Genomic DNA, 60,948 nt, shown 5'->3' on the forward strand with positions numbered 1-60,948 from the left:
ACAGGACTGAGAGGGCTGGAAAGGAGACCCAGATGGCAACAACTGGAAGGACTATACAATTGTGTATAATATAGGGTCTAAAGTTACCCAAGTTTTGCTCAAATGTGTTACAGGAAAGAAAAAAATTACACATAAGATTCTTGGGGGTCTGGCGCTGCTCTAAAGGGACACTGATTTAAACTGCTTAACTGCTCTTATGACGTAAAACTGTCCATTTAGCCAAGAAAAATCTTCTCTGTTTTTTCTTGGATAATTCAGACGTCAACTATTTTTAAAACTTCCTCTGGTGCCAGTGCCTCCCAGGCACCGAGGGACGTCAGGAGGATGTGGCAAGCAATGACAGCAGCAGCACCAGCAGCGTAGTTCCATTCCTTGGTCCAGGACACACGGATGAGGGTGGGCCTCAACCAGGACCCACCTCGGTGACAGGATTCCTGTCAGACCAACAGGGTGACCACAGGTGGGTTCCAAAGAGAAAAGCCTGCGTTAGCTGAGAGAGTTGTCTGCTTTTGACTCTTCCTACCAGGTTTGGAGTCCTTTGGATATTTGTATTCTGGTCATGGAAATAATAGAGGCCCATTCTAGTAACTGAGCCGTGTCATATCCTGTACTTTCAGAACAATGAGGAAGGTTCAAGAGGAAATCCAAATAAATACTCAAAATGCTGAGGGGGAAAAGTGAGCCTGAAACAATGAACTGGCTCCAGAAGGAGAGGGCGAAGTGACCGACCCCACCTTCCTCTGACAGGCTTTCACAGGTCCTGAGTACTTTCGCCTTCATGGGCCCCTCCTGCCACAAAAAAATATTAAAAATTATAGTTTATGATTGCATTAGTCTAAAGGTAAATACATTAGTATTATATATTAAAATATTTTCTTTAACTTAAAAGTTCATTTCTTTTCTTGTGATTTTAAAAGAAATTAAAACCTTTTTTGTGAGCTTTCTCAGAGTATGGTGGGCTCTAGGCACCGTGGCAACTGTGCCTGTTGGATAAGGGAAGGGCCTGAGGACCATGGTGAAGCCTTCAACAGGTGGGTGACACTGGGCTGTGGTGGGGTATGAGCCTGTTAGGATAGTGGTGGCCCCTGGACCAAAAGTAAAATGAGCCCCCAAACTTAGGGTCAAGAGTTTGACGCAGGCTCGGCAAGCCAAAGAGTCGAAAGAAAGATTTCTTGGACTCTCAAGTTCTGGTAGTAGTGCTCCTTTATTCAGAGAATAGCATGGGGACAGGAACCATGGGCAGTGAAGAGCTGCAACGTGTCAAGGGTTGGGGCTATATTTGTAAGTCATGGGTACGTGACTTATTCTTACCAGACAAAGGAGAGATGATGTAAAAAGTCATTAAAATGGTGTCAGTGCAGGTGGGGTCTGGTTATCGTGTGGTCGTATAACTTTAGGTATGAATTAGGTCATACAGACCGGCACGTAGGCCAGGACGCCTTGGGCTTCCCTCCCTGGGGCAGCCCTGATCCGCATCAAGTTCTGTGGGGGACTCAAACAGGAATTGGGTACTAATCAATTCCTGCTCAAAATCCTCCCCAAAGTTGCATATCCTGTAGTCTATTTTGGAGAAAACTCACTATAACAAAGCGCTCGATATTCACCGAGAAGGAACCAGTGCAAGATTCAGTCAGCTGGAAAATTATCTTTAACTTATGTCCAAGTGAAGATAGGGCATAAATGATGTAAGAATGAGGGCAGAGAGAGGAGAGGACAGTCTACATGGACTCTAGATAAGAGAGAGTTGACAAAGTACTTAGTTATCTAACCAATTTGTGTCTAGGGAAAAAAGATAACTGGTCCTGGTTATTTGTTGATTTCTTTTCTTTTGCTTTTTGCTTTTAGTTTGAAAAGTTTTTTAAAATACAGAAAATCTGTATTTGTTTCCTTTTTTATTCAACAGGTGTTCTCAAACACTATGGCAGACTGCAAGCCAGACATTAGGACCCAGCAGTAAGCTTGAAACCTGTGCTCCAGTCGGGGAGAGAGGCTATTTTAAAGATAATAATAGGGGCCAGCCCGGTGGCACAGTGGTTAAGTTCATATGTTCCACTTTGGCGGCCCGGGGTTCCCCGGGTTCAGATCCCGGGTGCGGACTTATGCACCGCTTGGCAAGCCATGCTGTGCTAGGCGTCCCACATATAAAGTAGAGGAAGATGGGCACAGACGTTAGCTCAGGGCCAGGCTTCCTCAGCAAAAAGAGGAGGATTGGTGGCAGATGTTAGCTCAGGGTTAACCTTCCTCAAAAAAAATAATAATAAAAAATAGTAATAATAATAAACCCTGACAATCAAGTGGGACAGACAGACAGAAAAAGTCATCACAAGTGAGATGAATGGTACCAAGGAGAAAAACAAGATGCTAGAGTAACATATAATGGGATTGCTACTGAAACCAAAGTGGGCTGGTTCCCTCCTGGAGAGTTAAATGACTCTCCACCAGAAGTAAGTTGTCTCATAAAGTAACATATATTTGCAGCAAATAGGAGACCATGAGAGATCATTTCTAGAGTCATAGCGTCCCAAACAAGAACAAAGGGAAACAGGGACCTTTTATTTCGGATGGGGAATGAATATTCAAAAGGGAGAGGTGAGTATTGTCTTGCGCAGGCTCAGTTGGAAAACATCCTTCCACATACACTGCAGGTTACAGTAATAAAGCCTAAACTGCTCCTGGAGAGACGTTAGCATTAAAAATAAGGCAAAGATCAAAGGCATAGCTCTTGTAGTGAGGCTTGGTCTGGTCCAGCGTGGTTGGTGATTGCGTCTCCTTAACATGACAAAAGGAAAAAACCAATTTGAAACAACAGTTAAATGCTTCCAAACACACCCTTGAGTTCCTTGGGGCAATTAGCCCTTGACAGGATGACCTAATTTTTCTCTGTTAATCATGAGGGGCACTTTCCCTGTGGAAGTGACTTTTAAACTGAGAGAGAAATAGCACTTTTTCTAGCTCTGTAGGGAGTAGTGAGCAGTTTGCAGACAGAAAAAAACCTTCTAAGTTAGGCCTTACAGTAGAAAAAAGTCAAACGAAGCTTATAGAGATTATAAAATGGTGGTTTATGATGAAGCTGGAGGTATGGGGAGGGACCTGAATATTTAGGACCTCATAGGCCTTGTAAAGGATCTGGGGATTTGGGACTTTGTTCTCAAGTCAATGGAAGCCTTTGAAGAGATTTTGTCAGGGATGCACTTGAAAAGATCGTTCAGTTGGCTGCAGTGGAGAACAGACTGGGTCAGGGAGAAGGAGGCAGGAAGATCACTTAGCAGTTGTTCAGGCAAAAGAGGATGGTATTTTGGACCAGATAGGGGCAGTGGGGCTGGAGAGAACTGGACAGAGGTCAAGGATTCGTAGAGGTTAGATAAATCCTCATGATTGGGATGTGTCAGTGGTTGCTAGGTTTCTGTCTTGAGCAACTAGAAATGTGGCAAAACCTTTACATAGAAAACACTGGAGGAGAGGCAGATATGTGGGAGGATCAAGGGAGCAAGGTCATGTTCAGAAGGTGATGGTTATTATAGAAACTAGGACTTGAACCAAGGCAGACTGACTCCAGAACTCACTCTCTAACCAACACACTGTAGTGCCACAATGTTATCCCTAGTATGGCGAAGGGAGATGGAAATATAAGTAATATGCCTTAAAATTTTCAATTAGCTTAAGCCAAGTTACTTTACTCCTGTGTAGTTACACACCCCAAGGGTGTCTCTTCTATGGATAATTAGTTTTGAGTCTCAACTTGGCCTTATCTTCAAATGAACGTTAAAACATTGGAATCTGGATTTCTTCCCCATACTTGCTTCTCTCTCCATCTTCTTCATCTCACCTCTTCCTTTCCTCCAGCCTCCCCATCAGCAAGTCCTACAGTCTCTGCTGCCAAAATTTATTTTGAGTGCCTCTACTTCTCCTCCCTTTCTATCACTACCACCATAGTCCAAAATGAATTTTATTGCAGTCTAATTTCCCACCAGACCATCAGCACCATGAGAGCAGTGATTGCATCTGTGTTATGCCCCACTGCAATTCCCGGTGCCCAGCACAGAATAGACATGCAGCCAATAGTTGTCCAGTGAATAAATGACTGGTATGTAGATTAGTCTCCTGTGACTGTGCTTGGCATGAATAAATCCCCAGAGCCTATTAATTTGCTAATTACATGGAACACAGGGAGTTTCTGAATTTGGGGGGGAAAAAAAAAACTAGAGAAATTGACCTTGGAGAGTGGGAATTTAACAAGGCTGCATGCAGTCGCTCCTATGGTGGGCACCACTCACCCCATAGGCAGTGGCTAGGAGCAGCTCACAGTGGCAATAAGGCCAGCTTCTCTACCAAACCTGCCATTTGTCCCTTGAACTTTAGCCAGAACTTCTTGGTCCACTTCCAGCCTTGGGTCTTTAGAATAAGAGATTTTTTTTATGTCCAGTACCTGAAAAAAATCTGATGTCTCAGACTGAGAATTACAGTACATAAAATATGGAAGGGATGGGTTTAACCTGAAGTCAACAATAAGCAGGAAATTCAAATGTTATGTTATAATACATAGAAAACCACAAAGGCTAGAGTTTCAAGGTCACTTCATACTAGGGGGTGGGTAATAAAGGAAAGGCAGCATTGACTCATTTCCTGGTTTCCTAGTTGTTTCATATTCCTTTCATACAAGTGTGGGTTTTTTTTTAATGCATATACAATTTTTTACAAAACAAATTACTAGAAATGGAGGTGTTCATGAAATTCCTTGGCAGTTCAAATATCATTGCCACAATGAAATAATAAGTATAATACACAGCAGCTTCCAGCCACACTTTCAAATACAAGCATGTGAATTTAAGTATAAGGAATTTGATGTCTAAATGTTTGAAATAAACAAATTCAATAAAACATTAACTGCTCTCCTGGACATTTCTCACGCTTGGTGATAGCCCAATGTCTTTGGAACAGTTTTCCGATAATTGACAAAATTACCCCTGTGCAAGTCCTTCTCCTTAAGGAAAAACTAGAAACGTACTCTCTCGTCCTCCTTTGCACTAAGGGTGCAGACAGGTGACTTGGTCTTTACCCAACAGACACAAGCACACCAGAGCTTAGCTCAGAAGAGAGCAACGCAAGGAAATGGACACTGACGTTAGCACAGGTGTCCAGCTTAAGGGGGCAGCAGTGGCAAACGTGCTCGTGTCCAGACCCTGTGTGGGACACACAGTATGAGGTATCCTAGACTAATGACAGCAGCGGTGGAGTTTCCGCCGGAGTGATCTCACAACTTGGTTTGCCTGTTGTTCCTGGCCGCATTGCCCCCAAGCCTTCCTTTCACCTTGGAGATTCTGTGAGCTTCCCAATATGCTTTAACAAATTTCTTTTCTGCTTAACTAGATAGAAGAGCTTCTGCTCTTTGAATCTGAGAACTCTAACTAGCAGAGATGCTAAGGAAAAGAGATTAGGCTCCCCAAATATACCAAATTAAAACACACTCACCAAACTGCCCCTCTGTAAGTGGCCCTTCATGCTGCCTGGGGAGCCTGGGGCATTTCCTTAGTCCATTCTCTCCCACCCTCCTAAACATCCTCTCAACCATCCAATGCCCCCTGCCCATTGTCAGTCTCAGCTGATGACCTCGCTTCCTATTTCAGCGGAAAATGAAGAGAACTTACACAAGTTCCCACGCCAATTTTGTCACCTTCCCCGTCCTGCCCCTTGTTCTGAGGATGTCCTTTCAATGCTCCTACCAAATGAAGGTCAACTCCTCCGCTTGTGCACTTGGGCTCAATCCCACCCTCTTGCTTTCTCAAGGACACTCCTCCAAAGTCTCTATTTTCTCTCTTGCCCCCTCAATTTTTCCCTCTCTAGTGGATCATTCTCACAGCATATCCATATGCTATTATTTCTCTTCATCTTAAAAATTGTTTCTCATGACCCTTCATCCCCCTCCATCTGCTACCCACTTCTCTGTTCCCCTTGACAGCAAAACTCTTCAAAAGAGTTGTCTAAACAAGCAGCCTCCAATTCCTGTCGCTCGAGCCCACTTCAGTAAGGCTTTGCCTCTGTTTTCCTGCTCGTCAGGTCATGAGGGACCTCCACACTGCTAAACCCAATGGCCAGTTCTCACTTGTCATTTTACTTGACCCTGCAGCAGCATTTGGCTTCCTTCTCCTTGAAAAATCCTTTTCACTTGGCTTCCAAGACACCACAGACTCCTGGTTTTTCTCCTGCCCTGCTGGCCACTCCTCAGTCTTCTTAGTTAGCTCCTCCTCATTCCCACCCGCTCCTCACTCTGAGTGTTAGAGGACCCAACGCTGAGTCCTTGGGCCTATTCTATATATTCTCTATTTCCACTCATTCTCTTAGTGCTCATAGCCAGTCTCATGGCTTTAAATACCACCTAATTTCTTTTGATCCTCAAATTTATCGCTCCCCTCTAACTCCTTCCTTGAGCTCCAGACCCATATATGCAACCATCTACTTGTCCTTTCCTCTTGGATATATCAGGGATCTCAAACTTAGCATCTCTAAAACTGAGCTCCTGATTCCATTCCTCCCCATCTTGCGTCTCCCACAGTCTTCTCCATATGAGCAAATAGCAACATCATCCTTCTACATGACTCAGGCCAAAACTCCTCTCTTTCTCTCACCTCCCACATCCAATCTGTCAACAAATCCTGTTGGTCTCCCTTCGTACTATATCTGGAATGTGACTACTTTTCTCCACTCCTAGCTACCAACACCTCTCACCTGGAGCGTCAATAACCTGTTAACTAGTTTTCTGCCTCCACTCTTACCTTTCAACATAGCAGCAAAGGGATTCTTTTAAAACATAAGTCTGATCAGATCATCCCTCTGCTCAAAACCTTTTGTTGACTTCCCATCTCACTCAGAGTAAGAGTCAAAGTCCTTACAGCAGTCTATAAGGCCCCTCATGTTCCAGCCCCAACACCTCTCTGAACTCATCTCCCACCACGCTCGCCATCACCCACTCCACTCCAGCCATGCTGAGCTTCTCCTTGTTCCTTAAACATGTCGGGCATGCTTCTGCCTTAGAGTCTTTGTCCTGTCTGTTCCCTCTGCTTGGCATGATCTTGCCTCAGATCCCCTCATGGATCTCTCCACACCAACTTCAGGTCTTCACTCAAATATCACCTTGTCACTGAGGACTTGCAACCTCTTCCCGCCACCCCCCCATCACTCTCTCCCTTGTCCTTGCTCTGTTTTTCTCCATGGCACTTGTCACCATATGGTGAGCAAAATAATGGCCCCAAAGATGTACACAACGTAGTCCCCAGAATCTGTGAACATGTTCTGTTACTTGGCAAAGGGGAATTAGGTTGCAGATGGAATTAAGGTTGCTAATCAGCTGACCTTAAAATGTGGAGATGACCTTGGGTTTTCCGGGTGGGCCCAGTGTAATCACAAGGTCCTGAAAAGTGGAAGAGAAGGCGAAGAGGAGGTCAGAGTGATGCAACGGGAGAAGGACTCGACTCATCATTGCAGGCTTGGAAGAGGGAGAAGGAGGGTCAAGAGCCAAGGAACGCAGCAGCCTCTAGAAGGTGGCACAGGCAAGAAATAGAGTCTCCCCTAGAGCCTCCAGGAAGGATCACAGCCCTGCCAACTACTTTGTTGTAGCCCCGTGAGACCCACGTCAGACTTCTGACTGTAAGAAAATAAATTTGTGTTGTTTTAAGCCACTAGGTTTGCCGTAATTTGTTACAGCAGCAATAGGAAACAAATACACACCATCTCACAAAGTAGATGCTTACTTATTTACTTACACCTGCATCCCCTATCATCACTAGAATACAAACTCCATGATGACCAAGATACTGGACTCTTTCATTCAGTACTCTGTGCTCAGTGTCTAGAAAAACACCTAGCATATAGTAGGCACTCAATAAACATTTTGTAGAATGACTAAATATCTGTGTGTCAGTAGGTGTGTCATGTGTATGGGAGGGGATGAAGAGAGGCGAGATAAAGCAGTAGGTGTGATGTAGAAAGGTCATGTGCTTGTATGTAAAAGAAGTAACAAACTAAATTGAGCTCCTGGAGATGGGTTATTACCCTAGGACAACACTGCTCCTCCCTGGTAAGGACAGAAGCAGCAGGGGTGTGGGGACAAGGTCCAACTTCACTGAGGTACACATGGGAAAAATCTCTCTTAATAGCTCCTGCTCGCCAAAGGTGATGGTGTCCTCCAGTCCTTTTCTGAGAGGTAAATGTGGGTTACCAACTTCACGAGAAAGCTTCCAGAACTGCTCATGCTGGACACATGGGAAATGGTACCCCAGATCACTCTGAAGTCTTCCCCTCTTTAGATAACACCCCTCACAAAGGAGATCACTCTGGGGAGGAAAGCTTTCAGAAGTCAGGAAGTTCATTGTCAGCATCATAGATTTATGATTCAGCTACAAAACCCGATGGCTTTAGCAAGGGACTTAGTGCTGAGCTAGGGCGGGGCTGGAGGTTTTATGCCAACCTCACATGTTCAAGAGGCTGTGGGGGTGAGGTACCAGCTTCAACAGAGAACTGCCTTTCCTCTCTGCTCCTGTTTCGCGCCATCAAAGGTCCTGCAAACAGTTTGCTTTGGTGGGTGTGATGGTCTGATTCTCCTCTCCAGGGCAGTCAAAACCACTAGGCCTGATGGATAAAGAAAATGTGGTAAACATGTACAATAGAATACTATTCAGCCATAAAAAAGAAGGAAATCTTGCCATTTGTGACAACATAGATGGACCTTGAAGGCATTATCCTAAATGAACTAACTCAGAGAAAAACAAATGCTGTATGATCTATCTTATATGTAGAATCTAAAAAAAACAAACTTATAGAAAAAGAAATCAGATTTGTGGTTACCAGAGGCAGAGGGATGGGGAGTGGGGGAATTGGATGGAGGTGGTCAAAAGGTACAAACTTCCAGTTATAAGATCAATAAGTCCTAGGGGCCGGCCCTGGGTTGCCGAAACGGAGTGCGCGATCTTAACCACTCAGCCGTGGGGCTTCGCCAGTTCGGATCCTGGGTACAGACCCAGCACCCCTCATCAAGCCATGCTGAGGCCGCGTCCCACATAGCAGAACTAGAAGGGCCTACAACTAGAATATACAACTACATACTGGGGAGCTTTGGGGAGAAGAAGGGAAAAAAAAGATTGGCAACAGATGTTAGCTCAGGGCCAATCTTTAAAAAACTTTTTTTTAAAAAAAGATAAATAAGTCATGAGGATATAATGTGCAACATGATGACTATAGTTGACACTGCTGTATGGGATATTTGAAAGTTGCTAAGAGAGTAGATCCGAAAAGTTTTCATCACAGGAAAAAATCATTTTTTTCTCTTTTTTTTGGTATTTATACGACATGAATGCTATAAAGTTATTGTGCTAATCATTTCGCAATATATACACATCAAGTCATTACGCTGTACACCGTAAACTTATACAATGCTGTATGTCAATTACATCTCAATAAAACCAAAAAAAAAAAAAAACCACTAGTCCTGCAGCTTTATGGAGAATATCCACCGAGTGGTGGCCTGATCCAGCCTATTCCCGCTGCTCTCCCTCTGCTTTCCACCTTCCTTTGCTGCCCCAGGCTCCCCCTCCATGACCCTTGGAACTTTTCTTCCTGACTCAGCCCTTTCTCTACAGTTCCTAAAGTACATCATTGTTTTTTCATTAAAACCACAGACTTAAGTTCATCTTAGCCCTTCACAATATCACTCATCACAACACACTATTAAAATATAACAAACACCACGGGAACTCAGCAGCTCTCTGGGGTGTGTACTCAAATTCAGAGTCAGGTTTCAGGTAAGGTTACATTCCATTCGGTTGGAATAAGAGGAAAACTGTGATTTACGTAAATGAGTCAAGGATTGGAGCATAGCACCAATTTGAGCAGAAAGAACCCAGAATCAGGAAAACCAGTCTGAAAGTTGTTGCAGGTGTTAGGAGGTAAAAGCCTGGCTGTGTTGTGGCAGCAGTGGAATGGGTCAAACTGGGTGGGAGCAGCATTTAACAGGAAGGAATGCCTTGGCAAGGGTGTATCAGAGAAAGAAGGATGGGGAAAACTTGGAGATGATGATGAGATTTCAAAGTAGGCAACTGGGATACTGATGTTGCCTTTGCTAGAGGTAGAAGGGTTGTGAAAGGGGGACAGTTTTGCAGAGAAGAAGGAGGCTATGTTTAGCTTTAGATGCGCTGAGAAGCATATCCATGAAGATAAAGAGTGCTTGTTCATTTGTTCATTGATTTAGCAAATGCTTATGGAGCATTTCCGGTGGTGGAAGCTGGAGAGACATTGTGGGTAGGCGTCATGATATCTGAGATATTGTTTCTGTCCTTAAAAACCTTGGGGCAGGCACAAATATCTCTAATAAAAGATAGCATGTGATAAGTCTGAATAAGAGACACAAATAAATTGCTCTTAGTTGTTCAGATAAGTCAAGACCACATCTGGCTAAAGTCAAAGTGTAGCACTCCAATGAGGAGAATAGGGTAGCAGGAAACAGCCAGGACTTTCTTTTCCTGCAACCAACAAATTCAAGTTGACCCAAGAGAATCCTTTAATGCTGGCTTCATCCATACCACCATCCAATCCAGGACTGGTGAAACACTGGGAAAGGATGTGAAGGACTCAGTGAAGCACTGATCGAGGTGAGTGGGAACAGACTGGGTCTGAGGCTCAGGGAACACTACTTGAAGTTTAGGGATGGAAGGGAAAGAAAAACGATCAAGGGAGCTAAACAGAGAGACAAGTAAGAAAGGCTGATGTCACAGAATTCAAGAGAGAAGAGTGTTTTAAGAATCAGGTAGTCAACAATGTCAAATGCTACAGAGAAGTTAGAAAGAATGAAAGTCCAACAATTAACAGTATTTATTATACAAAAGCTCAGGGAACAATGTTAAAAAACAAATCATCCACAGACAAGGCATTATTATTTTGAATAGTTTTTGATACCTAAAGTCTTATTCCTACTCACACCTCCATAGCTACCATACTAAAATTGACTACACACACGGAACAAAAAGAAAACTGACAAGCAAGTTCAGTGATGGTTTCGATGGAATGACCCCAAGAAGTTTCATTTTCACAGTTTTTTATACAAGATCCGGAAAGGCCTGTTGAACCAGTAATTCCTTTATTCATGTCCGTGTGGTCTCTGTCGATACCTTCTGTCTCAGCACATCAGCAGTTAGCAAAAAGTTCTTATTAATCATGTCCTTCCATTCTCGATGTTTTGTTCACAAGAATCTTACTGTGTCTGGGGCCTCTGGGGCAACATTACAAAATATCTGTTCACAAGTTTTTATGATCCAAGCTGAAGTTTGATCATTTTCAAATCGCACCCACATTATTTTTTGCAAATAGTAACATTTGCAAAACTACATTTTAATTTCTTATTGATTAACCTACTGGCATAAGATTACCCTGCCCATGGACAACTAATTTTCAACAGGGGAGCCAAGAACATACAATGGAGAAAGGAAAGTCTTTTCAATAAATGGTGTTGGGAAAACTGGACAGCCACATGCAAAAGAATGAAAGTAGACCATTATCTTACACCACACACAAACATCAACTCAAAATGGATTAAAGATTTGAATGTAGGATCTGAAACCATTAAACTTCTAGAAGAAAACATAAGCAGTATGCTCTTCAACGTCGGTCTTAGCATTTTTTCAAATACTATATCTGACTGGGCAAGGGAAACAATAGAAATAAACAAAATAAAATAAACAAATGGGACTACATCAAACTAAAAAGCTTCTGCACAGCAAAGGAAATCATCAACAAAACGAAAAGACAACCTAACAATTGGGAGAAGATATTTGCAAACCATATATCTGATAAAGGGTTAATATCAAAAATATACAAAGAACTCATACATCTCAACAACAAAAAAACTAACAACCCAAATAAAAAATGGGCAAAAGATCTGAACAGAGATTTCTCCAAAGAAGATATACAGATGGCCAACAGGCACATGAAAAGGTATTCAACATCTTTTAACTATGAGGGTAATGCAAATCAAAACTACAATGAGATATCACCTCACTCCCATCAGAATGGCTATAATTTACAAGACAGGAAACAATTATTGTTGGAGAGGATGTAGAGAGAAGGGAACCCTTGTACATTGTTGGTGGGAGTGCAAACTGGTGCAGCCACTATGGAAAACAGTATGGATCTTCCTCAGAAAATTAAGAATAGATCTACCATATGATCCAGCTATTCCACTGCTGGGTATTTATCCAAAGAACTTGAAAACTCAAAGGCATAAAGATACTTGCACCCCTATGTTCATCGCAGCATTATTCACAACAGCCAAGACTTGGAAGCAACCTAGGTGCCCATCAAGGGACGAATGGATAGAGATGTGGTATATACACACAATGGAATACTACTCAGCCATAAGAAATGATGAAATCCGGCCGTTTGTGACAACACAGATGGACCTTGAGGGTATTACGCTAAGTGAAATAAGTCAGAGGGAGAAAGTCAAATACTGTATGATCTCACTCATAAGTAGAAGATAAAACTGACAAACAAATACATAGCGACAGAGATTGGACTAGTGGTTACTAGAGAGGAAAAGGGAAGGGAGGAGGTGAAAGGGGTGATTAGGTACATTTGTGTGGTGATGGATGGTAATTAGTCTTCTGGTGGTGAACATGATGTAATCTACACAGAATTCAAAATATATTATAATGTACACTTGAAACGTATATGATGTTATAAACCAATGTTACCACAATTAAAAAAAAAAAGATTAACCTGCCCATTTACCAGATTGTCAGTGCCATCAGATCTGGAACCCTGTCTGCATTGCTTACAATTGACAGCAGGTGGTTCAAGGGTGAGTACTCAATAAACGTTTTCTGGATGAATGAACGAATCCATCAGCTTATTGTTATTGATGTTGTCACTATTGTGAGCTATTATTTTATGTCAGGAATATATATTCAGAGGAGTTAAGAACATAACTCTGGCGTCAGGCTGGTAGATTAAAATCCTGGGGCACCTCTTGCTAGCTGTACAACCTCTCACTTCCTCACTTTCTTGATCTAAAAATATAGGGCAATTATAGTGTCCACCTCATAAGATTTCTGAAAGGTAAATATGATAATACACGTCAAACTATACATAGGATAATACCTAGTAAGTTTTCAATAAATGTTAGCAATGATTATTATTATCTTTAAATATCCACATTTATTTTCTATATTTATTATCTAAATGTCATTTTACTTAAATCCTGAGAAAAGTATTGTTCTTCAATGAAATTTTGACATTGTAGTTTTCATAGCAAGGTTAGTTTCAATAAATATCTACATGTCAACCAGGGAGCCTGGAAAAAAGAAGTTTTTAGCCTAAAAGAAAGATTTGAGGACTGGCCCAGTGGCGCAGCAGTTAAGTTCGCATGTTCCGCTTCAGTGGCCCTGGGTTCGCCAGTTCAGATCCTGGGTGCAGAACTATGCACCAATTGTCAAGCCATGCTGTGGCGGGCGTCCCACATATAAAGTAGAGGAGGATGGGCACAGATGTTAGCTCAGGGCCAGTCTTACTCAGCAAAAAAGAGGAGGATTGGTGGCAGATGTTAGCTCAGGGCTAATCCTCCTCAAAAAAGAAAGAAAGAAAGATTTGAGACATCACTGCCCCTCCTCAACTCCATCTACACAAAAAGCTTCTCTCAATTACAACTATTTTGGTAAATTTGACAGCTGTAGCCACACAAATGCTGAAACGAGCCAGGCTATGGCTGCTCCTGTGTGTTTGGGGGGCAGAGGCATTGGCTGTGACTTGTTACAAAACTTCTGGGGCAAATCAGACCACGGGCCTGCCTGCACTCCCACCCCTGGGGTCACACTGGAAATATAAAATGAGATTAAACCTCATCCCTCAGATGTAGCTTTGTGTGGACAAGCTTTACCTGTGCAGGCAAGACCACACTGAGGGCCTTCTCTCCACCACCGCGTGCTAACGCCAATTAGGGTCAGTGGTGCTGAGGGTCTCCAATGTTCCTCCCTAGCACCTGGAGGGGTCTTACTTCATCAGCATGATTTCTCCTCTCCTAACAACTCCCTGGTTGCTAAGGAAGTATTTCCAGATCTTAGGGCTCACTCTCTGTCCTATTCCAGACCACAGCGGGGTTTACTGTCTCTCTTATGAGTTTGCCAGGAGCAAAAAGTAACATCCCAACCTCCTGTCAACTCACCAAGGAGAGATTTATTGCAATTAACTAAAAGAACACTTGTTATGACAGGAATACCATATGCTTCAGCAAAGATAGGATCCCAGCTTGTGGCTGGCCTTTGCAAACAGTCAACGTCCTGCCAACACAGCCTTTTTTTGGTTGCACGGTCATTAATAGTGCAGCATCCGGACCCAGAGATGTTTCCAAGGTGGAAACTCAGAGGCTGGCACTCCAATAGCGCGGTCACCTGCAGGGCAGTAGTTTTCAGCAGACTGCAGCAACCCCTACAGGCTCTTTGTTTGGATTGCTGAACCCTCTACTCAATGTTCACCTTCCTTTTCTTCCTTACAAACAGAATCGTAGGTATATTGGGAGCAGCAAATTCTTCGTTAAAAGTACTATGTTTCCCAGCCTGCCTTGCGTGGTCAAGATCAGTGACTTGCAAGGTGAAGTCCCCTGGAGATTTCTGGGAAAGTCTTGCCTTCCTAATATAGATGGTGCCCCTTGACCTCCCTTCCTCCCTCTCTCTAATGTTTAGGTTTGGTGAAGGCTAATTTGGCTGATTCTAGGCTTCCTTTCAATTACTTCCCAGGTTGGAATTATGTTCAAAGGTTTTGAAACTGCTGGAAGTCTGATTTCTAGATAATAAGAGAATTCCTGTATATGAGTTGATTACTTTTTAAAAATGGATGTAGACAATTTGATGCTGAATATTCTAAGTAAAAATGATTAAACATCTGCCCTTTTTCAAAGTTATTAATTCATACCTGGGCAAACATGAGATTAGGTAATTAATTACAGAAAGATCAAAAAGCTTGAGGAATGGGCAATTTATTTTAATAAAAGGAAAGAACTGATCTTGCTACAGTGGGAAAAAAATGTGGAATTCAAAAATTACTGCATTTAACTGTATCCCCATTTATCTCTGCACAATGGCTTTATCTCAATGTCTCGATTCCCTCTACTATCTTTTCCCGGCAAGGTATTGAATGAGAAATCTATCAAGTTGACTGATTGTCTGACATATCTGATCTAGAGTGGCTTTTACACCACTCTTCTCTCCTTTTTTTCTCCCAGTAAATACTTTTGATTTTGACATTTACCATATTAGAAATGACAGATGCCCGAGGGCAAAAGCATCAAAGCTAGTAGGATCAGAATGTTTGCTAAGGATCTTTTTTTCATAGAGTAGCATGTAGTTTTATTGAATCCTTGAAATGCAAAACCAAACGAATTCCTTTATCGTGAAAGAAAACAATCCAAACGACTGTAAACCCCAGAAACTAACAGGAGCACTTGAACTTTCAGTACAAACATATTTATTTTTCAAACTCGGACATTTTTCTGAAGTACTCTTGTAAACTAAATACCTCTCTCCCTCTCCCCTTTACAACATACCATTTCAGTCTGTTTGTTTATAGAATGAAGGCCTTAAGGAAAAGCCTTATTCACATTCCCACAAAAGAAAGAAAGAAATATTTGTCTTTAGGATCCATTTAACTGCACTTGACTAAATCCTGGTAGAGGCTCCAATCTTTATGAGACACATAACAGGATGATCTTTCATCCTCAACAGATTCCTACTAATATAGCTAAACAGTTTATTACATTATTCAAATACATTTATTGAGCTCCTATTATGTGCAAAGTATTGTTCCAAAGTAGACACCGTTCCTTAGATGTAAAGTGGGCCACTGAAATGATAACTTCAGAAGTTTAGGACTTTGAAATACTCAAAATACCCCAAGGATAGGAAATGTTTATTCTGCTGCCTCCAAAAGTGCCCAGTTTATTTCTAGGGAACAGCTCAGGCATTGGAAGAAAATAATTCAAACTTAAGCCTTAATAAAAGATGAGTTAGGGAGTGGTTGTACCTTTACAACATAAACAACAATGTGAAGTACATTCTGGTGATCTAAAATGCTAGCATCTGTGCAAGGTAGTCTAGGAAATGACACCAGTTTAAAAAGAAACCAGTACCAATTTCAAAATAAACCAGGATACAGATTGATTGCAATTTACAGGAAATATAAAAATAGAGAAACACCAACTCCTCCCCATAGCACCGAAACTATACTCCCTCAGACACACTGCCATCATTGTGAAGCAGGCGGGTAGACTGGGTCAATTTAAAACCTATTCCATAATTAACCAATACAGCCAAGTTTGTGTGTGTGTGGTCCCAAAGACTTTTCAACATATTTTTCAACATTACAATTGTAGGGATGGAAATTGAAGAAATTGTAAGTATTTTTTTAGAGACAGCTTACAGATTTCTCACAGATCCCAAAATGCAAAGATGGCACATCACCACTGGAACACAAGTTATTTTGTCTATCATCCATAAGACAGAACTTCACAGGACATCAGGCTTCCGAGGTCTAAGTGTTTCCTTCACATGCCTCTAACTGGGTTTTTTCTCCTGAACTAAATAGGTCCTTTTCTCAGGTCAAGTGTTATCTGCTGGCAAAGTACCTTCAGGATAAATACACTTGCATCACTTCTACATTCCCCAGTCAAGCCTCCATTTATAGGCTTAAACTCCGCTCCAGGGCTCTCTATTCAAAACTTCCCACCTTTACCTAATGTGGGAAGGAGAGAGACATTCCAGGAGAGTTTTGCAATCTCCAGCCCACGCCCCGCCTCCGAAAGTCAAACTCAACCTCAGTTCCTGAAAAGAGCCTCAGTAGTCTCCCATTCAGAAACTTGCTAGTCCTATTATTTCCTAAATGTGGTGATTAAATAAAATTAAATGCAAATAATAAACATTAATTAAATAACAAACAAAATAAATTAAAAAATACATGGTCTGGCAGTTTTCAGAGAAAGTAACACAGGTCAATTTCAGGTTAAGTTCGCATTCCTTTCTGTACCAGTTTCTACAATGAGTGGGCAACACTGCCCTCTACAGGGTTGATTCCATTACATCCCTTAGTTTACATGGTGGGAAATGCCCAGGATGCACGGACTGGAGCGCACACACATTCTTTCTCTTACTTCTGGGACGCAGTCTGTCCTTAACCTTCCGTGAATGACTCTGAAGACCAGGGAGCCCCTAGAGAGGCCATGAGACTTCATGAAAGCTCATCAAGGGGATAGAAACTAACACCTGTTGCAGTGGTTTTCAAACCTTGGTAGGCATCAGAACCACCGGAAAGGCTTGTTTAAACACAGATTGCTGGGCCCCACCTCCAGAGTTTCTGATTACAAAGAGTCAGGGGTTGAGTCCAAGAATTTGCTTTTCTAACAATTCCCAGGTGATGCTAATGTTGCCAGTCCAGGGGCCACTCTGTGAGCCAGACACTGTTCTAGGTGCTTTATCTCAGTGAATACCTCAAGGTCCCACAGTAGTGACAGCAGCTGTAATAAACCCAGGACTGTCTAACTCAAAAGCCATTGCTCTCTTCCCCGCTCTGTGATGTTAGTAAATGAAGCTGTTCTTCACTTCATCTTCCTTGGCCTCATCTTGCTGCAAGGCGGTGGGGTTTATATGACCAGTTAGCTGTTTTCCCTCTCAGAGGCCCTGGAGGTCTGGATATGAAGCCACCCAGGAAGGTCTGCTCCATCCCCAGGCTGGATCTGCAGGCAAGCTGAGAGGTGAGGGGACTGGCATGTCATCTGGAGGGGCCTCTCTTGGGTCTTGAACCCTCCTCCAAGATCAGAGGGGGTCTGTTTGCTCTGGATTCTGGAATTCTTTTACTCAGAAACTCTGGAAGAGAGGTTTTACAGCTAGTGTCTCCTCTCACAGGCATTTTGAGGAACTCAAAGCCTAGTGGGGCTTGGAGAGGCCCAGAGGGTGGCCGTGTCTGTACCCTCTCCAGCCTCCACTCGGACCCCTGGCACAGGCACAGGGACCCCCCCACCCCCAACAACAACTTCAAAACAGGAATTCCCAGCTGTATGAAGACTGAATGGTTTTGACGAAGGAAAAATCATTTTCAGGCCACATATCCCACTAGGATCAGACAAGTAAAAAGTCCCTGGCAGTCAACCCCAGGGAGGACGTCACAGTGATGGGGAATGAAGGGCTGGGAGGACCCCCGCTTCAGCAACAGTTTTTCTCATCCTTTGCACTCAGCTCCTAACCCAACTTGGTGTTTTCCTGAGGGAGCTACAAATTTGGAGCATCCCATGGGGATGTTTTTGACCTCGGTCATAAGGGGGAAAGGATGTTCTCAGAAAAACAACCGTGCGGGCTGGTCAGCAGAGATGGAGGTCGTGGCCACGGCTGCTCTTCGTGCAGAGCTGGACGCTGGACTCCAGCTGCTCACTGAGTTCGTCCAGAGCCCCGGTGCAGGACTCCAGGCTCTCTGCCAGTTTCTGAATCTTGGCCCTCAGCACGGCCTGGCTAACTTTGGTGGCCCCCTCGGCCCGCCTGGGGATGAGGAAGCCACGTGAGCCGAAGAAGACGATGAAGTAGACAGAGTTGTACAGGGCGATGGAGGCGTTCCTCCCGCACTGCAGCAGCTGGCGGTCCCCGCGGCCCTGCCAGCGGCAGAAGAACTCGAGGCAGCTCAGGATCTCGCGCATCTGGTCCTGGCAGGTGGCCGCGATCTCCTGCACCCTCCGCAGCTCCCGGGAGTTGCAGAAGATCAGGGAGAGGTCGGACGTGATGGTGACGGCCCCTCCGGCGGTGGCCATCCCCAGCCCCACGGCCGAGGCCAGAAGCGAGACCCCCAGGGTGACCGGGCTCAGCGAGAGCCCCACGATGGCGGTGACGGCCCCCGCGGCGCTCAGGGAGCTGCCCGCCACGTTGGCCGCCAGGGAGCGCCGGCGGAGGCGCTCGAGGCGTCGGGCCACCTCGCGCAGGCGCAGCACCTGGCCGTGCAGCCGGCCGCGGCGGTCCAGCAGCAGCCCCTGGAAGCGGCGCAGCGCGTCGGCGCCCTGCAGCTCCCAAGCCGCCGGCCTCTCCATGCCCTGCGGGGACACAGACGCGCAGTTAGCCCAGAGACTCCGTGCCTGCAGGCTGCTCCGGCTCGCGGTTCCCATGTGCAAAAGTTAAACACAACAGCTACTGCCATGCATGGGGAAACGGGTCATTTTCCAGTGAGTCATGTGTCAAGTTCTCAAAAACCAGTTCTATAATCTGGGACAAGTCACACAAGTTCTCAGGACCTTAAATCCGCATATGCAAATAGGAATAATACTATCGTCCACTTCTCTCCCAGGGAACGCTAAGGATGGCCTTTATGAACTATTAAATAAGATGTAAGCTCAGTGAGCAGGGAATGATGGTATTAGAAGTCTGTTGCAAGACTGAGGTTTCTGCTCTATTGAAAGATAACAAGCAGTCTCTTTACAAGTAAGCGGTGCTTTACGAGTGATGGGTTGTACCACTTTACAAAGCCCTTTCATTACTTGAAGACGTGGATCCTAAGAGTTTTGCAATACAGTTTTTTTCTCTCTTAGGAGTGAAAAAGGCAAGTCAGCAAAAAATCAAAAATCAAAACTCAGATATTGTTTATCAAATGTAAGAAAGTAATCTTTCTAAGTTAGATGCTTGCCTGAAGCAACTCTCTGTCTGTTATTATTCCAGGGTCTTATCTTAGAATCAAGCCTAAGATGTGGTTTGCACACTTTATTCTAACTAGAGCTCATCAGGTCTTCAGAAATCCCACTCTTTGATGAGTGCTTAATTAAAACTAAATTACATTAAATCAATACCAGAATGTCTCTTTATTATGGAATTTTCCTTAAAAAAAATAAGTAACAGTTGAATAAAATTGTCACCAAAATTTTTAACGACTCACTGAGAGCTTCTTGTACCAAGTTGAACTGAAGCCAGTTGAAGATGACTAACAAAGAGAGAGAACTGCACATCCTGGGGTGAAAGCACATCCTTCCTAGTTTCCCACCTTCATATCCACTGGACTCCTCATTATTAGGAACTTCTTAAAAGTGGCAAATAAGCCACAGAAATAGAGCATTTCAATACTGCAAGACATCAGGGCAGAAATCATTATTCTCATCTGAAAGATGAGGAAACAGAAACACAGACCTGTTCTAGAGTCAGCTGATTCTTCAAAGAGCCCAGTCTAGAGTCGTGGTCTCCTGACTCCTTAATTTTACCTGCATGCCTCCATAATTCCACCCATCAGGGGTGCATTTCCAGGTAAAGATACCTCTTAGCAAAAGGAGAAAAAGGCATTCGAAATATATAATGGACCAAGGATATAACCCTAGTATTACAAGCCCACTGGCCATTTTTCAGACAGTGTCCCTCCAGGCTCCCCACTTACCATTCACTTCTGGCTATCTCCAGGAAAGAAAAGACTGGGGCTGTTTCTGGATGAGCATGTTTTATAGTTCCAGAGAACCAATGACTGCCCTGGGAAAGCCTTGTCTTATTCTGAGAATTTGCCATTTCCTGTCCTGGCCCCTGCTGCCTTCATCCCGAAGGATGTGACATGGTGGAAAATGACCTGCCAGCCGCACAGCACATCCCGTATTTAGGAAATGAACATTGTGTGTTCGTTTTCCCCCAAACGCAGGAAAAGAACCACAAGTTCTTCCCCAACTTGAAACAAGTGCTGTCATTCTCCCAGGGGGCATGCCCTGCCTTTCCTCTCCTGAGAATAGCTAATGACGTTATCCAGGAGGACAACGAACCCACCCCAAGCTGACCAATTATAGTGTTTCTTGAGAGGCCACCACTACAAAATTATTTTTTAAAAAGAAAAAAGAGGGAGGGAACCCTCTTATGTCTGATATAGCGACTCATAGTGCACTTTGGTATTTTAAAAAGCTCTGTGAATCTGTGAGTGGTTGAAACATGCGCTCCATTCAGTGCGCAGCCTTAAGGCAAGGCCACACCCACAGGAAGTGCTGTGTGCAGTTTGGGGCATCTCCAGCTGTGGAGAAGACATTGGAGGTCTCCAAAAGGGCACACTGCAGGCCACATGCGTCAGAAAAATCAGCGGGGTCAGGCTGCACAAGGAGCTAATTATACACTTCCAACAGCAGCCAGGATTTGGCTTCCGGGTTTTCATTTGAAGTAGTTGTGGCCCATGCAATAGGTAAATGAAGGGATTCCAGCCCCAGGTTAGTGAAGCATGGGCTGAAGGGCAATTATCTGAAAAATTCAGGAGAGAAAAACACGTGGAGCACCTCAGATGCTTTCTGGGGCATTCACATAGGCGGTTGGAGCTCAGCCTGGAAGCCTCCTACCAGAGGGCACCAAATACATCATCTGTTTTCTAACACTCTCATCTTCGGATAAGGGAGGCCAAACTGGTTTTTCATTTAAATGATTATTGTCTCAACTGTCTGGTTTATCTGGAAAGTATTAACAGCCATATCTTTCTGGAACACAATTAAATTCCCCACCTTTATAACACATCGTGTTTATCAACACAATGCCATATGCTACTACTCACAGCCATGGTCCTTTCGAACCTGATTATTCTGAATTTGGTCCATGTCCAAGTATTCTGGTTATAGTTCCTCAAAGGATAAATATAATCTTAGTCAAGATGCCTTCAGCATCTACCTGCGCTTTTGAGGTAAGAAGGGGGAAAATATCTTCCTCTGTCCCCAAAGACAGTCATTCCAAAGGAGATGTGTGCCAGAGTGAATCGGGGAGTGGGGGTGGGCAAGGAGGAACCGTACACTGATTCCTCAGTTCCCAAAAGCTCCTCCAACTTCCCTGGACATTTCTTGTGTGTCTTGGGTTTAGATGAACGCAATTAAATCTTTGTTTCATGGATGATGAATTTTGCTGGGATCCAGGGAGGGTCATCATCTTCAGAGCATCAATAATCACAGCCCAGAACTAGGTTGAAGAAATAGAAGCTACTGGAGAATGGACAGCATGTGTACTGACCTCAGTCCATATCCTGGAATTTGCTTTTCTCTGTGTTGTAAACCCATTTTCTTCATATGTGTGTCTTTATGGAGCAAAAGGAATCCAATCATTTGATAGTTCGGGCTAGTTGACGTTTTACTGCCTGTAAAAACCTGGTACTTTGCATTACTTACAAGAATGGACACTTGAACACAACACTTTTGTCTCAGCATTTATTTACTTTCATATATTTAAGCACAATAAGAAACTTGAAGAAAAATTGAAGATATTTTGATGAAAACGTTTATGTGGGCAGTTCCCCCCCCCCCAAAATCTGTGGACTCCATCCTCTAATTTCTATTCTAAATTGTTTTGGGAGCACTTGTAACATCACCCCAGAGAGACTACATTGAAAACGGTGGCTGACTCTCAGATTAACCTTCAGATCTGTTAAACCCACGATGGAGCTAAACCATACCATTAGTAGTACTAGTTAATGGATTCTGAGTCCTGGAACCATAAGGAAATACAGTGTAGGAAAGAAGGGAGAAAGAGAGTTTTTTAAGCATAGGAATCTCCAGACTCCAACCCTGGAGGATCTAAATCAGGAATTGTGGAGTGGAGTCTGGGAAAATGTAGGTGCTTCTGCCGTGCAGCCAGGGTCGTGAACCACTGCTCTAGAAGCTGCGGATTTTCTGACCGCTGGTTACATGGCAGCAGAAACAGCAGGGCTAGCAGACAGCAGCTTGTTAGTTAGGTGTTTATACAGATTAGTTATTAAGAACCCATTAGTTTTGGGCCCCTGGTTAAAACGAACACATTTTAAAGATAAGTGGCAAGTATGCTCAGGGCCTCCCAGAGATCTAAAGAGGCCTGGGCCACCTCCATTTTTTGAGGGTCTCAGTGAATTCAGAAAATGAAGAAATTCTAACACAAGATACAAAAAATTGTGGTTTATTTCTTTTAATTGCAATGTAATATATTTTGTAATGTCAATATTTGGCTATTCACAGGATAATCGCATGATTTATAAGATATTAATTCACAGTGCAGTACAGTGGTAATGTGACTAAAGTTGAGAGTTATGATGATGACTTTTTCCTTTTCATCTTTATCAGTATATCTCAGTGACTATATATAAAACCCGTTTTGGAGACAATATCAAAAGTACAAAATTGAGACAATTTGTGAATGTGAGGTTTAGGTCAAAGATCTTTCAGACTTTCCTTTGTAATGGGCCCTAAAATGTACAATTACCCAAATAAACAAAAGTTAAGTCAAAATGACAATATCCACCTAAGGATTTCTGCCCATGTTTTTTGTAGATTTCCTGAGAATGTAAGTGCTCTAACACATAGTTAAGCTCTCAAAATTGCTTGGTGAATTAAACTAAAGAAAAGCATTTTGTCCTCTTAAAGAAATGTTGTTATTTTCATAATAATTAGATGCGAGTTTAACATTAAATTATCTCTTGGATTACACAACCGAGTAGGTAACAGAGGCCTTATTCTGCAGATGACTTTCAGGATATCTATATTGCATGACATCTCGCCTATTATTGTCATAAGCTCATGGAACTGCATAGGAAAAAAAGACCCAGTGAACACTGAACTCCGGCCATTTTCATTTCTCCAAAGTGGCCTCTGATCTCTGTTAATGTACACACACATCTGTAACCACTGGTGTTTAAACACTGGTTTGTGTTCTTTTTTCCACTTAACGTTCCTGCAGATACACACTTCTCTATGTTGACACAGTCCTCACCTCTGTCATTTTTAATAGCAATATAATAATCCCATTGTTTGCTTAGTCATTTCCCTATTAGACACTTGGATTGCTTCCAGTTCTTTTCACTATTATAACTAGAGTTGCCGGGAACATCTGTGTACATTTCACCCCTTTGGATTATTTCTTTGGAGAGCTTTCACAAGTGGGAAAAGACCTAGTGAAGGAGAATGAACATTTTCATAGTTTTTGTTACATGTTGCTATATTGCTTTCCAGCAGAACCACCTTATAATGCTGTTAGCTTTTTAGGAATCCCAGCTGAAGTCTCTGAGACAATTCAGTTTTCTTATATTAATGGTTAATTTGTTTGGTTTATTTCAGCTCCACGAACGTGTATTGAATATCTGCTGTGTGCCAGACATCATGCTAGATGCGGAGGATGAAAAGCTAAATAATATACCTTCCCTGTCCTGCAGGAAATGGCAATCTATTGGAGAGAAAGACACAAAACAAATCATTTCAATTCAGTGTGGAAAGTGCCAGAGATGTATGCACTAAGGAAGCACAGAGAAAGTACATGCCTAGGAAGTTAGGGAAGACTTTCTGGAAGCACTGATGAGGAGCCGAACCTTGAGAGTTGACCAGAAGATATTTGGACAAATTTAGGAGGGAGGCGAGGGCAGGCTAAAGGAACAGAATGAACAAAGGCTTGGAAAGAGCAGTCAGGATGCTTCAGGCAGTCCGTGTTGCTGAGTATAAAGTGGGATTGGGCTGAAAGAGGATGTAGGAGGCAAGTCATTATGGTTCTCAAATGCCATGTCGGGGAAGGGAGCCACTGAAGGCTTTTCATCTGTGGGCTTACAGGGTTAGATCAGACATTACTGACAATTGTGTGAAGGATAGTTTTCAGAGGTACACAGCTAAAAACCAGGAGATGAGCTAGAAGGCTATTGAAGGTATCTAGGATTTGGACAATGTTGGTAGAATGGAATGAAGAGGATAAAGTAAAATACATATTTTGGAAGCAAATTTGCAAATCATACTTAAAGCTTCTGTTCAGACATGGTACCCATCATATCCACTTACCTTTTATTGGTCACGTGGGCAAGCTAACATCAGACAGAGAAGTATAATCCTCCCATAGAGGGGGGCAAGAGGAAGAAATGCAAACCATCAGACTATCTACCAGAGGGCTTTCCTTGTAGAGGAGATACTCTAAGATGAACTGAGACACCACCAACCATCTCATATACTCTCTTCCTCCTCAGTTATTTCATTGGACTTGCAGTCTCCATGTGGATAGAAAAAGAATCTCACTCTGGCTGGTATAAGCAAACTACTGCTATGAGTCTGGGGGAAAATGGTAGAGAGTAGGAAAGGACCAAGGAGTTCTGGAGAACCAAGAAGCTGGAAGGAGAAGCTGTTCTGTAGTTGGCATAGCCTGCTTGGATGCCACTGATGACCACTGCTCTTTCTTGTCCTTGCATCAGCTTAAGAATCAAAGTTCTCTCCCTGATTTCAAAATATACTACAAAGCCATAGTAACTAAAACAGCATGGTACTGGCACAAAAATAGACACACAGATCAATGGAACAGAATCGAGAGCCCAGAAATAAACCCACACATATATGGACAGCTAATTTTCGACAAGGGAGCCAAGAGCATACAATGGAGAAAGGAGAGTCTCCAATAAATGGTGTTGGGAAAAGCAGACAGCCATATGCAAAAGAATGAAACTGGACCACCATCTTACACCATGCAGAAAAATCAACTCAAAACGGATTAAAGACTTGACTGTAAGACCTGAAACCATGAAACTTCTAGAAGAAAATGTAGGCAGCACGCTCTTTGAAATTGGTCTTAGCAGCATATTTTCAAAGTTCTAGGAGCAACCGCTGGGTTGGCTGAGCTGAGGTCAAGTGCCCATCCCCTGGCTGTACTGCCCAGGGAGAGGAATGGCCAATCGCCTTCAGCTTCCAAATGGAAGATGGTAACAGAAATTTACCCTCCCGCCAAGACTGCATAAAGTCAGGGAGAAGAAATTTCACACTCGGAAATTATTGTGGGGGTGGTGTATTAGGGAAAGGGAAATTGATGATTAGGGGAAACAAAAGAAAAAGAAAACATTCACAACAAACTTTTTAATCTAATCTGACCCACCTGGAGTTTATTATAGTGCATGGTGGGCGTTAAGCTAATCCTTCTCCAGACTGATCACTTTTATAAGATAGTAATATGCTTTTCTACAGATGTTTTCCTGTCGTTGTCTTATATTGATTTTTTACCATTGTTTATATCTACTTCTAGAAATGCTATTCTTTTTCACTGATCACTTTATCTGTTTTTAATTCAACATAACAATTTTGAAAATCATTCCTTCATAATAGGATTTTTATTTTTAGAGAGAATCTATCAGCATTGCCCTTTTCTGGAAAAAAATGTAATTTTCCTTGCTTATTGTTCTGGACAAATCTGACACTAGGAGCTCTTCAGTTGTCCCAGGCTCCCTAATGTGATCAACTGAAGCCGGCTTAATTTTGTCCCACTTCCTCCTTTTGCAGGTGTGCACACCTGCACAGAACACCTGGGATGATGTGGGTGAAACATACATTACATCATTAATATAGAAGTGTTTGCCCGTGGGCCCTATTGCAGCATAATTGCTTTACCACATGCCTTTTCCTCTGGTGCCAGAGAGACTGCAGCTGAGTTCACACCCTCCAGTAGCCATAAAGATTCTCTTATCTCCCAGGACGGTGGGGGAAACAATTACCTTTGTCTGTCCCTTTCCCAGGCTTAGTCATTAGCTCCCACGTCCTCAGACATATACAACAATCATTGCCACCCGGATTGTAACACCTGCCACTTTGTACGTACAGAAGCATAATAAATGTTAAGTTGTCCCTCAACTTTTAGACAACTTGAATAGTTTCATTTTTAGCATATCTCTTGTACCCAAGAGAATGTTGGATATTGGTTTTCTTTTTTAACTTTGCTGAAAGCCTATTTGTTGCAGAAGAATTCAGTCATTTCACGTTAAACACTATAAGTAAAGCAAGGATGTATCTTCCAACACTCTGAAAGTTGATTGTTCCTGCTCTAGTTATTTGCTTTTTTTAAATAAATGGTTTCTATAGTGAGTTTTTGACTCTGTTTGTTTTGCATTAGGTGAGAAAATAACTTTTTATAATCCACTTTTTTCCCTAAAGATTTAGCACTTTAAACAGTATTTCTACCTTTACTATCTATGCTAAGGAAAAGTTTAAACTACCTTTGAAAAAAATTCTGTAAGGTAGACCTCTGCATGTAGAGTGAAAATACAGAGCTTCAGGCCTGAGTCTGCTGCTCCAGTGTGACTTTGGGCAAATCACTTAACCTCTCTGATCCTCAATTGCCTTTTCAGAGTTTCTTGATTAAATTAGAAAATGAATATGGAATCCTATTGAGACCTATAAAATGTGGTACAATAACTGGGCCAGCCCATGGCGTGGTGGTTAAGTCCAGCACCCTCTGCCTCAGCAGCCCAGGTTTGCAGGTTCGGAGCCCAGGTGCAGACCCATGCCACCCATCATGCCATGTTGTGGCAGGGGACCCACATACAAAATAGAGGAAGATTGGCACAGATGTTGGGCTAATCTTCCTCAAGCAAAAAAACAGGAAGATTGGCAACAGATGTTAGCTCAGAGTGAATCTCCTTCACCAAAAAAAAAAAAAAAAAAAAAAAAATCTGGTACAAATGTTAGTTACTAGTAGCTTTTTTCAAGCCAGTGACTATTTGTGATTTCCGATTATCTGTAACCTTTTAAGTAGTTCAATATCTATACTTTATTATTCTAATACTATATTATTTGATTTACCAACTGACTATATGTTATATCAGTATTTTACCTTTGCCTTTCTATGGCTCCTTCAGGAATATCTTTTTTATTTTTCATCTATGGAGCAATTCAAAAGTGATTTTTTCTTTTTTTCTGAGAAAGACTCACCCTGAGCTAACACCTGTTGCCAATCTCCCTCTCTTTTTTTTTTTCCCTTCCCAAAGCCCCAGTACATAGTTGTAGATTCTAGTTGGAGGTCCTTCTAGTTCTTCTACGTGAGCCACCACCACAGCATGGCTACTGACAGACGAGTGGTGTGGTTCTGCACCTGGGAACTGAACCCGGGCCGCCAGAGCAGAGCATGCTGAACTTTAACCATGAGGCCATCAGGGCTGGCTCCAAAAGTGATTTTTAACTTATCATATGAATTTATAATTTCTCTGCCCTTTTTGTAACTGTAGAAGGTAGCTTGGGAACATATGCCTTATGCTTGGTCTAATACTATCTCTTTACCTCCTTCCAGAGGATTCCAGGATCTGTGTGGGTACCACATTCCATGATCCTCCTCCACTGACTACAGCCAATTGGACCAGAGGTGGACATCTGAACCAAACTTGGCCAATCAGATTCTTTCTCCTGAGATTTTGGAATTTGGACCTCGAGAGAGTTGAGTTAGTCTTCTCTGTGGCTGGAACTGAACTATGGAACCCAGGATCTGTGGGGCAGCTACCTTTTGCCATTATGGGCCCAAAGAGCAGAGAAAATTTGTTTGCTGAGAAAAATAAAGAGACAAGGACCTGAGAGGTGAATAGAAAGAGAATCTTAATTTTTATTTCTCGCCATCCTTCTGTTCCACAAGCCATCTGCACATCCTTGTTTTTTTAACTCCCCTTTTATTCCTTGAGTGATCTTGACTTGATTTCTGATCTTTGCAACAGAGAACCTTCACCAACACTGCAGCATATAAGATCTACTCTTTGACTTTAACGTTAAAAGAACTGACATAGATTTTTGGAGGTTTTTCTCACGCAGTGCCCATAAGTGAATTAACTGTTTAATAACCATTTAGGGGTTTCTCCTGCCTTTGTCTTCACCTTAGGTGAACAATGCTTTCTTTTCATGAAAAATATAGTCTATTTTTCTAACCACAAAAGAAATACTTCTTGCAACAAATTTATGTAATAAAAAATGTAGAAAGTTAGAAATGAAAGTTTTCCCTCTCCGTCTGTTTTCACCCTCTAGAAGTAATACTAAGGCTTATAGTTTGCTGTGTGTTCTTACATAATATTTATGATTATACAAACATGTAGCCATGGTTTTCTTTTACAAAAATAGCATATTGTTGCATATATTGCTATGCAACTTTTTTCCCACTTAAAAAATACAGTATAAACATTGTGTTAGTCATTCTCTATCCCTATAAATCACTTTTGCCCTTTCTTTCTGACCTGCTCTGTGCCCCAGCAGGCTGATCCCTACGGACCGCCTCACTCAGCTTCTGATGGGATTCAGCCAATGGGAGGCACCAGCAAGGGACCAGAGCATCAGAGGAAAGAAGTCAGTGTATTCCTTCTCTGCTTTCCCCGCTCCAGCTCTGTCTTTTGCAGTAGCTGTATCCCTCTTTGGCTATGGTTCCTCTGGGTGGCCTGCCTCTATGGTTCCAAATTTCACTGGGCATCTGTCATATATGTCCTCTCCCTTGTATCTTAAGCCCCAGGAATGGTAATGGTTTCCCACAATTGCTAGTCTGTAGGTACTTCTCCATCCCTTCTTTGTTGGCTTAACCCTGCCCAACCTCTGTAAGTAACCCTTCCCTTAAAATCTCTCCATCTGAACCATCTGGGGTGAGTTCTGTTCCCTGCCAGGACCTTCTCTTATACAGATATTTGTCCAAGGTGAAACATGTAGCTGTCACTCATCGTATGGACAAGTCATAATTTATGTACCCATTCCTTTATTGATGGACATTTATCATATTTTCAACTGAATCCTTTATCACAAACAATGGTACAGTGAACAAACATGTGTGGGTGCGTGCATGTGTGTATAGACTCTTGGTGAGTATTTCTGTAGAAGAGATTCCTAAAATTGGAACTGCTGGAACCAAAGGCATATATATTTTTAATTTGATAAATATTTTTTCTCCCTCGTGGGCAGGGAGTCAACAATTTCCTCTCGCTGGAACATACTTACATCTAATAAGCAGCAAACAAGCTATAGCTCCGATAAATGAAAAAGTAAGACTCTAGTAAAACATGCACGTTTAGACCATTAATCCAAAAGAAATCATGGATATTTCTAAACCTAAAAATAAAGTAAGTCTTTATAAAGGAGTTTCTGAATCCTACAGCTATTCAATGTAATCCTTCAATCAGCTTTATTTCAAGGAAAGAGAACAATTTCTGACTGTTTGAACTAATCTGTCCAGAAAAAGTTCCAGTAGTCCCTAAGTGTATTAGATTAAGCACATGATTAAGAATAAAACCCAAAGAACATTCTGATGGTAAGTTTCAGAGTACAGTCACATACTATTCAACTTCTATTTGGGGCCCAGATACCCAAGATGCTTGCTATCACCTTCTAGGTTTAAATTTACAAGCTTTAATATCTCAAAAGCAGAGAGAGGTTCAAGGAAGCAAGACAGAGGTGATCATTGAGCATTGTATGTAATAAGTTAAAAATAATTTAAATTTCCATCAGTAGGGGAATAATTAGTTAAACTTTGGTATATCCATACTAGGGAACACTATGTTGCATTTTAAAATGTCCTTCCTTGATTATGAGTGAAGCAGAGAACCTTTCATATGTTTATAGAAGGCTTCCCCCGCCCCCATCCCCTGCCTTTCTATATCCTCCTATGTGGATTATCTGCTCATATCCTTTGCCCATATTTCTATTTGGATGCCTTTTTTTCTTATCCACATATTGAAGGTTTACTATGCTATGGATACTAATTCTTGTTATGTATATAGCAAATATTTACTTTCAGTCCTTTGTTTGTCTTTTAATTTTACTCGTGGTGTTTTGTGGTCTTGACATCATGTAATCAAATTACCAATCTCTCAATATGGCTTTTTGCCTTTCTGTGTCTTCTAATAATAAAAATAGACTCTTCTAGGTTTTTAATACCACTTCAATTATTATTCATGAATGGTAAGAAGCAGAAATTTAATACCTCCTTCCAAAGGGAAGGCCAATTACCCCAACATCTTTCCCAGAAGCCCCAGTCAATGTCTTCTTGTCTTTCATGGACTCTAGGCATGCCCATCTCTAAACTTGTCACTGTGGACAGGGTGACTGGATATGCTGATTGGCTTAAGTCAATCAAGGCAGCTGCTGGAGCTGAAGACAGGGTCAGTCCCTCTCAACCCACTTAATAAGGCTGAATGAATGAGGAATTGTATCCAAAATAAATTTGGGGAAACTGTTCCTAATACAAAGTACAATAAAAGCTGGCAGCAAAAGTAGATGTCCACTGCATAACCTTATGACTTGCTAAGTCCCCATATTTCTATCAATTTATTTGTCTATGTCTACATCAGTATCACATTGTTTAAATTACCAAAGTCTGTGAGATGCTTCATGGCAGCTCATCATACCAGCTAGCAAGGAAGCTATCAACGACAACTAGACTTGTGTCAAAGGGACACAGGAGGCAATGTTGGCCAAGATGGGACAATTCGACCTTCACTAAGGATAATAATTGCAACGGATTGAAACCGACCAGAAGAACTTAAAACCATGAGTTCACAATAGTTTTTAAAAAAACCCAACTAACTGGTCATCTTTGAAGGATGGAAGGAAACTTATTCAATATCTTGAAAACTGATAAATAAAGGGACAAAACAAGCATTTACCCTGCCATTCCTATATGTCCTGTACCACTGGTACAAGGAAATGCCATAAAAGTCAGGGAATGGTTGCACAACTCTGCGAATATACTAAAAACCATTGAATTATATTGTTTAAATAGGTGAGTTGTACGGTATGTGAACTATATCTCAATAAAGCGGTTCAAAAAAGTCAAGAGAGTGGTTACTTTTTGGAGAAAAAAGGGAGTTGAGACGGGCATGGGACACATATAAGATTTTCTAGGGTGACTGATAAGGTTCTATTTCTTGACTTGGGTGGTGGTTACAGAGATGTTCTCTTTATAATAATTTGTTTTGTGCAGTTTTCTAAACTGTGTTTCACTTTTCAGTAAAAATTTAAGTTAAATATGGGGCCTTCCCAGTGGTGTAGTGGTTAAGTTTGCATGCTCTGTATCAGCAGGCCAGGGGTCACAGGTTCGGATCCCGACCGCAGACCTACACACTGCTCATCAAGCCACACTGTGGAAGCATCCCACATACAAAATAGAGGAGGACTGGGACAGATGTTAGCTCAGGGACAATCTTCCTCAAGCCAAAAAAAAAGAGGAAGATTGGCAACAGATGTTAGCTCAGGGATAATCTTCCTCACCAAAAAAAAAAAAAGAAAAGGAAAAATAAATCATTAATGTTTAAAGCATGGAGGAGAAGAGGGAGTGCAGGGTTAGTTCTTCAATGTGCTCTCTAAGCCCCGGGCCTGCTCTGTTGACAGGCTGTCCTAGATGGGCAGGTTTGGCTTTGACTGAACATTATGGAGTGTTCTAGGGGGTCTATTGTGGTTCAGTGGGCCCATAGCCACCAGCAGTTGGTCTGTGGTGGGCTGTATACGCCTCAGAACTGAGCTCCAGGCTTTTCCTGGAGAAGTTTACCAAACTGGCCTTGTTGCCTGGAAACAGGAACCCAGGTTCCAATCTCTTCAAATTTCCTCGGAGATGATGGTGTGGGCAAAAATTATTGGATATTTTTATAGTTCTCTTGTTTTGGAGAAGTTTTTTCTTAGTTAAAAAGCAACTAGAAATCTGCAGGCTGGAAAGTCAGGCAGGAATAGACACTGCAATCTTGAGGCAGATTTGTTTCTTTGGAAAAGCTTAGTCTCTGCTTTTAAGGCCTTCAACTCTTTGGATGAGGCCCACCCACATTATAGAGAGTAATCTGTTTTACCCAAAGATTATTGATTTAAATATAAATCACTTCTAAAAAATATCTTCATAGCAACATCTAGACTGGTGTTTGACCAAACAACTGGGACCATAGCCTAGCCAAATGGACTCATAAAACTAACCATCACATGCCTCATTCTCAAATTCAGTCTTGTCCAAGGGGACTGCTTCCTCCTCCAGAAGCATGTATGGACAAAGTCAGAATCCTTTCCACCAAAGAATTTTTCCCTCGCCTAACACACCTTTCAGCAGCAATGAGAAACACCCATCCACCAAAATGTCTGCCTCCTTTCGTTCTCCCACACACTATTTCACTCCACCATCCCTACATCCTGACCGGCGGGTTCCCTTCAAGGTTGACTCAGCTTTCAGTCTCAAACCTGCTACTGAACTACAGACTTTTTTTAAAATCTCTTTTCAAAATTAATTTTGAATTGTTGCTCATTTTTAGTTGATGAAATTGCTATTACTTACATGATTATATTTTGACTCCAAGGAAAGATGTACAGAATTCTGTTTCTTATGATAGAGTTTTGTAAACAAAATTGATTTAATCTTTTCTAAAAGTTGTTGCTTTACTGTTCTTTTCCCAGTTCCCAGAACAGTGCCTGGCCTGTAATAGGAACTCAATAAACATTTGTTGAGTGAATCTGTTAATGTAGTAACTTAGTAACAATTTAATCTAGACTATTCTTGCATTCTAAGATAAATTCTAATTAGTCATGATGCATTCTTCTTTCAGAATTCGTCTAAATTAAACTTACTTATTGAGTGAATGATCGATTCTTCTCTGTTCCTATACGGGATCCGGCCTGTGTTTTTCTTTTCTGGGCCGTCCTTGTCCTCACTGGTATCAGAGTTAAGCAAGGCTTATAAAATGAGTCACACAGCTTTCCATTTGATGCTGTGCTCTGGAAAGGGTTGGCTAGGATGGGAATTACTTGTTCCTTGACGACTTGGGAGAACTCATTATAAAACATTTGGGTCATGCACCTTTTGGGTGGGTATTCCTTTGACAACCATGTCAGCTTCTTTTGTGGTTACTGGTATATTCAAGTTTTCTACTTCTTGTGTATCCAATTTTTGAAATTTATGCCATCTTCAATAATTGTCCATTTCATTAAATACACTGGTTTAAATTATATATGGTATCCTCTAATAATGGTTTAAAATTTCCTCTGTATCTGTAGTATGTCTCTTTTTTATCCCAACATTAATTTTATCTTCTTTTTTTTTTTTAATTTTTTGGTGAAGAAGATTGGCCCTGAGCTAATATCTGTTGCCAATCTTCCTCTTTTTTTTTCACTTGAGGAAGATTGTCACTGAGCTAACATCTGTGCCAACCTTCCTCTATTTTATGTGGGATGCCACCAAAGCATGGCTTGACGAGTAGTGCTAGATCTGGGCCCATCTGTGAACCCCAGGCCACCGGTGTGGAGCACACAAACTTAACCACTATGCCACCAGGCTGGCCCCTTATCTTCTTTTTCTTGACTTAATTTTCTAAAAGTTTATCTAATCACTTATTCTTTTCAAAAAATCTATTCTTCATTTTCTATTTTCAATAATTTTAGAGTTGTCAGAGTTAGCAAATAAAAATACAGGATGTAACTTTGTCCCTTAGTTTTCCATTCTATCTTTATTATTTCCTTTACCTTCTTTGGGTTTATTTTGTTGTAATTTTTCTAGCTTCTTGGGTCAGAAGCCTAGGCACTTATTTTCAGTCTTTCTTGCTTTCCAAAAAGTGCATTCAAAGCTACAGATTTTCTCCTTTGGTCTCATTACGTGGGTTTTAATAGGTACCGTTCCTTTTTGTTCAATTCTAAGTAGTTTGTAACTTCTATTTTTACTTTCTCTTTAATCCAAGAGTGAAATGTCTCTTTTTATTTTTAATTTTTAAGAATATAGATTTGAGGGTGATTCTTTTTATATTTAGCTTCTAATTTTATAACATTGTAGTCATTGCATGTGGCCTGAAATTTGTTGAGCTTTTCTTGATGGTCAAGTACCTGCTTCCCAAACTTTTTGGAGTGTGGTACATATAGAAAACGATATTTGTGCATCTCATTGGGGGTAAACTAAAAGGAATTTAGAGCTCGAGACAAGGATGCTAGTGGGAGTCAGGCCACAGTCTCCGGGCCTCTGGCCCATCCTTGGTCACACTCAGTCACCCATGGTACACAGGTGAGGAAACTCTAGCCTTCTATAGGCTCAACTTATATGAATGTTTTAGGTATATCTGAAAGGAGTGCTAGTTCTCTACTTGTTGGAAATATATATATATATAAAAAATATATATACACACACATATATATGAATGTATGTTTGATTAAGATTTTAATCGTCTAATTCAAATCCGCTATAGTTACTTCTTTTGATCTGTTGTTTCCTTAGTGATCACATCCTCCTCCTTTTCCTCTAGGGGTAAACACTATCCTGCATTTGGTGCTTATCATTCCATGCATTTTGTTACACTTTAACTACTACATAAGTATCCTGAATCAATATATAGTAATCTTTTGCCAGTTTTAAACTTTATATAAATAATATCTTAGTGAACATATTTTTCAGCAATTTGCTTTTTGCATTCAACGCTACATCTGTAGAAGTCATCCGTGTTCTGAATGTGCAGTTCAAGTTCACTCATAATCTAATCATAGATTCTTTCATAGTCGTCTTTTTAATTAATAGAACCCAATTTAGCCACTAATTTTCCTATTGATGTATACTTCTAATGTATGTTTGTAATTTTTCCACTTTTACAATGCTGCTCTGAACATTCTTGTCCAAGTCTTGTTGACTTTCTATGACAAGAATTTCTCTGGAGTGAATGCCTGAGTGGAATCCTAAGCCTTACATTACATGCATTCATAACTCTTCTAGACATTACCAAATTGTTCTCCAAAGTGGACATACCAATTTATATTACCTCCCATGGTGCATAAAAGGTCCTATGGCTCCATGCTCTCACTAACAATTGATAGCATCACATTTATATTTATTTTTGACACACTGGCTAAAACATTTAATCACATTATTGTTTTTATTTGCATTTGTATGATTCCTAGTAAGGTTGATCATCTTATTATTTGTATTTTGGTTTTCCTTTACTGTGAATTTTTCATTTATATTTTTGTCTTTGTTTTCTAATGGGTTATTGTATTTTATCGATTTGTAGGAATTCTTTATGTGACCTGGATACTAATCCTTGTGGGTAATATATGTTACAAATATCTTCTTTCAGATTACAACTTCTCAATTTCTAGGATGTCTTTTAATAAGCAGACATTTTTTCATTTTAATATAGTTGAAATTATCAACTTTTTCCTTTATGGTTTCAGTTTTTGGCTCCCTTTTGCCCTAAAAGGCAAGACCATAAAAATATTCTCCAGTTTTCTTCTAAAAATTGCTTTCCACTTTGGCTCCTTATCTGGAATTCATTTTTAGTATATGTGGGGAGCTAGGGATCCAGTCACGTATAATAGTTGTCCCAGCATCACTGATGTAAGAGTCCCTCCTTTCCCCATAGGTCTGAAGTGTCAATTTTATATAAAACAAGTCTTCATAGATGCGTGGGTCTGTCTCTGAGCTTCTGCTCTGTTCCTAATTGTCTAATTGTCCATTCATGCACCAATATCACAGTATTTTAATGAGAATATTAACAAGAACATATTAAAGGTGGATATATATTAAATATATGTATACAATATATTTATATAAAGATATATAAGAATATATTAAAGGTAGATGTGTGGTAGGAAAAGTCCCCCCATCTTTTTCCTCTGTTTGATTGGGTCTAATAGGATCCTAAATTAAAAGCCATTGTCTCTTAAAACTATGAAGGTATCATTGCACTGATATATTTTAATACAGCATTGCTGATGAGAAGTCTGATGTCAATTTGATTCTTCTTCCTTTGTAGGCACTCCATTTGTTCTCTCTGGAAGATTTTCAGGCTTTTCTCTTTATCTCTTCTATTCACAAATTTCATACTATTCGTAGGGACTTGATAGGTCTTTTCAACCCAAAGAAGCAAGCCTTCCTTGAACAATTTATATAAATGCTCTGCTTCTCTTTCCTACTCTATATGCTTTCTTTCTAGAAGTCTTATTATTCTGATGAAAATCAGAATTCTGGATCTATCTTCCACATCTCATGATTTTTCTTTCTTTTCTTTTCTTGTTTTTTTTTTTTGAGGAAGATTAGCCCTGAGCTACCATCTGCTGCCAATCCTCCTCTTTGACTGGCCCTGAGTGAACATCCATGCCCATCTTCCTCTACTTTATACGTGGGGTGCCTGCCACATCATGGCTTGACAAGTGGTGCCATATCCACACTCAGGATCCAAACTGGCGAACCCTGGGCCCCCAAAGTGGACCGTGTGAACTCAACCACTGTGTCACCAGGCCAGCCCCTCTTGATTTTTCCTCCACACATTCCATCTCTTGCCTATTTGGTCTTTGTTCTGAGAGAATTTTATAGCTCCCTCTTCCAGTTCCTTAATTTGTTCTTCACCAAATTACTTTAGCCCTTCTATTAAATTATTTCAACAATCAATTGAATTCTACAATCTCTAGTTTATTCTCATTTATATGTGTATTAAGCTTTCAGATTTCTTTGATAATACAAGTCATGCTTATTGTGAAGCCCTAATCTTCTTGTTCTATTAATTCTATTCTCTCAGATGGAAGTTTTATCATCTGTTGTGCCTTATCTCTCTTTTCATGTTGGAATTCTTTAAAGTTTGGCCATTCTTGATTTTTCACTCATGTCTATAGTGGATATTTCCTGTTAGATCTGTGTGGCATCAGTTTTCTCAGCCTGTTTTGAGGAAGGATGGAATGTACCACTCGTTATACTGTGGTGGCTACTGTTCTGATAGGGGTGCTCCCCACTCCTCCCAGGTATTTCCAGGCACTGGGGTGGGGCACTGCCTTATCTTTCTTTCTGTCGCCCTCCCACTCGTTTTTCTTCACTGGAGATAGACACCACTATCACTGTTGTCTGGCTGAAGGGGTAGAGAAGAAGTGGTGAGCAGGAATCAAACCATCTAGACATTCCTGCTATGGTACCTGAATTAGTCAATTCATTGGTTACCATTGAACTTCCTCCTGCTGCTAGCATCCACCCCTTTGGGGCAAGGAACCCTCCTGATGTCTCAGCTACATTTTGCAGCAATAAGCCACAGTTTTAGTTTTAGCTATGGTCCATCTCCTTCACCTGGTCCTGTGTCACACAGGCATTTGTCACAATTTCTGGGAATTTTCCAGTTGTTTACCATGCAGTGGTGATTTCCTTCATTTATCTTTTCCATTACTTATAGAAATTTGGAGGGGCCAGCCCCATGGCCGAGGGGTTAGTTCACACGCTCCACTTCGGCAGCCCAGGGTTTTGCCGGTTCGGATCCTGGGCACGGACACGGCACCGCTCATCAGGCCATGCTGAGGTGGCATCCCACATGCCACAACTAGAAGGACCTACAACTAAAATATACAACTATGTACTGGGGGGCTTCAGGGAGAAGAGGAGGAAAAAGAAAAAAAGACTGGCAATAGATGTTAGCTCAGGTGCCAATCTTTATAAACAAAAAAGAAAAAGAAATTTGGAGCTGGAAGAGGAGAGCATATCATTTTTGGCTCAATCCATTATCTTCAAATTCACCCTTTCGCCATGCTTGAGTTATGTACGAAGAGAGAAAAAAGACAAAGAAGTGGTTGTGGGGGCCAAAATATCACCTTATTCTGATAAAAAGCCACTGGAGAATGTAGCTTAGCATGATAGCCAAATGAGCTTACTGATCCTAAAGCACAGAATTACATAAACTGAGCCAGCCAGGCCCAGCAGCACTGACTCTGGTGAGCAGGTCTGATCACGTGATCCTGTCCTGCAAGAAGGAGAACTTGCGCTTTTTCGGGCTGACCGGCTCCCAAAGAGGAAGTTAGAATGAACCCAAGCCACTCAGGCTCAGTTTAGTATTCCAGAATTTACCAATCAGATTAAATCACCCTCTCTAAGAACACAGGAGATATACTACGTCACATTCCTTTACAAGGAAGGTACATTCATTTCCTGTTGCCACTGTAACAAATTACCACAAATACAATTGCTTAAAACAACACAAATCTATTCTCTAACAGTTCTGGAGGTCAGAAGTCCAAACTCCATCTCACTAAGCTCAAGTCAAGGTGTTGGCAGGGCTGGTCGCTTCTGGAGGCTCTGAGGGAGAATGTGTTTCCTGCTTTTCTCGGCTTCTAGCAGCCACCTGGATTTCTTGACTTGTGGCTCCTTCCTCCACAGCCAAAGCTCATCACTCCGGGTCTGCTCCTGTCATCACAGCACCTTCTCTGCCTGTGACTTCTCCTGAGTCCCTCTTTTAAGGACCCTTGTGATCACATCAGGCCAAACAGATAACCCAGGGTAACTTCCTCACCTCAGGATCCTTAATTTAATCCCATCTGCAAAGTCCTTTTTGCAATATAAGGCAACATATTCACGGGTTCTGGGGTTTAGAACATGGATATGTTTGGGGAACCATTATTCAGCCTATGACAGAAGGTAACATCATGAGTTGGTTAAGTGGGGCTGGCCCGGTGGTGCAGTGGTTAAGTGTGCACGTTCTGCTTCAGTGGCCCGGGGTTCGCCAGTTCAGATCCCAGGTGTGGATATGGCACCGCTTGGCAAGCCATGCTGTGGATAGGCATCCCACGTATAAAGTACAGGAAGATGGGCACAGATGTTAGCTCAGGGCCAGTCTTCCTCAGCAAAAAGAGGAGGATTGACAGTGGATGTTAGCTCAGGGCTAATCTTCCTCAAAAAAAAAAAAAAAGAGTTGGTTAAGAATTATTCCTCACTAATATTCTCTTGATTCTTGTTCTCTTAAACTATTGGTTAAGCCACTAAGCCTATGTCAACCAGCAGTGTGTGTGACATCCTCAGGAGAGGATCTCGGCAGGTAGCAGAACAGTCCTGCCACAGCTTCACGAGGCTACCCTTCCCTTACGTCAACCATCCCAGGAACACTGGTGGACAAGAGGGATCTTGCTCACAAAAGTTTCCAAAATAGTTTCCTATGATGCATTAATTAAATAGTTCAATGCCATTCTGTAACCAAGGCTGAAATTTCATTCATTTTTTATCATTCATTTTTATTAAGCCTATCCACATTGTTGACATAGTGTATCAACAATGAGATTAAACGACAAAAGTACACTATTCCAATAATAATATACACAACGAAACTTCCATAACAAAATGACAATAATATTGAGAAAAAAAAACAAATTTTAACAGGAATCTCTTCCCTTTATTAAACGTCTAGGGAGAAATTAATGTCTAAGAAGTGAAATCAAAATCATGAGACATTAAAGTTCAAAGAAAGTAAAATTCAAAATAAAATTATCTTGTTTTTGTGGGTTAAAATTCAAAGAAATTAAAGTCCAAAATCCATCTCCCCCAACTTCTTACCCTGCTCTGTCTCAGCTGGCGGGGATTTCAATGGCTGGGGAGAGTCAGGATCTTTTAGCAACTGCAGCTGAAGCTTATTTCACTGGAATAGGGGCAGCTCCTATGGGGCCTTCAAATTAGAAAACAACAATAATTCTGGCAAGTCTGTGATGTACCTTTTTTTTCTAAAAAGTCTATAGATTTAGTAGAACATGCAAAATGATCATAGCACTAGCTCTACACCCACCATATTCAGAAAACAAGCCAATTCCTAGCAGGCACCTCAAGCAAAATATACACTCAGAATCAGTACTTTGGGTTGCCAATGGTACTTTGGGCTGCCAATGGTACTTTGGGTTGCCAGTGGTATTTTGGGTTGCCAGAGACTGTTACAGAGAACGCAGCCTCACCAAGACGCCAGCTGATTGATACCAAGAGCCCAGAATCGGGGGCCTGTGATTTAAAACCCAGTAAGGAGAAATCACCTAGCTACAGGTTCGCTTCCGCACTATGGCACCTTGCATTTACCATATCCGAGAAGCTGTACCTCTGGGTACTGTCTCCTCTCTCAGGCAAAGCATTTGAGGGGGTGTTGCTTTCTTGCAAAGTTTAGAAACATGCAATGGCAACATCCTCAGTCATAAGAGCTTATCTGAGAAGCTGTTCTTCCCCACCCACGTATTCAAAACCTTTTAATCCCCATGTCCCTTTGAACTGTGGATTCTGTCTAGTAACAGAGCTCCCACAATAACTAGGAAGCATTTTTATTCCTGTGCTGCAGTGGCTTTTTCCACTGCCTCTTTCTGTGGAATTCCTTAGACCTAAAAATACCATCACCTGGGAAGGATTTCGCCATCATATCAAAATAACCAGTTTCTAGCAGCCTTGAGGATAAGCAGAAGGAGTGATTCTTGAGCCACATGAATTCAAACTTAGTCCATCTACCCTGCCCTCTTTTGCCCTTGAAGATAGTTCAAAACAACATGAAAGAGGAATTAAAATTAGGGCTGTTTGTTTACATTACCTACCTAGCACTAGCACACTGAAAACCAAACTCTCATTAATGCTCTGTGGTCCAGAGAGAACCCAGCTGCCCCACGGTTTAAAAACAGCAAATGTTTTTCCACTCCTTTAATATCTAAAAGGACAGTATATGAAAAGACTGTTTCTTTCTCCCTGTAATTGAATCCTTGCCTCAGCTGTAACTGCTTATTAAGGCCTCTTCAGCCTGCTGGCCTCTGCTAAGGCCCTCTCATGGCCCCTGTGCCCTTGCCAAGGCCCTCTTACAGCCTCTGAGTGGCTTTTCCAAGGTCTTTTTTCCCAGGCCACAGCTGTTAAGAGCCAACTGCACCACCATAAAAACCTACCTGGCCCAATATAAGCCTATGCAAACTGCCAAGATCGGAATGTCCTGCACACACGCTAAGGAACAAGACCCCAAGGTCAAGGCCAATCCTTCGCCACTCCAGAGCCTCAATCACTCCACACATACTGCTCTGCTTCTCCCTAATTGTGCTCCTTGTTTCTCACATGCCAGTTTTCTGGCCAATGCATCCAATGTTGGAAGCTTGAAGGAGTACCCAAGAAAATAGCACACCTCCCCCTTTTCTGAGTTCAAAACAAACTAAGAAATAAGATAAAGGAATGGGAGAGGAAGGCCAAATTATCACTTAGTTCTTGATAAAGTGGCGCAGCAGGATGCAGTTTAATATAAGGTCAGAAGAGATTCCCAAAACAAAGCTGCAGAATAGCGTCCAGCAGTTCTGGTCCAAAGGAGACTTGCCTCGCTGGGGGTGGCAGTTAGCCTGCCCTACAGCAGACCTCGTGCTGGCTGGATTCCCAGGAGGAAAGAGGACAGGAACGAGCTGAGCATGCCCACTTTATTTTCTCCAAATTTGCCAATTAAACCATGCCCTCTTTCAGTTCAGAGCAGAGTTTCAAAAGGGCAGAGAAAAGCCAGATACCACAGTAATGCAACTCACTTCACCTAGAAGGACAGTTTTTGTTCGAAATTTTTTTTTTAACTAGTAAAATATATGTATGTATTGCTTGGGTAATTAAATAACTTGATTTTTTAAAAATCAAGATGGCAGAAGCTGGGGCCGGCCTGGTGGCCGAGTGGTTAGGTTCGCGTGCTCCGCTTCAGATCCTGGGCGAAGACATGGCACCACTCATCAGGCCACGCTGAGGTGGCATCCCACATGCCACAACTAGAAGGACCTACAACTAAAATATACAACTATGTACTGGGGGCGTGGGGGGAGGGAGGTGGTTGGGGAGAAAAAGCAGAAAAAAAAAGAAGATTGGCAACAGTTGTTAGCTCAGGTGCCAACCTTTAAAAAAAAAAAAAGATGGCAGAAGCTGCCAGCTGGTAGGACAGTGGTGCTACAGTTACAGCCTGGAAGTCTAAAGATAAGATTTCTTGGGCATTTTCAATTAGCATTAGGGAGTGTTTTCCCAATCTCAAGTCGTTTTTCATATGTCTTTATGAAGACACTTAAGTTCATACATTTGTAGCTATGCACTTAAAAACACGATTCACAATTTGGAGCAAGAATTAAATAAAAGCTTTTCTCAGTCACAGAGACCAAGGTTTTCAGCCTTCTCAGGTTCCCTCCATTCCCCTTCTGGTCTCTCTTTTCATCAATGCCCCACCCATGAGAGTCAGTCCCGCTTCCAGACTTGAAGGAAATGGCCACACCACGAGGTGTGAAATCAATTTCCTGAGTGGTCACCAAGTGGCCAGATGACACTACCTGGGAGTTCAGGGCACTGAGCTCCATGTAGGGTGAACCTTGGCCAAGGGTTATGGAGACACGAGGGAGCAGGCAGATAAAGGCCCTCTTCTTTCTCTTTGTTGGACCACTCTGAGGTGTATCTTCTTCCTGCAACTTTTCTGGAGGATTCCTGAGTCCTGAGCAAACACGCCTGCTGAAAGACCTGTTATTGGAAAGACTGCTCTGCATCTTTCCTTCCCTTTTTCCTCACTCTCACCACCTGAAACTATCTGGGCTGTTCGGGGTCATCCTGCCCTTGCCTTAAGGCCAACCTCGGCACAATGCATCCAATCTCCCACAAATCCAACGTTTACTGAATGTTTCTTAGGGAGGCAAAGAGAATATTACGTTACACATTATATAAGAAAGGTTCCTTTCAAATATCCTTTGAGTTTCTCTTTCCTCAAAAGTTCTACAGCTCAGAGCTCACCCTTCTACTTCTCGTCAATCTCCTCATAGAATTTTCTTCCAAGCACAGCCCTCATTCTGTGGTGGGTAGAGCAATTTGGTCTTCTCTCAGCATTTTAATTCTCTTCACTGCCAATCACCCCACTTAATTCCACAAAGGCCCTCTAGTGAGCTGAGTACACAAAGCACTCATTCTTCCTTGTAGACAAGAAGGGAGGTATTGCCAGGACATCATTTTAATACATTTTCCTCTGTCACATAGGCATAAAACAAAATTTCAAGCAGGCAAGACGTGGAAAGGAGAGAAAGCTATGTTAGGGTGAAGTGCGTATGGGGTGTAGGTAGGCACGAATTTGATGTGATATCTGGAGGAGGAAAAGCCAAGCAGGAACATGGATCATGACACAAAACCGAGTTCAGAATGAGGCCAAATCACCTGTGTAAGAGCGGACCAGGATCTGGGAAAGAATTTTCAGGAACACTGGGCACGGGCAACAAGAGTGTAGTTTAATATTCAATAAATACCCCTAAGCTTACTACCAGGATCAGAAGTGATCCCAGTGGCAATGAGATTGACTCTGAAAATGGATGAATAGATCATCTGCCTAGAGTCGAGGGTTGAAGAACCAGGAAACCAAGCACTTCCCTATTCTTACTATTTCCCCTCACACTGAAGAATAATACATTCTCCTTATGTATTAGTTTTCTATTGCTGCTGAACAATTTACCAAGAACTTAGTGGCTTAAAGCAACACAAACTTAATAGCTTGCAGTACTGTGGGCTACAAGTGTGACGTGGGTCTCACTGAACTGAAATCAAGGTGTCAGCAGAGCCGCACTTCTTTCTGGACACTCTAGGGGAGAAGGCTTTTTCCAGCTTCTAGAGGCTGTCACATTCTGTGGCTCGTGGCTCCTTCCTCCATCTTCAAAGCCAGCAAGGGCAGGTTGAGTCCTCTCATCACATCACTCTGATCTCTTCTGCCCTCCTCTTCCTCTTCCCAGGACCTTTGCGATTACATTGGGTCCACCTGGATAATCCCAAATAATCTTCCTATTTGAAGGTCAGGAAATTAGCAAACTTAATTCCATCTGCAACCTTTGCTCCCCTTTGCCATGTAACATGATATACTCACAGATTCTGGGGAATAGGGTGTGTCCATCTTTGGGGAGCCATTAGTCTGTCTACCACATGGCAATGAGTACCATGGAGACAAACAAAGCAGGGATGGGGGAGAGGGAGTGACCATTCTTCCATGGTCATGGCTCCCTCTGAGCACAGCTGGAAAGAGTCTGTTTTGCTTTTAAGAATTTGTCTGCTTAGATTGGGCCCACCTGGGTAATCGAATCTATCATTCCTATCTCAAGGTTCTTAACATTAATTACATATGTAAAGATCCTTTTGCCACTTAAGGTAACATATTCATAGGTTCCAGGGATTAGGATGTAGACATCTTTGGGGAGCCATTATTCTGCATACCACATCTTATCTGTGATGGAATTTTCTAGGCATCCAGGGTTGTCATTGACACTCAAATTTCCAACTGGTTCTTGCAGAGAATTCAGCTGGGAGATATAATTATTTCAATTAGACAGAAAGCACAAGATTTCTATTAGCTCCCTAGATTGGAAAAAATACATGCATCTTTACTCTTGACTTGGAAATGAAGCAGCAGTATGATGCTGCCACCACCATCAATACACAGCTGAGTTACAACAGCCCATTAATCCCCTGGGGCTGCATCTTTGTAATCAACACACATCCTCTCTCCAAGACCCTGGCAACCCCTGATCTGGTCTCCATCCCTTTACTTTTGCCTTTCTGAGAATGCCATATAAATGGGATCATGTGGTCCGTGGTCTTTCAGGTCTGGCTTGTTTCACTTAGCAAAATACATTTGAGATTCACCCATACTGTTGTATCAATAGTCCTTCCCTTTTTGCTGCTGAGTAGTGTTCCATGGTATGGATGTACCACGGTTTGTTTATCCATTCAATTGTTGATGGACATTTGGGTTTCCAGTTTTTGGTGATTATGAACAAAGCTGCACCAAACATTCACGTGCAGTTTTTTTGTGTGAACTTAAGTCTTCACTTCTCTTGGGTAAATACCTAGGATTACTGGGTCATAGAGTAAGTATATGTTTATTTTTATAAGAAACTGCCAAACTGTTCTCTAAAGTGGCTATACCATTTTGCATCCTACCAGCAATGTATGAGAGTTCCAGTTGCTCGACATCTTTGTCAGCATTTAGTATTGTCAGTTTTTTGTTTTGTTTTAGTTTGGTTTGGTTTGGTATGGGTTGGGTTTTTAGCCATTCTAATAGGTTTGTGGTATTATCTTATTGTGGCTTTAATTAGCAATTCCCTAATTACTAATGACATTGAGCATATTTTCATGTGTTTATTTGCCACCCATATATCTCCTTTCATGAAGTATCCCATTTTTCATTTAAAAATTTTGATTTTAAAATTTAATTTAAAATTTTTAATTTAAAAATTTTGCCCATTCTTAATTGGACTGTCTGTTTTCTGATGGGTAAGTTTTGAAAGTTCATACATATTCTGCACATAAGTCCTTTGTCAGATGTGATTTGAAAATGTTTCTCCTCGTCTATGGTTTGTCTTTTCCTTCTGTTCACAGTGTCTTTCACACAGCAAAAGTTTTTAATTTTGATGAAGTCCAATTTATAAACTTTTTCTCTCATGGATCATGCTTTCAGGGTCATACCTAAGAAATCTTTCCCTCAACCAAGGCCACAAAGATTTTCTCTAATGTTTCTTTCTAGAAGCTTTATAGTTTTACATTTTACACTTAGGTCTATGATCCATTTTCAGGTGATTTTTGCACAAGGTGAAAGGTATAGGTTGAGATTCTTTTTGTTTTTTCTTTCTTTCATTCTTGTTTCTTTTTCTTTTTTTATTATACACCCCCTTGTGTCATGCTTGTTCAAATATGCATGTTAAAATTGTTATATCTTCTAGTATCTCCTTCTTTATTATCCTTATTTTATCTAACTTTAATATTGTTCAACAGCTTTCTTTTGATTTATTTACTTGGCACATTTTTTTTGGCTCCCTTTCTTTTCTTTTTTAATTTTTCTTTTGATCAAAGTAATACATTTTCCTACTTTGGAGTCTCAGTATTAAAGAGCTTAGAACTGGAATCAGCATTCCTTTGCTCTTTCCATCCCATATTATTCCAGCTCCTCCAAGGAGCAGCCAATAAGATCGAATTCGACATGTAAGAAATGTATTAGAGGAAATGTCTGCAGAGGAAGTGAGGAGGAGCCAAGAGAGGTTGGGAAAGCCACCAGACCAGCCTGCAGGTCTGACCCTTCGTGAAAGAGAGAGGGAAGGAAGGAAGGCTGAGTGAAAACGTCCTGGACAGCAGTGTAGTTCTACAGAAAGTTCAGCAAGGCTGCTGAGGAGCCCTGAAACCAAAATCACCTGCAATCTGTCACTGAGTTTGTGTTAAGGCCGCGCTTCCCAAGGCTGCTCCCAGCCAACGACTGAGTGTAACAGTGTTCCTGAGGTAAGACGATACCCAGGAGCCTTGAGACTCCTCTGGCAGGTCTTCCCACATGACTCAGTCCATCTTCGCTTTCCCTGTCTTAGACCTCTTACTTCTTGCACTCTCCTTCTGTGCATCATTTCAGACCCATAGTCAGATGGTCCAGGAGCTGCTTTCATCTATGGAGAGGGCTCCGTTCTAGACAGTCAATAGGAAATAGCTTGAAGCACAGGAGACAAGAGACGAGGGGAAGCCACTTAGTCTTGACCCTCATCTAGGCCAAAGGAGTTGTGAGACTCTTGAAATCCAGCATTGTTTACCAGAACAGGAAGTTCCAATGACATAAGGGAATTCTGCCTGGAGGACAATCTCGGCATACTTCCCATTTAGTGGCAGGAGGCAACTGGTAGTAGATTCCAAGGTTCAGAGTTTCACTCCTGTCTGTCTCCAGACAGAGAAGTGATTCATAAGAGCTCTACTGATCCTTCAAAGTTCCACACCACAAAGTAGAGCGAAAGTAATTTTGGTCTACAAAAGTAGATTTTCGCAGATGGTTACCAGAGCCATAAAGAAATCTCAGGAGCACATCCACAGAATGTCGAATTCTGTGAACCATGCGTCCAGGCACTGGTTACACCAGACTATATCATCATAATTCCCCAAGCAGAGTAACACCAGTCTATACATCCTATTTCCCAATCATGTTCCTCTATGCCCCCGTACCTTCGGAGATCCTGTCCATGATCCACATGGACGCCCTCCTTCTACTTTTCTGTTTGTTGCTTTTTGACCAGGCAAATTCCCATTTATCCTCCAATACTTAAAATCGCATTTCCTCAACAAAGCCTTCCCAGAGTTTTCTTTTCCCATGTGTACTTTCACAGAAGTTTGTTCAAACGTATTTTATTGTTCATAACTCATTGTACTGTGATTTCACACACACACACACACACACACACACACGTCTCTGAGTTCCTTGAGGGCTTGAGAGCAGGAATAATGGGGTTTTTTACATACAGTAGAAGCTCATACTTTTTTTTTCAGATTTTTTAAATTTTTTTCCTTTTTCTTCCCAAAGCCCCCCGGTACATAGTTGTGTATTCTTCGTTGTGGGTTCTTCTAGTTGTGGCATGTGGGACGCTGCCTCAGCGTGGTTTGATGAGCAGTGCCATGTCCGCGCCCAGGATTCGAACCAACGAAACACTGGGCCGCCTGCAGCGGAGCGCGCGAACTTAACCACTCGGCCACGGGGCCAGCCCTTCAATACATTTTTATTGGAAGGAAGGGAGGAAGGAAAAAAGAATCTGACTGATACAGAACACCTTGCCAAATAGATATTTGCCTGAACTTTGTGCACACATGTGTCCTCAAAGCTACATTAGGTAATTCTCCCTCACACCAGGTATGAGAGCCATGGTTCAGACAGTTATTTTTGCTATCTTAACGACTTGGCCAGATGAACACAGAATAGATTATTCCAAGCACTAATGCAGTTACGTTACACCAACATGGCCTAGTTCTCATTTGATTAATGAAGATATATTGTGGTTAGGAATGAGGCACCGGCCCTAGGAAGCAGGTCTAACACACCAGTGCTCAAGAAAACATACCTATTATTCCAAGTATGGGCCACATGACATTAGGTTATTAAGTAATGTTACAACATGCCCTTGGCTTTGAATTGTTCTCAGTGTTCCCAAAGTAAAGAATAGTGTGTAGTCCAATGTTCACTTCACACATAACGGAATAACTAAGGAAAACAAATGCAGTGCTCCAGTTGCTAAAACTGAATGGAAGAATGTATTTATATGAATATATTATGCAAATTGAGAGAGGGCAAAGAGTGATGGGAATGGACACTGAGAAATATCAGTGAACAGGTAGGGAAAGGATAAATTTTGAAAAGTTGCACAGGTATGCATAAATCAGCTTCCTCCAATTAGGTATAATATGGCCTTGCACTCCTATTAATAATAGCTGACATTCTGTAGCACTTCCACGAGCCACCATTTTCACACATTATCATAATACATTTATTAGGCACTTTCAGATACATTATATCAGTTGATCATGACAACAACCTTGTGAGGAAGTTGTCTCCCTCATAAGCTTAGAGAGTTTAGGCTAGGCATCCTACAGAAAAATAATGACCCGACCTACAAGGGTGTCATGGCCTAGCTGATGGAGACGTTGGAGATGCCCCCCTGAGGACGATCCCCTTAGATTTCAACTAATCAGATCCACCTTCCTCCCACCTTCCCTCAGCTATGGGTATCTTCCCATCTGAAAAGCAACTGGCCTCTCCAGAGCCTGAACCCAGGGGCCTCAATGACAGGCTGAAATGCAGGGTTTTCTTGCACTTTACGAAATCACCTCCCAAACAGGAGCTGAAAAACAGATAAATGAGGGCTCTTCCCTAGGAGCTCTTTAACTGCACCAAAGCGATGACCTTTCTAAATGAGACTCGTCACTAAAGAAACAAATTAGTAAACATCCCTTGGCTCTTACCTACCTACACCTCCCTCAAAGGAAGCTGGCTTCCTCCCCCACCCCCAGGCAAATGATGTAGGAAGTAGGAAACCAACACACACACAAGTTTAGCAAATATAAAAGTTTGGAGCAGGGCCTTCTTACCCACCTTGCCAGAAGGTGGCCTTTGACAAACACCTCAATCTATACGGAGCTAAAAGGCAAAAAGAGGTTAAGAGGGAGGCTTATATTAAAACTCCTTCCTTGGGTCTTCTGAGCTTCTCTTACCATAAAATGGCCTTCATCCCTTAAGAAGTGGTTTCCTAACCTTAAACTGTCCGGTGGTATTTGTATCCTGCCACAAAGAGTGTCTGCTAACCATAACTAAGTAGCATCCATTGTTTGTCTACTCCCCAAAGCAACTTCAGAAAGTGATACAGTTCTTTTCATCCTCCCCGAGGACAGACCGGGATGCAGAGAAGTACAGAGATTTCCTGCAGTCATTCCAAAGTTTAGCTTTGTTTTTAATGAAACTGTTATTAAAGATTTGGGGGTATCATTTTTCCATAAATGGCAAGATATTGCTAGCCAAAAATATTTAATCACTATATGGTCTTCCAATCTGGCAGAAAGTGAAAGAGAATGACTTGGGATCAAGTGTCAAACTGAGCCAGTTGGCCTTGTTCTCATTGAGATTATTTACAAGAATAACAGGACAGCCTCTAAAGCCAGGCCGAGAGTCAGCAAGACCTCAATTTGAGCCCTTGTTCAGCTGCTTTATATGACCTGGAGCAAGGGTTCCAAGGCTCAGTTTCCTCATCAATGCAGCTACTTCTCAGAATTTTCATCAGGATTAAAAGAAATCACGTAGATAAGTGGCTCTGCACACACTGAGGGCTCCATAAATGTTGGCTATTGTAATTATTTATTTAACTGCAGAAAGAGAACATCTGCTTATCAGACTACTGGGGTTTCTTCCTGTGTGCAGACGGTAGCAAAACGCAACCCAGGCACTTCAGGGAGGAATAAATCAAAAGCTAGTATTTGGAATCATTTTTTTTTATATTTCTTCCCACTATAAACCGGGAACAATTATACGTGACTATTAAAATTGAGTTGGTAGATAAAGTATGGAATTTTGCAACAGATACTCCAGGTTACAACCTAATATTCAGTGGCTTGCATTCTAGTGTATTTTTTCCAACTGAGGGGAAAGAATGGGGAGTCAAAACAAATGAGCAATAATTTTCAAGTTCTACTGGGCACAACCACCCTTCCATGTGTGGCAGGAGAAAGGCTGAAGGCCACTGCCTTAAGTGACCTTAAAATTTGTAGTTCCACCAAGGCTTCTAATGACCTGCTCGAGCCAGGATTGGCAGGAACTTTAGAAGAGCCAGCCCATATTTAAGAAGACAGATTGGGATACTAAGTTAATACTTCTAGCTCAGAGGAAAGCTATGCTACATTATAGCTGTATTATCATATTTTTATAACCCATGTAAACAATAATTAAATGACTTCTAATCTAAAAGGTGTGAAATTACCTGCCCAACCGAAACCAGCAAACAGCCATTGATGATTAAGTATCTAGGTACTAAAGTTTTTTCCTTTTTGCAATTACTGATTATAGCTTTTAGCTGTTTAACGCACCCATGGTTAACTGTGCTGCTTAGGCAATATGCTATCTGACTCCCACTAGGCTCCTATAGATAACATCTCCCTGGAGCCTGGGTCACCATGGTAATGGGTGTGTGAGCTGTTTTTCAGGAATTAGAACTCCTTGTCCACTTTAGGCCAGTTGAGACCACCAACTCATCAACCAGGCCCACGCAGATGTCCAATAGGTGACCTTTTGACGTCAAGAGGCTAAAAACTCCACCCTCAGATCATGCTAACGCCATCATTTTGTGAACATGGGTCCTATGAAGAGGCGTGGAGTTTGACTACGCTTGCGCAGATCATCAATTACCTCACCCTTCCAATCACCTCTAATCACCTCTCTCCACATTTCAGACTACCTTGCCCCCTACCCCATAAATATCCCTGAGTCCCTATTTTTGGGGAAGCGAATTTGAGGCTCACGCTCTCGCTTCCTCACGTGGCTTGTGAGTAAACCCTCTCTCTGCTGCAATCTCCTCATCTCTGTGTTTGGCTTTCTGGGCGGCAGGCAAAAACGAACCTGGTTCGGTAATGCAACCTCAAGATGAAAAGTTCTCTATGAAGAGACAGCTATTACTCAGCGTGATTCCATGTAGCTTAGAGTAAGTTAATAAAAGAGATTTTCCCCCTTTTTGAAACGTTTAGCCTATGAAATTATCTTTACCCTGCAAGTTACTCCAAGATATATTTTTAAAATATTATTTACAGTTGCTATCCAGTAAAGGATACATTTCAAATGTATCTTGATTAGATAATCACAAGTAACAAAAGCTCCTTTTCTTGAAAATGTCTGCAGGAGTTCAGAAAACATAATAACTTCACTTTACTGTAACACTGATACTCTTTTCCTGTTCCAGCTTTTGCCTGCTTCTTTTTAAGACACAAAGAGTACCCATCTTCTCAATCTCCTAGCTTTCAGGCCACTTGACAATAGCAGAATGCAAATGACTCAGTAACTACATATTTAAATAGCCACTGTATAATAGGAGTTTAGCAGAGGTGTCCTGGGAAAAAAACCCACAAAATCAATGACCCCCTGTGCAAGATGTGTATTGTCGTCATTCAGTCTTCCCCCGGTATCTGTCCCCACCTGCCAAGCCAACTTTATCTCTTTGTACGCCCCGGAACAGCCCCCTTCTCGAATCTGTCTCTTGCATAGCTACCAATCAGAATCAGTCGCTTGCTCAGAAATCTCAAGGACTTCTATATCAGTTAAGATTTGCATTTGGCAGCTAGTAACAGAGCCCAGAAATAATAGGGGCTTCAATAAGAAAAAAGGTGATTTTTCTTTTCTTTAAAGGAATTCTGGAGATAAGCAATGCAGAGCTGGTGTGGCATCGCCTATAGTTCCTGTATCTTTCCGCTCCACAATGCACCTTCTATCCCCAGGAACAAAGGACACTGCCTCCTCAGGTTGCATCCATCTTATCCACCTTCTAGAGAGCCAGAAGGGGACAGACAGGCAGATGTCTAACTTCTTTTCAAATGCCTTCAGAGACCAACGCAGTCCAGAATACTCCATGAGCACTCTTTAAATAACTGCCAGATCCATGAATGAATGATTTCTGCAGCAGTGCTGAAGAAGGACAATTTATCACTTACAAAACGGTAGTAAATTTTAACAGTATACCCAGGGCACCATATCAGAAACTACAGGCTATCATTTGAAACTCCTAAAAGGATACCCTCCTTCAAAATATCCATATAAGGCCTGCCACAGTGCCTGAAACTCCCAGAGTTAGAGATTTATTCTGTTGAGTTAAGAGACTGTATTTCCAATAAAAGGCACTGTAGTATGCTGGAGAGGGGAGAGTTCAAATATGTATTAGGCAACTTATGACATATACAAAGATTAAGGCATACACAAAACATACTCTACACTATCAAACAGCATAGAAATGTCAAGACCAATAGACATTTCATAGAAGTATAAAAGTCTATAAACATCTTTTGGTAAATTTGTGAGTCAAGTGATTTGTTAATGCCCTGACAAGGCCCGAACAGAATAAACACGTTTCGGAGAGGGAGGAAAAGCTGCCCGGGGCTGCTCAGAGGAGCTGCCCGGTGGCTGTACTAACGGGTTGCCTATGTGCAGCACAAAGGAGTGGAGGCCTTAGAAAAGGGGGTGACAACCCGAGAAGAGGAGCAGAAAGTACAAGCAAAAACCATCTCTTGCCAAGCGCAGACCAAGGACACTGTGGGTGTCACACAGGAAGTGCCGCATCAAGAATCCGGGAACTTGGGGTTCCAGTCCTGCCTCAGTCACCCTCTAGGTGGGTAACTGACAACTCTCTGGGTTTTCTTAAAGGAGAGGTTAACGATTTAAGGTCCCTTAACAGCATTAAAATAATCCTCACTTGATACTAACAGCTCGTGCTTTAGCCAATCCTGAAAAAGTCGTTGAAAGTATGAGAAGGAATATTTATGGGGTAAGAGTGGTTAGACACAGGAAGACAGGAAATGGGAGCCACTGTGTGGAAACAGGGTACCCAAGCAAAGAGGCCTCTCAGCGGCTCTGCTCCAGAGGGCGGAGGTGTTATTTAGAAGCAAGTTTAGGACTTACTCTAGCGAACCTGGGAAAACCTCTTCTTATGTGGAGGATTGCAGCCTATTCCAGAGTAAAAATATAATAATAAAATAAAGAACACACATACAGCCATTATTTTTCTGCAAGCCTTGTTCTAAGTTCTTCACATATATTAAATTTTTTCCAGAGAAGGGTGTTCTTAAGATTGTGAAAAGAGAGGCAAAGCGAGAAACAGAATTAAGGGACATATAGTGCTTGGCCCAGGGCATGGCACTTAGTGGGCACTCATCATCGTTGTTGTTGACAAACACAGGGCCTCAAGGAGACATTCCCCTTTCTCCTCCTACAGAACCAACCTCTACATTCTCCAGCATCCAGTCTCCCTTTCGCCAAGTCTCACTCCACTCCCGTGTGCCCATGTTCCCACGGCCAAACAAATCCACCAGAAGACATCAGTAGGATCCACAGCTCTTTCCAGGTATATCACCCCAAGCCCGGCCCCGGGCCTGCACATTCAGTTGAGGAGACGCGGGAGATAAGCGCTAACTTCCCTCCAGCTCACTTTCCATCAGCAGTACTCGATTTTGAGTGAAGATTTGTTTCATTTCATTCTACTGGCAGTGGGGAGGGGAGGAGATGGAGGGCAGAAGAGAGACAGGAAACAAAGAAGAGAAGACGCAGGAGTTATTTCAGGTCTGGCTTTTGGCTGGGGCTGATATTCAGAGCTATTATTTTCCAGAAATATGAAAGACTTAACGCTTTTCCTAAAGACTGAGACAGAAACAACTGTGACTGGGGCTGGGAATTCCAGGTCCCTTCGATTGGCTCCAAAAGAACCCGAGTTGACAGCTGAGGACACTCACAAAGAGGGAGCAGTCAATTTGTTAACACCTGTAACAGCTCAGGGGACGGCTTCTAGCGGGTCACAGACCAACTCCAGGTCATTCTGCCAGTTCAGCCAGCAGAGGGCTCTCTTTCACTAATCTTCAATTCAAAAAAAAAAACCCAAACAACAAAAATCCCTATGGGTTGTCCCTTTTTATTATCTCTCTTTTAAAATCTCTTTCTAAAACCAAATAAAAAATGAATCATTTGGCCAAAGTATTTCTGAACATTGACTCCTGTTGCTCAGTAAAAATGAAAGACTAAAATGCTGAGCTATTGGGTGAAAATGATTCAGTATTCACCCCTGAGCTGTTGACCTGCTTAGAAGATTCACACCAACCGTACTGGCAAAGGACAAAACATGAGCCAGCCTCTAAAACAACACAAGCAATCGGCTCATCATGACAATGAAAAGAGAATGCAAGCTGAACCAGTCCACGGGGAGCAGAAGCGGGGCGACCCGATTGCTCAGCCCACTGATTCAGCAGACGGACCCCAGGCCGCCGGACTTGCTCGGGTCCTCCTTGAAAACCTGAACTATATCAGTTGTGACCAGTATCCACTTTGATGGTCCAAGGACCCCACATTCCCCTCACTCACTGAAGCCAGAGTTTTAAGCAGCAAAGAAATAGAAAAGCGCAAAGCTGAACTTTCCTTCCCACATCCTGTGGGAGTGATCCCAACAGGAGACTAAGTGGTTGGACTAGAATTAGATCGGATGAAGAAATAAGCAAGTTTAATTGATGCTGCTCGAGTCACTCCCTTCGATTATCCAATGGCTTCCCACTGCTCTTGAAGACCCAAATTCCTAACATGGCTTAAAAAGCCCATCGCCATCGGGACTTTCCCACCACCCAGTCACGGCACTCATTGCTGCTGTCCTTGTTCACTACATCCCAACCATAAGCACCTTTTACTTCCTCGAAGTCCATCCCTGACTTGGGGCCTTGGATGCTGCTCTGCTGGGATCACTCTTCTTCCCCTCCTCCTCTCGACTCTGGGTCTCAGTTGAAGGCCATTTCCTTAAGCGGGACTTCCTAGCCTCCACCACGAGGTGAGACCCCCTGTTTCAAACTCATAGCATCCTACAGGGCAGCCACTACAACACGGGGGACTTTCAGCAAACTGCAGAAGGCCCCGCATGGGGGGATGGACTTTTAAAGGCTTGTTTCTTTTCGGTGAACACAGGCTGGCCTGGGGAAAGAGTCTGGATTTCAGCCCCTGCTTGCTCCCTCAGCTGGACACCTTCGTACAGGGCCCAAACTGCTGGAGTATAAAGCAGAAGCTCTGAGGTCCCTTTACAGCACTTCTCCTTCAGAACACTCACCTAAATGCCACTTAATAATTACAGTTGTGATCCTTGTCCGTCTCCTCCAACAGCCTGAGGCTTCCTGGGGGCAGCGCCCCTGTTTGTCATGTTGAAGACACAGAGCCTGGCCCTTAGGAGGGACACCACAAGAGAGCATGCAACAGTGAAGCACTGTTTGGCACCACTAAGCAACCATAAAGTTATATATTCAAATGCTTTTCTCTAGTAGGATAATAAATGTTCACTGTTCAGCCTACACTATTGTGCTATCATCTTCTTTGACTCCTGCGACTATGTGGTCCGTGGCCAAAAATCAGGAATCTAGCTTCCCTGGAAAATAACCTGACCCAAGGTATGGACTGCGTGATCTTGACTAGGAAACAGGAATCACAGAATTGAAAGCCAGGAGGAACCTATAAATCATCTTGTTTAACTGCCCCACTTCACAGGAAATCAGGGATTAGAATAATTTCATCTGTAAAATGAAGACTGGATGCAGTGACCTGCCGTACCCTGGATTCTGAGATTCTAAGATTTGTCCCAGGTCACTCTCATGAAGAATGACAGCTCAAGACTGGCTGCTAGCTTGAAATTTAAAACGATCTCCCCAGCACCATGTCCTAAGTAACTGAACTACGGCAGGGAGTTGATCTGTGGAATTCCTGGCAGAATCCCGGGGTGTGCCAAATGCCAAAGATGAAGGAATGTGAGGTTGGGGATGATGTTACTAGCAGGATCCCATGTGGCAAAAAGATGGAATAGGCTCAATTTTCCACGGTTTGTTAAGATATCCCTGAGTTAATGGGGATGATATTTATACCTCGTTTATGTGCCCTGGAAGCAAAACCATATACCCAAATGCACACACATACTCCTCATAATTCATAAATGGATTTAATGCTATCCGAAACTAAACAGACGGAAAATGGAGGGGAAATGAATTATAGAAATGCCTTGTTCTCTGATAATGTCTAAGAGACTATGTGAGACACGAAGAGAAAGTGATTCTGCATTCAAGAATTTTAAGGATAATTATTTTTCAAATTTGAAACATCTTTATGGTTTTTTGTTATTAAAATCCATTATAAAAAATGCAACCATCACCACAATGTACACCTTAAATATCTTACAATTTTATATGTCAATTACACTTCAATAAGGCAAAAAGAAAAAAAAATGCAACCAATATACAAATGTAAAAAGTGAAAGTCTCTTCATAACCCCACTCTGAGAAATCAGAACTATTAATGTGAGGGGTAACCTTCCAGGCCCGTTCTATTCATGTATATGTGAATTTAAAGAATGTTCTACAAAATGGGATCATACCATAAACATTGCCCCATGCCTGCTTTAAATATTATGGACAGCTTTTCCTAAACTACATATAAAGCTACCTGGGTGCTTTAATGGCTGCAATCTGTGTCATTCTTGGATTCGAGACAAATTTGGCTCAATCAAATAACCAATCTTATTATCCTATATCTAAGGCGTTGTGTGGTTGTTTACTTTTTTGTTTCTTTTTAAAATCTAATATATAACTTTACAATGATTATTCTGGTAAATATATCTTTAGTCATACATCTGATTCTTTCCCCAAAGCAAATTTACAGACGAGGATTTGTTAAATCAAAGAGTAAACCCACAGTCTATAAAATACAAAATACGTGTGTGTGTATGTGTGTGTGCGTGTGTGTGTGTGGAGAGAGAGATTTAACATTTTCCCCCAAGGTTAGCTATAACCTAACACCATTTAGTCCACAATATAGTCCCTCTCCACTGATCTGACATTTAATGTCTATCATATAATAAATTCTGCCTGAAGCTTTTAAAAGAGAATAGAGAGAACTTGAAGGAAAAGCCAGAATAAGGTGATAATTTTGGAGAGACTCAGATTATAGGCTGATATGCAGGCATGAAAAGCAGGAATGGACGAGATGCATCAAGAAAGGTCATAGTACTTTCTTTAAGAGGCTGGTTTAGGGGATTTCTGTGGGCAAAGTAAGGTGATGCCTCTCAGGCAAACATTAGTAGCCTGGATGAGAGGGACCTGACACTGAATTTGAAAGGCGGTCATGGTTTCCACACACGCAAACTCCTTGCTTCTCTGGTCACCAACGAAGCTGGAAAAGAAACTGCTCAGCCTTGGATGGAAAGGAGGGAAGCAAAGGTTAAACTATCAAGAAAGGAGAACGGCCGTCTTCGTATCTGAATGATGCTAACTGTGTCTCTATTCACCTAAACTTATGTATTCTGTATAGCTTATACCCCAATAGTGTCAAACTACAATTGAGCATGTTTTCATATTTTAAGAGCCTTCTGTATTTCCTTTTTCTGAAAACTGTGTTCGTATCCTTGCTTGTTTTTCTATTGGTTTGTCTGCTTTTTCTCACTGATTTGTGGAAATTCTTTATTTATTAGGGAAATTAGCCCTTCCGTATATGGATTATAAACATTTTTCCTAATTTGCCATTGCTTACATGTGGGGGTGCGTGTTATTGATTTAGTACCACAAACAACTGATACCATGTCCTTTCTGAAATAATTAGAGATGGCCCTAAATTCAACAAATGCCTTATTTTTAAAGATTTTTTAAAAAAATGTAAAATATACAATCAAATTTACCAGTCATTTTTTGCAATGTATTAATTCTCTTTATAAATAAAAACATATTTCCGTAACCTGGGTTCAAACTTAATACTAAGTGTTAAAGATGAAACGGTAGGTGTTAGGTGTTGGCAGCATTCTTTTCAAAGGTCCCAGAGGCTGAGTTTGGGCCTGGATTTAAGTTGGGAAATTTGGATGGCAGCTGGAAGTTACCACTCACTCCCCAGTATTATTAGTCACCACTCTCAAAGGTGGGCTTCCAGTGACCACAGGTGTTGATCTAGAACAGAAATGTCCAATAGAAATATATTTGTAAATTATATTTGTTACACATTTGTAAATTAAAATTGCCTAGAAACCATCTTTACAAAAGTAAAAAGAAACAGATGAAATTAAATTTAATAATATATTTTATTTAACCCAATATATCAAAACTATAATCATTTCAACATGTAATCAATATAAAAATTATTAATGAGATTTTAGCATTCTTTTTCATACTAATTCTTGGAAACCTGGCATGTACTTCCCACTTACAGCACATCTCAATTTGGACCAGCCACATTCACGTGCTCAACAGCCACATATGTCTTCTGGCTACCATATTGGACAGTACAACTGGAGAAAATGGTAAGGAGCAAGGAAAATTGCCTAATTTAGTAGAAATCCTGAAACTCCAAGGTTGGAAATATAGTATCTCAAGGGTCTGGAACAGACTTTAAAACTCACTAGTCCTAATATTCACTTGATACTTGAATCTTTTGTATAAGGTCCCTATCAAGGGGCCACCCAGACTACTGCTTGACCTACACTGCCAAGGACAATGAGCTCACTGCTTCCTGAGGCTATAGCCAGTCCATTTGGGGGCAGTCTTAACTCAAAAAGTTTCCAGGTTGGTTTATGGTGGTCTGAGCAACTTAGTTAGGTTGGGCTAATCTTAAGGGGTTAGTTGGGTTAGGAAGTATTGGGGAGTTAAGAACTAAAAAACAGACTGGGAGGTTGGGATAGAAACAGACGGAAGGCTGGGATGGACATCTGGGTAAAATGGTCAGGTCAGCGCAATGAGAGAAACAGACCAAAAACACTAGGTATCTACGCTAACTTCACTAATCTGGAGATAAAGTCATTTGGAGAATAATTTGAATCATAAACTTTTAAATTTTTCACAGTAGAGTAAAACCTAATTAATTGGGTTATAATTAATGAAGGATATCATTTGTATCAGACCTGTATGACAAATAACATCATCCTAAATCTTAAAGCACTTTATCAAAAGAATTTATTTTCAGACCCAGAAATCAAAGGCACTTTCAAAGTCTTATTCTCTATCTCGATTTTGTTTTAACATTTTCCTTACTCAAAAACACTGTGGAAATCAGAGACAGAAAACGTTTTTTAAAATTCAGTTTAAAAAAACCACCAACTGCCTGAATTATGATGAATTCTGACTGGAAGGCGCTTGAAATAATACATTTTTGCTATATTTGCATTTCTTCTGTTTCTTTTTTTTTTTTCTTGGTAGTGAGAAGGTGTTCTTTTCCGGGCCACCTTCACCCTCCCGCCCTCCCCAAGTCTACCTTTCCAGGCTGGGGAAGGTGCATCTTCGCCAGGGCTCCTGCCAGCGCCTCCCTAGTACCTCTGGCCAGCCGCCGGTGCATCGGCGCGCCCTGGACATCCATTAACGTTTATACTACATCTCGGCCCCCGCCGAAGCTTCTCCTGTTTGTTTACCGCGGCCCCACGCTCCCCCACCCGCCTGCACACTGTCAAAGGCACTTAAGGGGAAAATTTTGGAACAGAAGCCCCGCCCACCCACCTCCCTCCCGCCTCTACAAAACCAGCTAAATCACCCCACCACCGGCCACCGAAGTAGGTTTGGCCACACGATCGGGGGTACTGTATTTTTTACAAGAAAACAAGCATCCAAAAAAGAAAAAAATTCAAACTGCTCGCGCAAGCCAATGGGGAAGAAGCGGGAGGTGGGCGGAGGAAGTGCGCGGCGGGCGGGGCGGGCGCGGGGGCTGGTACCGCAGGGGATTCGTAAAAACGCGGCGGGCGCAAGGTTTGGGGCTTTTTTTTTTTTTTCCTCCAAAACTAGCTAAAGCGCGAGACTCCGCCTGTAGCTGCAGCCTCTCGGATCCACCTTAAATCTTCAGTGGACTCGGCGCAGGGGTCAGTGGGCGCAGCCAATGCCAATCAAGTTTACAACCACCAGCACGGGAGGGAAAAAAGAGAGGAAAAAAAATAATCTTCAAGTTCTCTAGTCCGCACACACAGTCACACGGACGCACGCACGCACACACACAAGCACACAAAAGGAAGGAGGGGGTGGGGGGACGGGCGCACGAGAGAGGGGGAAAATGTTTGCAAAATGCTCGTTGGAGGCTCAGTGCCCGTGGCCCGAGCGCTCGGGGAAGGCGCGCGGGAAGCACGGCCCGGCCCGAGCGCCATGATGGTGGCCGCGGTTCGGAGCCCATTTTCTGGAGGGGGAGCTGCAATGATGCAATCCCCCGGCCCCGGCCCGGCTGCGCGCCCTGCTCCTGCCTTTCCTTAACGTTCCTTTGGAGGCGCGTCGACGTTTCGCGCCCAGCACGCACCGATTTCTTTTTGTATTTTTCACTTTGTGATTCCTGCCTCCTGTGTGTGTCCCCACGCGAGACAGGCCGGGTCCGCGGACGGCCGCACGGGGACTGGAATTTACGTGTAAATACTACACTTTCGATTCTGCGGAGTCTGAGGCTCACCCCACCCCGCCCCATCCTACCCCCACGCGAGCCGAGATCCAGGAGGTTCCCCACCACCGCCACCGCTGCAGGGGC

General features: G+C 42.1%; 1 protein-coding gene and 1 long non-coding RNA gene across 3 annotated transcripts; both read right to left on the bottom strand.

The window, feature by feature from the left end:
• Positions 1 to 15,481: 15,481 nt before the first annotated feature.
• Positions 15,482 to 20,431, bottom strand: APOLD1 (apolipoprotein L domain containing 1). Its single transcript, XM_046662437.1, is given in 3 exon segments — positions 15,482 to 18,391; positions 18,393 to 19,096; positions 19,930 to 20,431. Coding segments are annotated over 2 exon segments (738 nt in total). The 5' UTR covers positions 19,094 to 19,096; positions 19,930 to 20,431; the 3' UTR covers positions 15,482 to 18,354.
• An 18,851-nt stretch (positions 20,432 to 39,282) lies between these two features.
• LOC124239946 (uncharacterized) lies at positions 39,283 to 59,866 on the bottom strand. Of its 2 annotated transcripts, none has more exons than XR_006888739.1 (3): positions 59,707 to 59,866; positions 40,002 to 40,110; positions 39,283 to 39,345 (listed from the first exon to the last, which is right to left on the bottom strand). It is a non-coding gene; the product is annotated as an uncharacterized LOC124239946 (long non-coding RNA). The 2 variants fall into 2 exon arrangements; XR_006888738.1 differs by having other exon boundaries at positions 39,291 to 39,341.
• Positions 59,867 to 60,948: the final 1,082 nt, after the last annotated feature.

Source organism: Equus quagga, chromosome 1 (assembly GCF_021613505.1).
Source record: "Equus quagga isolate Etosha38 chromosome 1, UCLA_HA_Equagga_1.0, whole genome shotgun sequence".
In the NCBI taxonomy this organism is placed as follows: domain Eukaryota; kingdom Metazoa; phylum Chordata; class Mammalia; order Perissodactyla; family Equidae; genus Equus; species Equus quagga.